The sequence below is a fragment of the Cannabis sativa genome, chromosome 5 (genome assembly GCF_029168945.1).
Source record: "Cannabis sativa cultivar Pink pepper isolate KNU-18-1 chromosome 5, ASM2916894v1, whole genome shotgun sequence".
Classification (NCBI taxonomy): domain Eukaryota; kingdom Viridiplantae; phylum Streptophyta; class Magnoliopsida; order Rosales; family Cannabaceae; genus Cannabis; species Cannabis sativa.
Window position 1 is genome coordinate 71,669,885 of NC_083605.1, and position 72,089 is coordinate 71,741,973.

General features: G+C 31.3%; 6 protein-coding genes and 1 pseudogene across 12 annotated transcripts in view; 2 read left to right on the top strand and 5 right to left on the bottom strand.

Annotated features, from left to right (window-relative positions):
- The window catches only part of LOC133038490 (uncharacterized), a 3,518-nt gene extending 2,044 nt beyond the window's left edge, over positions 1-1,474 (top strand). Inside the window, exon 3 of the mRNA XM_061116658.1 lies at positions 1-1,474. This exon is cut by the window's left edge and continues 1,110 nt beyond it. Within this exon, the coding sequence (XP_060972641.1) occupies positions 1-1,474 (1,474 nt within the window).
- Positions 1,475-29,382: 27,908 nt separating this feature from the next.
- LOC133037686 (uncharacterized) lies at positions 29,383-30,426 on the bottom strand. The gene is made up of 2 exons (XM_061115062.1): positions 29,930-30,426; positions 29,383-29,822 (listed from the first exon to the last, which is right to left on the bottom strand). Exons 1-2 carry the CDS (start codon positions 30,423-30,425, stop codon positions 29,794-29,796), a joined length of 525 nt encoding a protein of 174 aa, XP_060971045.1. The 5' UTR covers position 30,426; the 3' UTR covers positions 29,383-29,793.
- A 19,283-nt stretch (positions 30,427-49,709) lies between these two features.
- On the bottom strand, positions 49,710-54,578 carry LOC115716098 (pentatricopeptide repeat-containing protein At4g31850, chloroplastic). Of its 4 annotated transcripts, XM_030644817.2 has the most exons (7): positions 54,363-54,578; positions 51,669-53,768; positions 51,437-51,529; positions 51,194-51,291; positions 50,667-50,712; positions 50,208-50,447; positions 49,710-50,068 (listed from the first exon to the last, which is right to left on the bottom strand). In XM_030644817.2, exon 2 carries the CDS (start codon positions 53,752-53,754, stop codon positions 51,697-51,699), a length of 2,058 nt encoding a protein of 685 aa, XP_030500677.2. In that variant the 5' UTR covers positions 53,755-53,768; positions 54,363-54,578; the 3' UTR covers positions 49,710-50,068; positions 50,208-50,447; positions 50,667-50,712; positions 51,194-51,291; positions 51,437-51,529; positions 51,669-51,696. The 4 variants fall into 4 exon arrangements, with proteins under 4 accessions (XP_030500677.2, XP_060971918.1, XP_030500674.2 ...); XM_061115935.1 differs by lacking the exon at positions 51,194-51,291; XM_030644814.2 differs by having other exon boundaries at positions 50,208-50,712; positions 51,194-51,319.
- Positions 50,238-50,726, top strand: LOC133038491 (alpha-amylase-like; annotated as a pseudogene).
- Positions 54,579-56,986: 2,408 nt separating the features above from the next.
- Positions 56,987-59,107, bottom strand: LOC133038492 (uncharacterized). Its single transcript, XM_061116659.1, has 2 exons — positions 58,288-59,107; positions 56,987-57,858 (listed from the first exon to the last, which is right to left on the bottom strand). Exons 1-2 carry the CDS (start codon positions 59,105-59,107, stop codon positions 56,987-56,989), a joined length of 1,692 nt encoding a protein of 563 aa, XP_060972642.1.
- A 4,730-nt stretch (positions 59,108-63,837) lies between these two features.
- Positions 63,838-72,089, bottom strand: part of LOC115716113 (elongation factor 1-delta-like) — a 12,353-nt gene continuing 4,101 nt past the window's right edge. Inside the window, exons 1-9 of one of the 4 annotated variants that reach the window (XM_061115938.1) lie at positions 66,259-66,430; positions 65,882-65,914; positions 65,286-65,400; positions 65,059-65,175; positions 64,870-64,963; positions 64,657-64,777; positions 64,438-64,551; positions 64,186-64,347; positions 63,838-64,071 (exon numbers count right to left, since the gene is read on the bottom strand). In XM_061115938.1, the coding sequence (XP_060971921.1) occupies positions 64,070-64,071; positions 64,186-64,347; positions 64,438-64,551; positions 64,657-64,777; positions 64,870-64,963; positions 65,059-65,175; positions 65,286-65,371 (696 nt within the window). In that variant the 5' untranslated portion in view covers positions 65,372-65,400; positions 65,882-65,914; positions 66,259-66,430 and the 3' untranslated portion in view covers positions 63,838-64,069. Of the gene's footprint in view, positions 64,348-64,437; positions 64,552-64,656; positions 64,778-64,869; positions 64,964-65,058; positions 65,176-65,285; positions 65,401-65,881; positions 65,915-66,258; positions 66,494-72,089 lie in introns of those variants that run through there. The other 3 variants (XM_030644835.2, XM_061115936.1, XM_061115937.1) reach the window with 3 other exon arrangements.
- Positions 70,683-72,089, bottom strand: part of LOC115716105 (7-dehydrocholesterol reductase) — a 5,477-nt gene continuing 4,070 nt past the window's right edge. Inside the window, exons 9-13 of the mRNA XM_030644827.2 lie at positions 71,658-71,783; positions 71,488-71,552; positions 71,231-71,312; positions 71,054-71,136; positions 70,683-70,961 (exon numbers count right to left, since the gene is read on the bottom strand). Of these exons, the coding sequence (XP_030500687.1) occupies positions 70,895-70,961; positions 71,054-71,136; positions 71,231-71,312; positions 71,488-71,552; positions 71,658-71,783 (423 nt within the window). The 3' untranslated portion in view covers positions 70,683-70,894. The remainder of the gene's footprint in view (positions 70,962-71,053; positions 71,137-71,230; positions 71,313-71,487; positions 71,553-71,657; positions 71,784-72,089) is intronic.

The following is a 72,089-nucleotide window of genomic DNA, read 5'->3' on the forward strand; positions in this document are numbered from 1 at the left end:
TGAGGATGATGGAGTCTCTACTGTGTCTGAAGTCAACAGTAATGGAAGACAAAATGCATATGAAGAGATGTTTGCTAAATGGGAATATATGACCAAGCAGATTAGAGGTCTGAATAGTGCCAAGGAGCAAGTAGAGTCTGAAAAAGTCAAGCTGGAGGACACTGTTAAGAATCTCAACAAACTTCTTGATGAGAAGGACAATGAGATCTACAAACTTTCAGCTGAACTCTTAAGAGCCAAACTGGCTTTAGAGTTTATCCCTCCAGGAACGGCTGCCATCAATCAAACTCTTCAACTTCAAAAACCTTATGGTGATCGAACCTCTATCGGATACAAGATGTTGTATAAGCAAGGAGGTAACTTGGGGGTAGAAGAGTCCATTACACCAGTGATCAACCTAGACAAAAAGGATGACAAGCAATCATCATTTCCCTCGACACCTCAGTCCTCAGATTCCACTAGAAAATTCCATGTTCCATCTGGACCTACCAAGGTGAAGTTAGAAGGAAGAAGAATTGCCCCGGAGAATATATCTCAGATGGAGAGATTCATCCCAGTGTGTCACTTCTGTAACAGGAGGGGTCATATTCGACCCAGATGCTATAAGTTGCAGAACTACTTGAAAGCTATGATCAATCGATCTATGAGTTTTCAAAAACCCAATAAAACTCAAAAGGAAGGATCTCAATGTGAGTGGAGATTGAGGGCTGATCGTGAATCGAATGTTGGGTTGGTAGCTCAAGTTTCACTGTCTGCATTTCTGGAAGGACAGTGGTACTTGGATAGTGGTTGCTCTCGACACATGACGGGCAACAAGAAATTGTTAGTCAATTACAAAGAAGCAAAGGAGGGAGTTGTCACTTTTGGTGATGGAAATAAGGGCCATATTATTGGAAAAGGAGACTTGGTGATGAGTAGAGCTGCACCTCTTACTGAAGTACTGTATGTGAAAGGACTCAAGGCAAATCTGATAAGCATCGGTCAACTTTGTGATGCAAATTACACTGTAAGTTTTTCTAAAACTCATTGTTTAGTTTCATTTGATGGGTGCTCAGTCTTAACAGGGAAGAGATCTAGTGATGGTAGTTATTTGTTGGACAATGTTGTCCTGTGTAATAGTGCATCATTGGATAAATTAGATATTGGAGACTTTACTGCTATTCCAAAAGTTTTAACCAAAAGAAATAAGAGTGTTAAATCATCACCTCGTCTTTCAAGAGCTCATTCACTATTATTAATGCTATGGTATGGTCTTCTACACCTTATACTGTTGAATCTTGGGTTTAAACAAAGAAATGATGATGTTTTTGTCCTAGTGTATGCTTGTTTTGATCATGTTGTACATCGTACTCCCTTGCTTCAGAAGAAATATGATACACACATGATATGTTGTCTAGTGTTCCTCATTGCTTGTTTATGTGTCTTCATGTGTGATAATGAAAGTTCCACAAACATTTCTCAAAATGCACGTTGACTCAAAATATATAGATAACGGATATCATTTTTTTTAGAATTGGTTGAGTAAAAATACATTGGATAATCACATATTATTCTTGATGCACTCTTGGATTTTTGTTTAATAAAGCCTTGAATTCTCATATTAATGTGTGCAACTTGGGAAGTTTTTTTTATGTGTTCTATCTGATTAATTCGTTGTGGTATATGATCATTATCTTTCTCTGTTTGTTCAGCTAAGCCTTGATTGCTATCATTTTTTTTCTATGAGGCACTTCATGTCCCATCTACAGATTCTCCAGTTCTATCGAGGAAGCTCTAAATAGGTGAATTTTTCAGGATCTTTTGAACCTTTATTTTTCCCAGCTAAAAAGGCTACCTCTTTTAGATGCAATGGGAAGAGCTTTCTTTAGTCCATTTACTAATAAGTAGTATGCTCCTTCTATATTAGTATTTCTGATTAAAAGAGGACGGCTACATCTCTGAGGGAGAGTGAAAGCCGTAGCTGGTTGCAAAAGAAAGAGCCGGAGTGTCTAAAGATAAAAAAAAATGGGCAGCTTAATAAAAATTTTGAGAGAGTGAGCCAATGTTCTCACATGAGGTCACTTGCACACACTGAAGAAAAATCTTGGTTCAAAATCCTGTAAAAAATTCCTCGTTTATTGTCTTTCTCAAGTGTGTGTGAATATGTGGATTGGTAGAAGTTGTCTCATCTTTTTATTAAGTATGGCTCATTGTGAAGTTGAATGAATTTGTTCTTTGCTCAAATGATCATTGCTCACTTGTTAATTGATTAGGCCACTCATTGTGTTTCCTCTTTACAAGTTGAACATGTTAATTCTTGAGATATATCATTTGGCATGTTTTTGATTGAAATAAAAATAAATCTCATTTGTAGCATCATTCATAATATTGTGGTGATCTGATTGTTTTGCTTAGTCAATCTCTCATTTTTTTTATATCTAATATCCATATGTTTTAGGTCATGTTGTGAGATGGTTTGTCTTTCTTCTTTAATGTTGTAATAGATTCTTTGGAATTTCTTTGCAATGAGGAGTCTATGTTGCATTTTCTGTTGCCATTCAGGGGGAGCTCTTTGATAAACTTCTTATTTTCTTAGGGGGGACAATTTGACATGGATTATGCTCAATGAAGGGGGAGAAATACTTATCCTTTGTGTGTAAAGTGGTAGTGGTGCATTTGTTGTTTGGTTGTTTAAAGTGTTTGCTTTTCTGTTTGTTTAGACTCTGTTATATTTTAATGGTTGCTTTGTTTCGCACTGGTATTGTTGTCATTGACCATAATTTGTCAAGGGGGAGATTGTTAGAACTATTATTTTCTGTAGTGACAAATTATGTCCAGTAGTATTCCAGTTGCGTCTGGGACTCGTAGTGTTTTGTCTGGGGTTCGTACTGTTAGTGTTAGTCCACGTCAGTAAAGATATTTTAGGTTTTAATTGTTCAGATGGTAACAGCTGTCTATTTCGGGTTTCTTGGTTTAGCTGGGTATAAATACGATTTCTGGGTATTTTGTTGACAAACTTTTTGATCGGAGATTTGGGGATTACGTTCGTTTCTTTTCGTCTTGTTTCTTATGTATGTTTCATGGCAGGTCAGATCTTGGAGCTTGAGGATGTTCATCAATGGCGGAATGATCTGAATCTGGAATTGCTGAGTTCAAACTGAAGGGAGTTCAGTGTCATCTTCATCATCAGATCTGAAGGGATTTCAGGTTGAAGACATGTTGAAGAAGAGCTCAGTTGCAGCACAAGGGATTGTGCATTAACAATCAGTGTTCTTGATTGTTGTTGGTAATTCATTACTAATTGTTGTTAAGGTTGTATTTGATTCCTTTAGAGAGAATTGGAAATTGTAATATGAACCTTTGAGAATTAGTGGATGAATTTACCCTGGTTCGGGGAACCCAAGCACTAGTCGGCTGAGATGTGTTCTCAGTGCAGATGAAGCTTGTAAAATTCTGGTGTTGAATCTTTGATTTTGTTCTTTTTATATTCAAGCTTAAATCAAGATAAAATCAATCTAAATATGAAAAAGATAGGTTAGACAAGAACTTGGGCTTACAGTAATCTTATTTATTCAATCTTCTTGTTTCATATTGTAAAACACTAGTCTAAGGTGTCATCAATTGATGAACAGTTAGATGTTGCATATACAATATTTATCTTTCGAGATCTAACACTATTATGTTAGTCTAATGGTAAAAATCCATTAGGGATTTATCTCATTAGAAAAACAAATCAAGTAAGACCAACAATGAAGATTCGAAATTAAACTACAATTTAATAACAGAAAATAACATGGTTCAATACAAATTCATACACAATTCAGAAATTATGAAGCACATAGCAAGTAGGAATGACAAGTGAAAATACTAAAACATACAATCCTAAATAATTTCCAAGGTTTTCAACAAACTGATATCAGTGTCCCGTTTAGGCGAGAGTCAAAGCTACCATTCATTGAACAGAGTTGTCAGCTCATCTAAAATGTCAAACATTCTAGCAACCTTTTATTCGATCAAGATGTGAATCCGCGTTGTCCCGTTTAGGCGAGAGTCAAGGCTATTCTATCTTATGAGCTTCCACCATTGTTTCATATTCTTGCAAGTCTTATACAGTCGCCACCATTAGGGTGATCATAAACTATATAAAAAAACTTACAAGATTACTTATCTTTCGAGTAAACGGTGCTAACTTGCTAATGAACGTTCCTCCATTAGGGAGGATTACTCACTAAAATAATAGCTATGTAAAACCAACAATGGAGATCGAATATCCTTATAATAAAGCTCATTATTTAATGAAGGGTTGTATTTTCTTCTAATATTTATTTTAATCCATTATTTTAAATATATATTTATTTAATTAAAATTTCCAATTTATAATGAAAAATTCCAATTATAAATTTTAATTTAATATTTATAAATTATACTTAGATGGATACGAAAATAACGTGAATTATTTCCATCTTAGTCATAATTTCCATAAATATTTAGAAAATTATTCAATTTAAGTTGTTTCAAAATTAATTTAAATTAATTTACAACTCAAATTTAATTTTCTAAAAATATATATTGCATTTCGAAAATGCTTTAAAATAAAATAAAATAAATCCTGGAAAATTACTCTAATTTTATGTTGGCCCAAAATTAATAAAAATTAATTTTCAACAAAAAATATAATTTTCCTATTTAATTAAATATCTAAGAAAATTTTCAAATATTTAAGTATCATGATTAAAAATCAACTTAAATATTAATTTTCGATTTAATTAAATACACTAGAAAAATACTTCAAGCAAGAGAGATAATATCTATCTAGACTTTCATAGACTAATTAATTCAATTTCTAATTATAATATATTTTAGTTCATTTATTTTAATTAACCATCAAATGAAAAAGTCACTGATTTAAGTTGGTCCAAAATTAAATAAATAATTTTCAACTTTAATCTATTTTTCAAATAAAATTCGAAATTTCTACATTAAAGAAATGTAATTTCGAAATTTTTGGGAAATGATTAATAAAATAAAATAAAATATATTCTGAAAATTATTCAAACTTAAGTTATTCTGAAATAAGATTCCAAACTTAAAATAATTTTCAACTTTAATTAAATAACATGAAAATAACAATATTAAAGTATCATGATGAAAATCAACTTAGATATTGAATTTTCAATTTAATTAAATGTATTAAATTCAAGAAATAAATAATTAAGTAAAGAGAAAACTTAATTATTAATTCTAGTTTAATACTAGGAAAATATTCTAAACTTAGATTGTACCAAAATTAATTAGGAAACAATTAATTTCACAATCTATGATATTTTCCTATTTAATATTAGAAATAATAACTAGTACTAGAAATAACTGTCTAGAATATATCATTAACTAAGTACTTTTCTAAAATTAACTTTAAAATATTACATGAAAAATAAATTTCATATATTTTAAAAGTTAATTATGTTGCTAATTCAATTTTAATTAGGTTAGACTAATATAATTAACCTAATACAATTATTTAAATAAGACAAATGGGCCTTCACAATTGGGGTAGTTCATGTGATGGGGAGCTGGGTTCAGTATGTCGTACCCACTTCTATGGCCCCCAACTCTCACACAAGGCCCAAAAGAGAGGAATTTAACATTAAAATAAACAATTGTTATTCATTGAATAAGCCCAAATCTAATTGGGCCTAAATAAATTTCCTTATGTCAAAATTTATTTTAGCAACCTAGTCCATTTACTTAGTAAAAACTTAAATGGGCTTCCTATATGCATCTAAGCCCAAAAGCAAACATATAGGCTCACACAGGTCAAATGATTTGGATGGACCCTATCATGTTACTAGGTTTACACAGATGAAAGAAATACAAAATTTACATGTTACAAATTATTTATAAGATCTATCGTCAATTGGACTATGATTAAAATCAGATCATTGGATCATGATCTGTCAACAAGTTAATCATAGCAATTTAGATCAGATAAATAATAGGTTTGTTAAAAAATTTTTTTGAATAAACAATATAAACAAACATTGTCCATGTAACAGATGTGAATCAAGATATTAATATAATTAAATTATTATTCTTAAACTAACCAAATAAAGGAAACTAATTTTAAAATATCTAGGTTTATTTGAATCAAATTAAATTAAATATCTAATAAGATCAATGATTTAAAAGGAAAGAATCTCCAATATCACTTTCAGATCTTATAATTTAATAAAATAAACCAATTTTAAAATAGATTTGGTTAAATAATAATTACCATAATTATATGTCAAAATATCTCAAATTAAGCAATATTCAAATCTCTACAAAAATATCTATGTTATTTAAATATTTAAGATATGATTTATAAATTTCTAATAAGGAAAAAATGATATATATAGAAAAAATATCATTTTTATACTTATAATTTATAAATAATTAAATATTTAACAAAATAACAAATTTTTGAATTTGAAAACATTATGGTAAGTATATCTATAAAAATATCTATGTTAATTTCAAATTTATTAATTATTTAATTTGTCATATAAGATAATTTTAACATAATATTTTAAATAAAAAGACAAAGATATCTTTTAATTTAAAATATCTTAAATATCAAAATATCTAATCTTATAATTAAATAATAAATAAATATTAAAGAACTTAACAAATTTTTAAATCTGACCATAATAGGAAATATTTAAAAATTGGAAACAATCCAAAATAGAAATATTTAAAATTGGAAAAATTCCAAATTGAAAATATTTAAAATTGGAAACATTTCAATTTAGAAATATTTAAAATAGGAAAAATGAATTTTGGGAAACAATCCCTTGGAAAATTGGATTTTTTGGGAAAAAAATGCCAAAAATCGCAATTTTGGGAAAGTGGCTGCATGCAGCAGCCCAGGAGGCTGCTAGCAGCCTCAAACGCGCGCGGATGGAGGGTCATGGGCGAGAAACCTCGGCGGGAGCAGGGTCCCGTGTGCGGCACACTTCGGCGTCTGCAGGGTGCACACCCAGGCTCACGCGCGCGCGGATCGAAGCACCTGGTGCATTCGTGCACCTAGCTTCGACATCCAAGAAACCCGATTTTCCAAAATTCATAACTTTTTCAATTTTTATCGGAATCGAGTTCCGTAAAAAACAAAATTGCTTAATTTTTCACAAGGAATCCAAATAAAATATTTTCAAAAATTGAAAAAATATTTTTCATGGAAAACGAAACTGTACAACATCAACATTCATCAAACAACACATAAACCAACATGAAACCATCCAAATCAACACAGAAACATGCAATCATCGTTTTAATTCATATTACATGAAAGTAAATCATTACCATGGCTCTTGTGCCAGTTGTTGGAATTATTTTACCAGGATCTAGATTTACTAACAAGTATGTTGGATTAACAACCTAATATGAATTCTAAAACAATGAAAATAAACACATATAAAGTTAGAAAACCTTACAGTGGGTGCAGCGGAATAATATGACTCATTCCGTTCAGATCTCTAGCCCTTGATTCCTTTCTGTAGCAGAGCATCACCAAGATCTGAACCTGGATCTTCTTTTCTCCTTTTTTGATGTAGAATTTCCATAGTCTTCCATACTATGATTGAGATACCACTTGATGTGTGTGGGCACTACTCATCTCACAAGGATTTCGAAATTTCTCTCTATGTTTCTCTCTCAATTTCGTGGCTTTTCATCCATATGATGTGCAAGAGAAGAGAACAAGGGCTGCTATATATAGGGAGAAGGGAGAGCACAACTTTCCAAATAAAACAGTTTCCTTAATTACTGTGTAATCAATCAACTGCCTTATTTAGTGTGATCCACCACTTTCCTATTTTTGCTAGGCTTTGATTAGCAATTACATGGCAAAAAAATAAAACTAATAATTGGGAAACACAAAGGGAGTGCTCGGCCATAGAGGGAAATGGGCCTCACTTGGATTTTGCAGTTTCCTCAATTTTATTTCAATTTCTCCAAAAATGCCATTTTTCCAATTCTAATCATTTAAATGCCAAAACTAATTATTTAATAACTAAAATAGATTATTAAATAATATTGTCATTTAAAATAATTATTAATTAGACATACAAAGTCTCTTAATTAATAATTAAACCTAGAAGCCATTTTCTTTACGATTTCATCCTTAAACTGTGAGAATTCATAAAGTAGACATAGTCTAATTTTTAGAATTATAATTGATTAATTAAAATCAATTAACTGAGTGTTACAAGCAGTATGACCTCAACTAGTATGGGGACCATGGGTCTATATAACCGAGCTTCCAATAAGTCGAACCGAATTTACCAAGTAAATTCCCTAACTTATTAATTCCTCATTGAATCCACACTTAGAACTTGGAATTGCACTCTCAGTCATATAGAAACGCTCTATATGTTCCACGATATAGACACGTCATTAGTTATCCATTGTTATAACCCTAATGTGATCAATGATCCTCTATATAGATGATTTACACTGTACAGGATTAAATTACCGTAACACCCTACAATGTATTTTATCCTTAAAACACTTAACCCTGTATAAATGATATTTCACCTAAGTGAAATGAGATCTCCACCATTTATCTTCGTTTGGTTAAGCTCGAAGGAAATCATCCTTTACTTCTATTTGCCAAATAGAAGCTATAGATTCCATATTTATGTTAGCGCTCCCCCACTCAATTGTATTACCGTGTTCCCAAAATGTACGTATTACCCTGATACAAAACTGGGCTTAACTAACAAATCAAAGAACACGAGTAACACTCTTGAAATTGAGCCTAACCATATCAGGATTTCGATCATGTGATCTAGGATCAACTTATGATATTGAATTGAATAGATGTTTACGGTAAGTTTCAAAATCTAATTCAAAGTTCAATATCGGTCCATTCCAATGCATACTCCATGCATCCGATATTGGTAAACTTTGCCAATGTCCTGGAAAGGACATAACACTTTTCCAAGGTGTAAGAATACCTATCGCTGATTATACCATGTCAGTCTAAATCCAGTGTTCTGACAAATCAGGGAATCAACTTTTGAACATATAATAAAGATTATATTCCACTGTGCTGACAACACTATAATCTTTAACCAACTCATATGTTCTGGACTTAAAAAGAATTCATACATTATATACACATATAATCATGAAATAAATCATGTGAACCATGCAACATAAAATGTTATTTCTGATCTTTATTAATAAGTAAATCTGATTATATGAAATGAGTTTTATTTAGGGCATAAAACCCAATAGTCTATTGGCGAATGGATGCCATTGCTATAAGAATGAGAAAATTCGTCATTTTTGCAACAGGAGCAAAAGTTTCCTCAAAGTCCATGCCATACTGTTGTGAAAAACCCTTAGCCACTAATCGAGCCATGCACCGTTCCATGGACCCATAAGACTTGGTCTTGATTTTATACACCCAACAAGAACCAATAGCATGTTTACCAGGAGGCAAAAGTACCAAATCCCAAGTATGAGTCTTTTGTAAAGCCTAGAGTTCCTCATTCATAGCACGCTGTCAAAGAGGGTTCGTAACTGCCTCTCTATAGGACAAAGGCTCAAAAGGACAATGAATAGATGCCAAGAACAAAGTAAAAGAAGCAAAATAAGAAGAGTATGTAAAATTTGGTTGGCGAGAAGACTTACAAATGCGCGAGGATAGCGACAAGGAGGGTCCACAGTCTCAGGAGGATATGTAATAACTGCAAGAGGAGGGGGAGGAGTGTTTGTAGGTTGTGAAGTACCAATATCTAATGTAGGAACGATTTCAGGTTGCAAAGTGCTAGTATTTAATTCTTGAGACCTATCAACAAGATGATGCGAAAGTAATGAAGAGGAAAAGGAACTGTAGAATTAGTGGATGATTCAGACTCAGACTCAGAGAATAAGTCAATGTGAATAAGATCTAATTTTGTCAAATTATGAGAATTACCAGGAATAGAAAACAAAAGTATATGCTTAAGATAAATAACATGATGAGATACATACAATTTTTGAGAAACTGTATCAAAATAACGATAACCATTTTTCCCTTCCCCATAATTGAGAAACACACAAAGAACAGAGTGTGATGACAACTTTGTACGCTCTACACTAGGACGAAGTACAAACCAAGTAGAACTAAAAATTCTTAAAGAAGAATAGTCAAGAATACAAAAATATAGTTTTTCAAAAGGAGACAAACCCAAAATGACAGAAGACAGAATCATATTAATTAGGTGAACTGCAGTAAAAACAGCCTTCCCCCAAAACTGACTAGGAACAGAAGATGACAACAAAACGGAACGAGCAGTTTTAATAATGTGTCTATGATTTTTTTTAGCCACACCATTTTGTTTAGGCGTATCTATATATAAAGTTTGATACACAGTGTCATCTAAGGCAAGTAAATCGACAAATTTATTCAAAGTATACTCACCATCTTGATCACATCTAAAACATTTAATAACAACACCATATTGAATTTTGACATAAGCTCAAAAATGATCATAAATACTATAAAAGTCAAAATAATGTTTCATAAGAAGAACCTAACAAAAATGAGTGTGGTCATCAATAAAGGAAACATAATATCGAGAACCCCCTTTTGTAACGACAGGAGAGGGTCCCCACACATCAGAGTGTACTAAATGAAAGGGTGCAACAGAAGAAGATGTACTTTATTGAAAGGTAAAGCAGAAAATTTTGTAATTTTACATTCACTACAATCAAAAATATCATGAGGTTGCAAATCTTTTAAAATTCCTTTAGAAGCTAAAATTTTTAAACAAGACTATGAAACATGACCAATGCGAGAGTGCCATAAATAAAAACTAGAATATGAAGGAGACAAATGAAAAAAAGATAAATCAATGCTAGGATTTGCAAATACTAGTAACCTTAGCTCATCTAAAACATATAATCTGCCTCGCCTACGGTCGGTCCCAATCAGCTTCTGACAGTATGAATCCTATACATGACAAGAAGTAGAAGAAAAATATACTGAATAACCAGAATCACACCATTGACCTACAAAAGCAAGATTCAATGAAAGTTAGGAATATAATAAACATTAGGAAGCGATAAATTTGAACTGACAATAGATCAATGCCAGCTAATGGCATTGGAGTACCATCAACAATCATGATAGACATAGACGATGTAGGACTCAAAGAAGTAAAGGATGTAGAATGCGAAGACATAAGGTGTGAAAACTCATGTAGAAGGTGACATACCTGACGTGGTAATGGGTGGTTAACCTACAAAAGAAGAGACAGACATGGCATTAGGTTGAGTAGCAAGGAACTTTTGAAACTGTTCCGACAGAGCAACAAAATCGTAAGAGCCTGATGGAGGAACAATTGCAACAGTACTAAATTATGGAGGTCGAATTTGGTTGTTAAATTATGGCTGGTTACGCATATGAGGAGGTTTGGGCTGATATCTTTGTTGTTGCAAATCACGATTTGCAAGCTTAGGACATTGAGCTTTCTAATGACATTTCTGTTTGCAAAAGCTACACTTATCATTACCAACCTTTGTGCGAGGTTTGTTCTCTTGTAGAGGAAATAGTGTAGTAGGAGGGACTACCAAAATAGAAGAATTGGGTGTTGAGAGAAAGTCTTTCCCTGATTGAGACTTGAGAGGAATTTCATCTACTAACAATTCACTGACGATTAAATCAACCGAAAAAAGTGGAGAATGATGCAATAGAGAACCACGAAGTCCCTCAAAATCACTATGAAGAGCCATTAAAAATTGAACCAATCGTTGTTCCTCTCTACGAGCAATATACGGTGCAAAAGCACGTAGTTCTTCTGATTTGATGAATGCCAATTGATCCCATAGATCACTCATTGCAGAATAGAACTCTTGAATGCTCATATCTTTTTGTTCAATAATGCTTTGCAAAATTAGACTGTGTATACAGTCTTACAAGATGGTCCTAGACTTCTTTTGATGTATCATACTTTGCTAAGTGGGTACCAATAGATTGTTCCACAAAATTATTTATCCAGGTAAGGATTTTCGAATCATCTACTTCCTAATTTTTTAACAAATTTACAGTACCATCTACATGTTTCTTCTTTCTTCGAGAAATATAATTACAGAAGAACAATTAGAAATAATTGAAGAATCTTAATTACACTTATAAGAATTATGTATAATTACAAAATATTACATTTTTTTAGCTAATTAATATTATTAGACTATGTAATGTTATTGTTGAAATAAAATAAATAGATATAAGTTTTACTCTTAACTACTACTTAAGAGTTTCACTTACTTTTAAATTATCTTGAACTTTAATCACTATTTAATTCGTCATTAATTTTTGGAGTTTTTTTATTTTTATATTTTAAAATAATTTTTTTTTGTATTTTTACAGAATTTAATAGAAAAACTCCTATAGCAACTAACTTAAACCGCAACTAAAATATGTATAACAACCCATATAAAAACTACTAAAGAAACTACACTGGAACAACTCAAACCGTAAATTTTAAAAAAAAATATATATAGTATATGAAATAATTCCTTTTAATTTTTTTCATATTATTTTAAATTATTATTCTGTTAAAATATTTAATTATGTCCGTCTATATAATTTTTTTTAACAATACCTAATAATAATAATTTTATTATTTTTTATCTCAAAAAAAATATTATTATTTTTAAATAAATTTCAATCTTACACATAGCATTTATCGAAAAATAACATTGTACCATGTATATTTACTATAAAAAAAATCCTATACACAACATTTTCTTATTTTGTTCATCGAAAAAATCATTTACTTATTTTAATTTTAAATTCAATAATAACAAACAAAAAAATAATCAACTAACACAGATTCAAAAGCTTTAGCAAAAAAAAAAAAAATGGAAGAAAAAAGAAAACTAACACAAACGACAACTTTTTCACCAACCCGAAACAATCCGTATACGTAAGTGAAACGTGATTATCACGTGCGACAAAGAAAGAACTAACACAAACGACAATATATTTCGTCCGAAAGAAAGTCTAAACGACAATATTTCATTTACCCCGAAATAATCCGTACACGTGATAATCACGTGCGACAAAATCCTTTACTTGACCCATATCTCTGGTCAGGTCAAGCGGCACAACTCACGAGACGCACGGATTCCGTACACCCGCCCCCACCGTAAGACTTTATCAGTCAATAAACGCATTGCCACGTCATCACAATTCCACTGCCACGTGTGCGTTTCAGATACACCCACGTGTGCCCCTAAATCCCCAACATGTCCCTTCCTCTCCCACATTTCTTATTCCTCTCTCTCATTTTATTATTATGTTTATAAAATTCCATTAAAAAAAAAGCTAGTGTACTCTATCCATTATTTTATTTGATTCAATTTTTTATTTTAAAAAAAATTATTTTATGGAGTAGAATAGGTAATGTGTCAATTTCTGCACCTTAGAATATGTTATTATTTTTCCTTACATAATGTGGTTAAATTAATAGTTAATTTTTTTAATTTTTATTATTAATAATGTTAATTTATGACCAAAGTTGAATGAGAATAATATTTAAATGTACACGTGTAAAAAGCTCACACTGTAGAATCATGTTAAGTATGTGACCAAATCTAAGTTCAAATCTTTTATGTTATTTATTTATTTATTTTAGTGGATTATTTATAAATAGGGAACTATAGGCATGTGGCGGCTCAATTCTCTAAGGAATATATTGCTAAAGAAAAAAAAAAAGTAAACTAAACAAAGAAAAACAGAATCTCTTAAGTAAAGACTTTATTTGATTTAATTTTTAAAATAATAGGAAGAAAAATAATAGAAGAATTATTTATTAAAAATAATGGAGTAATAGAACAAGTGGAATTAATGTACTCAATAGTTGGAATTTGTTTTAGTTTATTAGCTAGGATTTTGTTCTCAATGGCAAGCACATGGTTTTATTCACTGTGATCTATACCAATATTTGGGGTCTTTTTTTTTTCCTCTAAAATCAATAAGCACATTTTGAATGACTAAAGTTTTTCTTTAACTTTAACCTAATTCTTGAAAAAGTTAATATTTACACATGCAATAATTAATAATGTTGTGGTTTTGTTTCCCTTTAAAAAATAATAAGCACATTTTAATCAGTAAAGTTTTTGTTTAATACTTTAACCTAATGTTATAAAAAAAGTAACATTGTACACAATGATTATCTTCATGAATCTATCCTAAAGAGAATAATTAGCATTTTTTTCCCTTAAATTTTTAGCACTATTTAATTTTGTCCCCGGCTTGTTAAAAATTCTCCTTAAAATATAACAGTTACATAATTATGCCTATTCTGTTAAGTTATGCTATATTTACTGTTAAAAATTAGCATTTTTATCTCAAAAACTTTGACTAATATAAAATTGTGCCCTTTTATATTAAAAAATTATTTTAAAAATTATAATATTCTATTTTTTAAGCAATTATAATATTCTATTAATTTTCAAAAAATAATAAAAATTATTTAAAAAACTTGACAATAATATTAAATTAATTAACAAATATTAATTTTACTTAAAAAAATTAAATTATTCGTCAAAAAATATTTTTAAATTTTATTTTATTTATAAACAAAATCAAATCAAAATTATTGACAATCTAATAAATAATTTAAATAAATTACAATTTTTTGAAGAAAAATTATACTTATTTATATTTATAATCTCATATCTTAACAAATAAAGAAAAATACTTAAAAATTCAATAAAAAATATAAAATTGTTTTTTAAAAAAGTTATAAATTAAACTAAGAAAATGTTATGTTTACTCAAACAAATTTACATTTTTTGAGAAAAATAAAATATACTCAAGTTTATTCCCGTAAATTTAGTTTTTATAAAATTAAATTTTAATATTTTTGTAATATCTAAATGAATTTTTTAATAAAAAATAAATAATTTTTTAAATTGCTTAATTAATTTTAAAATTTTAATTTATTTTTTTTAATTTTCTTAATCATTCAAAATAATTTTTTCTTAAGATCTAATATTTCTCATTTTTATTCTGAAGGGGTATGATTTGATAGTTGTCAAAGTTTAGGGGATAAAGTTGTTATTTACAAAAATACGCCAGTATTTAAACGGAATAATGAGACGGAACCTAACAGAATGACTAAATTTCCGTGTATGTAAAAGTTTAAGGGAGATTTTTAACTAGCTCTATATTTTAAGACTAAAATTAATATTGTCTAAAATTCAGGAAACAAAATTACTAATTATTCTTCTAAAGAAAATAGATCATGAGTCGCCAAGTTAGAAAATTACTGAGAGCTAGGTTAGTAGGTTGTGAATTTTTCATATGAAATTAATGATTTAATTTACTTTTTTGTTAAAAAAATTGTCATTATTGGAAATCCTTATACTCAATTCCATATCAATATCATGAGACCTAGCATGATGATCATGGTTTTTTCTTTTTGACTGTGGGAGAATTTTTTTTTTAAAAAAATACTATCTATTTTTTTATTTTGTATTGTGTATTATGTTAAGTTTTAATTGTTATTTTATTGTTGTTTTTTAGTTGTTCTACTATTATTTTTAATTGTTCTGTTTTGTTGTTTTACAGTTATTTTATAAAGAGACAGTATTTTTGCGTGACAATAAAATTGTAAACTTTTGCTTAAAAATCAATATTTTTGTAAAATCCCTTAATTTTAAGAAAAAAAAGTTTCAATTAATTTCATTCTATCATGTTTGAATTTTATTAATAAATTAACAACTATATATATATAAAAATAAAATAAAACGTCACATATTTAATTTATGAAAAACATTTTCTTTCATTTCTTCTATATTTCCTCATAAATTTTTTGTTTGTTAAAATCAAAGACTCAAACAGAGGCAATATATAATTCATAATCTCAAGTGAACAATTTATTTCACACGTTAATATGCATGCATGGCTATGAAATACATATTGTGTTAATTTTATTAGTGTATTAATACAGTTTTTCTTTGTTTGTGTGTTCAAACAAGATTAGTTTTAACAACAATTCAAAGGAGAGAGAAGTTGAAACTTGTTTTCTCACATACAGATTTAAAGCATTATAACTTTTCTTTAGGGTATATAGGAGCATAAGTATCCAAAATTTTATGGTTGTAAGCGGCATAGATCTAATGTTTATTTTTAGCGGCACATAAGTACTATCAATATTTGTAAAACTGTAATTTTCTATCTAAACTCAATGATCAAAAATTTAGGCTTTATATGTGCCCTATTTAAGACAATAACGAAGTCTGTACTAACAAAATTAGAAAAAAAAAATTACAGTTTTACAAACATTAGATACTTATACTGCTAAAAATAAATATTGGCCGGATTTATGCCACTTACAAACATAAAATTTTAAATACTTATACCGCTATTTACTCACTTCTTTTATAGCTGCCCTTTGCTCCAATTAAGTTGCAGCTTGGTGCATGCTAAGAAAAAATGGAAATATATATGCGAACATTTGGGATATATTTTCAATTCCAAAGCACAGATTCATCACTTGGTTAACGCTGAAACAGATACTTGCTATTAGAGATATGATATGGAGTGATTAATTCTATGAATTGTCTTGTTTGTGAAAAAGGTTTTTTTTTTAATCACCTTTTCTTTGATTGTCCTTGTAGTAAGTTGTTGCTGCAAAAAGTCGTTTGGTAACACTTTTGTTTTTTAATTTTTTAATCACAAAATAAAAGTAAAATTTTTGTTTTTAAAAAACAAAAATGCGTTCTGTAACCATTTTTGTTTTTTAATTTTAAAAACAGAAAACAATAGTGTGTTTTGTAAAATTCTTTTTCATTTTTATTTTTTGATTTTATTTAAGTCGGGTCAAGATCCAGGGTTGGATTCGGGTTCGGGTCAGAAGCCGGGTTCAGCGCCAAGGCCGTGAGGAGGGGATTTGGGTTCGGGTCTGGTTGTAATCCAAAGGATCGATTAAGAAAAAAAACTGTTTAAAAAATTTTTGAAAGTGATTTTTTTTTGTTTTTAAAATTTTGATTTCTAATTATAAAATTGAAAAGTAAAAAACAGTTTTATAGAACATGTTTTTAAAAAATATTTTCACTTTTTCACTTTTAAAAATAAAAAACTAATTAAAAAAGTGTTACCAAACGCCACCTTTGTGTTTGGACATGGTAGGAGACATAAAAAAAAGACCCAAAATAGGTTTTTGTTAAAACTAATTAATATTTTTTAATGAAAAACTTAAACGTGGTAAAAAGCAATTGAAATATTATTTTAAGTATCACGTACAACTGATTCTTTTATTATTATTATTATTATTTTTATTATTATTATTATTATATCTTAATGTTTTTTTTTTAAAAAAAAAAAATTAAAGAGAGAAAAGAAATTTTAGATTACCATGTCACCACTTTATATCTCTGCTTTATATATATGTAAATATATAGATATAAATTTATATATGTATATTAATTGATATTTTATGTATGTATATAAACGAAATTTACGATTAATTATATTTGATTTAAGTTTTATTAATCTTTTTTTGGAATTTATTTTTTATTTTCTAACTTTTTTTAAAAATATTTTATATTTTTATAGAAAATTATAATAATAGTAAAATATCAATTTGTAGATTTATGCTTTAATAAACTATTAAAATTAAAAAAATTAAGAAGAGAAGAGAAAAATAGGTTTTAAAATGATTTTAGAATGTCATGTCACCGCCTCAATCTTCTCCTATATATATATATAGGTTATGTACTTAATTAATTGTAAAAATAGTAATATGATATTTTTTGCTAATTACTTTGTGCCTTAATTTTAACATTTTTCTTTTTAGGCTAAACAAATTACTTAGCAATTTAAGAAAAATTATGGCACATTTGGTAACACTTTTATTTTAATTTTTTAATCACAAAAATAAATGTAGAACTATGTTTTTAAAAAAAAAAATGTGAACCACTTTTATTTTTTAATTTTAAAAACAGAAAATAAAAGTGTGTTATATAATTTTGTTTTTATCTTTTGATTTTATTTAAGTCGGGTGTAGGTTCAGGTCTAGGGTTGGGGCCGTGATCTAAGTTCGAGTCTGGGTCTAGGGTCAGGGCTGTGCTGTGATCCGAGTTCGGGACTGGGGTTGGGGCCAGAGTCTATGTCGCAAGGTCTAAGTAAGGGTCGGAGTCTAAAATATTGATTAAAAAAACTGTTTAAAAAAATTTCGAAAGTGATTTTTATTTTGTTTTCAAAATATTTAAAATTTTGATTCTCAATTAAAAAATCAAAAAGTGAAAAGAGTTTTATAGAACATGTTTTTTGACAATATTTTTACTTTTCTAATTAAAAATATAAAAACTTGATTAAAAAAATATTACAAATAGTATATAAGATAATTATTTCCTATTTAAAATGGTGTATATTTTTCTTTTCATAAATAGACAGATAGATGTCTAATTGAATGAAGAATTAAATTACCTATGTCATGAATTATATGTTGTATATTATTATTACTTGATATAATTATTATTTGAGAAATTATTTTATATACTATTTTTTAACTTTTTTTTTTTTTTTTACGGTTTGAGTTTCTCCGACAATTTTTATGTGGGTTGCTATACGGATTTTGGTTGCATTTTAGGTTATTTCGTTAATTGCTATAAAAGTTTTTATGTAAAATTTCGTAAAAATATATATATAAAAAAACTATTTTAAAATGTAAAAAAAAACACATACACATAATGATCGCGAGGTAAAACAAAAACGGTTTTGTTTAACGCTTATATCATGCAAATTGTGATATGTGATGCAATGCTATACCAATATAAATAGGATTTTTTTTTATTATTATTTTTACACTTCAAAATAGTTTTTCTTTTTATATTTTTACGGAATTCCACATAACAATCCATATGCTAACCAACAGAACAATCCAAAATCTACATAACAACCCACATAGAAAACATTGAAGTAACCCAAATGGTAAATTTTTTTTTAAAAAAAATTAGAAAATAGTATATGGAGTAACTTCCTATATAAATATAAGGGATAATTGCCGCAAAAGTCCCTAAAAACTTAGAGTTGATGCCGATTAGTCCCCAACCTCAAAAATTGGCGGTAATAGTCCCCAAGGTGACATTTTCTGTGAGTCCGTTGGTCCCTTTTTAAACTGAACCGTTAAACCCAAATAAAGTGCCACGTGTCAATTTTTTATTGGTCCAAATAATAATTTTAATTAAAAAAATTAAAATAAAATAAAAAACAAAAAATATATATTTTAAAATTAAAATTTTATTTTATTATATATATATTTTTTCATTTTTTTTTTCTTGTTCATCGTTTTCATCAACCCAGTCAACCCCGAGAGTTCAAACGGAGCACCACCGCGATTCATGGCCTGCGGTGACCGAAGCACCACCATTGTCGTGCACATCCGAGAGGGAGAAAAGGAGAAAGACGGAAAGGTAAGGGGCTCGAGGGTGGAAGGTTAGGGTTTGGGTTTTAATTTTTCTGGGTTCATTTCGAGCGTGAAGGACTGAAAATGGCTAGCGTTGGGCTTCCTCTCTCTCAGTCCACGCGAACGACCAGGCAAACGGGCAAGATTTTTAGATGCCCAAACAAATTGGTAGATCTGGTCGTTCGGGTAACGTCGTTGGGGTTTGATGTTTGCTTTTGGAGGATGCAACATTCGACGGGGATGGCGAGGTTTGACTGTATTTTCTCTCTCCCGCCACCAAGTCATCGCCATGGAGCTTCATCTCCAGTGACATTTTCTCCAATAAGGATCTTTCTCTCACTCTGTTTTGTTTCATTTTTTTGTTATGCCTGAAAATCTAACAGCCACCCTCGAGTGCGAGAAGAACAAAAAAAAAATCAATGGTGGTGGCCGGTCCTCTTCGCACCAGTCGTCCTCGACCCCACAACCACCTCGTCGAGTCGTCGGTGGTCCTCGACTACAGAAGACCTCAATCGTACAGCCACATGCCTTCCCTCGACTAAGATTTTAATGTTTTATCTTTTTTCTAGTTATGAGTTTTAAGTTTTTAATGTGAGAGATAACTATATTGAAATTTTATTTTTAAAAAATATTGTATCAAAATTTGATATTGTTTTAATGGGTTGGTTTTTGGTGGCCGATTGTAAACATTGGGACTGGAGTGGGGGTGGTTAGGGCTGGCTGGGTTCGACTGGGAATGCTGGCAGTTGGGATGTGGTTGGGGTCGTGGTGGTGGTGCTCGGTCAAACTTTGCTGGTTGAAAAAGATGAATAAGAAATAAAAAGAAAATATATAATAAAATAAATTTTTAATTTTAATATATATTTTTTAGTTTTTAATTTTATTTAATTTTTTTTAATTAAAATTATTATTTAGACCAATAAAAAAACTGACACGTGGCACTTTATTTGGATTTAACGGTTCAGTTAAAAAAGGGACCAACGGACTCACGGAAAATGTCACCTTGGGGACTATTACCGCCAATTTTTGAGGTTGGGGACTAATCGGCATCAACTCTAAGTTTTTGGGGACTTTTGCCGCAATTATCCCTAAATATAATATACATATATGGAAGAGATTTTAATAGTTACATCAAATATGTAGTCATGATAATTCTATTTACTTTTAATCGTTAGATTATTATTAGAAGGTTGTAATTAATTTAAAAATTTACTAAAAATTATTAATAAATTACTTATAATTTGATATTAACCTAGTTTTATCTATTTCTTTTAAAAAATTATAAATATTAATTTTTAAAAAGATTTTAATTAAAAATTTAATTTATTTTAAATATAATTAATTTAAGTATAAAAATAAAAAATTTTACTCGTTAGTTAAAAAAATATAACTATTTAACTATTGAATACTTATCTATAATATATATAATTATATTATATTGATATTAATTATTGCAACTAAAATACAATATGTCTTGATTGATTATTAGAGACTGAATAAATGAAAACTGCAACAAAAAATATATAAGGAAATTTAAAAAAATATTAGAATTTGAGTTAATTTTTATAAATATACTGTTACACGAAATTTTTTTTTCTTCAAAAATATTGTGTTTTTATAAAACAATAATAGAACACAAAACAAAACAACTAAAAGATAACCGTATAACAACTGTATAAACTTAACATAGTACACAGTATAAAATAGAACTTACACAGTATTTTTGAAAAAAATTCCATCCTACAATATAAAAGTAAAAAAATTAAAAATTTTAGTATATAGTGTAATTATCCCAAAATATAATTAAACTCATATTGTTCAACTTCAAGGCCCATTTGAATTGCCATATTCACATAATATACAATATAAAGTCGTGCCAAATGAAATAAAGACTTTTAGAGTGTGAAAAATAAAGAAGAAGACAAAGACAAAACATAAAAGAAAAGCAGTCGAGTCCTTTTCTTAATATTAATCAATAAATGAACTTTTATGGCCTGCTCATCTTAAAGTTAGTAAACTATTATTAAATTTTGGTTGATTTATTGGCACTAAATTATTATTAAATAATTTAATCCATAATAATAATAATGTTAGGTTAGCTAAGACTTGAGTTAAAATGTTGCATAATTTTCATTGGTTTTAAATATCTTTTAGGTCATTTTCATCCTATTATTTTATTGACTTTGCAGGTCCAATAATTACTGGAGTTCTATTGTGTAAGATAGTATTTATATTATTATTTAAATAAATCATATGCTTTTTAAATTATTATTATTATTATTATTATTATTATTATTATTTCACTTGGAGTACATTTGTTCTGTTGTTAGGGTTAGGTGGGAATATTTAACAAGTAGTGCTCTTTTATTTTTGGCTCTATATATATTATAGCTTTTCGATTTTCTACCCAACACTTTTCTAATAGTAAATAAATTAATGTTAGAATTAAAATAATGGATGGAGAGATATCGTACATTAGTAAAAGAAGTTTTTACAAAAAAGATATTAATTTATTTGGATAAAAATTTATAATTTTATTTTTATAAAAGTACTATTTTTTTTATAAAATAATCGTAAAACAACACAACTAAACAATTAAAATAAGTGTGAAATAACTAAAACCTAATTGTGGAACAACCGTTAAAACTTAACACAGTACAGTATAAAACTTATACAATATTTTTAAAAGGTATTCCACCCCACAGTAAAAAAAATAAAAAAATTAAAAATTTTAATATATGATATAAAAACTCCTTAGAAAATCTTCAAAATTAGCTTCACTTTTCAGAATTAGAAAGCAAAAATCAAAAATATTTCAATATCATAAAAAAATAATTATATTAATATTAATTGAGAGAGCACTTTCAATATATTTTGATTTTATATACTATATTGGATGTAAACATATAGTAGTAGCAGCAGCTGGAAAATTATGTATTAATATTTAAAGAAATTAATTAATTAATTATATTGGCGATAGATCATTTAATTTGGACCGTTAACATTTGATTAATATATATAATACTAACTACTAAGATTACATTTGGTGACATTGCTATTTGTACTTTCAAGATAAAATGTTAGGTATATATATATGTCATGAAAAATAATTATTTACTATATATTAAATTAATATATGTTATTTTTTTGTGTGTGTTTTGATTGAGACTTAAATTAATGTGTAGAATGATTGAATAAAAAGAATTAGAAGTTTGAAGAAGGAGAGGTTGTGTCACTGTTTGCCCATGGATTTGTTGCTGTCTCTCACTCTCTCTCTATATATATATATATATATATATATATATATATTTATATATAAATACATTTATATAATATATATATATGTGGTCCTACATTCAAGTGGTGTAAGTATCTAACTCTCAGTGCTTTTTTTCATATTGTATATTTATATATTATTAATGGATGATATTTTGCATTGTCCTTTTCATTATTTTGAATTTGTTGCTGTAATTTTGGCTTCTCTAAACAAATTGTTGAATATTCTTTGATATTCATATTCATATATAGACATAATTTATGTATATATAAATCATACATTATTAGTCTTTGAAATTAATTGAATCGTAAAAGAGAAAGACAGACCACTAAATTAAATAAAGAGATATTTTTATTTATTTATTTGTAATGGAATTAAATAAAAGACAAGATTTAAACAAGAGAGTTATAATGTTTTTCTAGTATTAAAGAAGAAAAGAAAAAAAAAAGAAAGAGAAATATATTTTCAATTTCTAGTTTTATGAAAATATCTATAAAATGTAGATTTTTCAAATAAAGCCTAAAGTGTTGTAGTGTAGTGATCAGCTCTGGTAAATGAGTTGTACTTGTATAATTGTATTAGAATAAATAATAGATATATAAATTATAAAAATATAATAAAATATATAAGATATATAATTTATTATTCTTATAATTAATTAGTCTTAAGATCGATGAAATTCAATACATCTTATAATTTTAAAGGATTTTTTTATTTTATACTTTAAAATAGTTTTTTTTTTTTTTTTTTTTAATTTTGTATTTTACGGAATTTCACATAGAAATTTATGTTGCAACTAACAGAGCAACCTAAATTGTAACCAAAATCTGTATAACAACTCATATAAAAACTACTAGAGAAACCACTTGAGAAACTCAAATTATAAATTTTAAAAAAAAAGTTAAAAAATAATGTATAAGATAATTCTCTTGAATATGTTAGGATCATGAACTAAACGTATAGTTAATAATGAAACTAAACGCTTTTTTTTTTTTTTTTTTATATGTATATATAAATATATATTTGTGTATAGTCTATACTAGAGACTGTGGTAGACTTAAAACACGATTATCAATTTAATTTTCTTGATTGTAAATAGTTTAGAAAATACTACTACGTGATATATATTGTTAGGGAGATGATTTTGTCCGTGATGTATTTTACATAATGTATTCCGTAATACATTAGATGAGTCTCAAGATACATTAGATGGGTCTCAGGGTACGTTACTAATTTTAACTCTAATTACCTCATCAACCTTAACCCTCAGATCAAATAACTCTCTCATCTAACAACTGTTGTACATCAAGGAATACATTTCATGAAAGTATATAATTTATTAGTTTAATAAATAATTTAGAGAACAACTAATTATAAAATATCACAAAACACAAAGTGTACCAATAGCTTGATTGCAATTAGCTTGAATAGTTTGAATTAAATTAATTATAAATATTTGTATGTTGAATCAATATTTGATCAAAACTACATATACATTTACTTCACACTCAATCTTGTTGATCGAGTTGAATATGAATAGTTGAAATGTTGAATACACTTTTATTTTCAAATGGAGTCTAACTAGCTATATAGCATCACCATTATTCACTATATATTATATTTATTTTCATATAATTATATATAACACTTTTTCCCACTTTCAATATTATTCCCACTATCCAATAATATATACCTAAAGTGAAACTACCTTTTATAAGATTGTAACCTCACGAGGTGACACTATAGTTTTTCCCAACGCTTGCTTTTATTGGTTATGATATTATTATATATATTATTGTAATAATTAATATATATTAACAAATATGAAATGAATGGTTAAATGAATCATACGATGATCAGTGTTTGGAGTTTTAATTAAGCTCCATATTACAAGGCTTTAGTACTACATTGAAAAGTACAAAATAGTAATTGTTTTTAATATAAAGGAAAAAAAATTAAAAAAGTACCAAAAAGAAAAGCTTCTATAATTAATAATGAAATTAATTAATGTTAAAACAATTTATATTATGAGGTTACACCAACTACTTGTATTATATATTGTATATATACACACAACACATGTGATCATGTTTGTAATAATGTAGTATAGACAACCTCTTTTGTTTCGTTTTAGTAATAGTTTTTATTTGTTAATTGTGTTTTATTAATATTTAGAATAGTGTTGAGTGGGATCTTAAGTTAGTAGTTTAAAAGTTTTGTTTTCAATTAATGATTATTATTTTTAAAAGGATTGTTTAGAGAAAAAATACATGAGTATATATTAATTAATTTTCCACTAGATATGCATCATGTGTTTTAAAATTTTATAGTTAAAGATTTATTTGTCACCTATAATGTCTCTCAATACAGTTTGTCATATTCAGGATGAATGTATATAAATTGCTCCTCAAGAAGAGACAAATTGAAAAATGTTAGAAAATTATGATAGCTAATATACAATGTAACTATTGAGAAATTTGATTATTTATGGATACATTAAAGGGAAAATTAATTTTATGTTGGGTACCCAAAATGCCCTTGTATACAGTCTCACCTTCTTCAGTCGTCCCCTCTCTTTCTCTCCTCACTCTCTTTCTCTCAACTTCATTTTCTCTCATCCTCTCTAACTAATTCAAACTAAAATTTTATTTTTAATATACAGTTAACCCTTCTAAGCTACTACAAAGTACTAAAAGTTAGAGAATTTTAGTGTGAGACTCCATTTTTGAGACACCGAACATGTTAAATAAATTAACAATTAACCCAAGATCTATTTGTATATAACATAGAACACAATAATAAGATATAATAATTAGGTATGTGTACCTGATTGATCCATAGCAATTATCTCTGATTGATCCACAGCAGTTACTCTAATTTGATAGTGCAATACTATCAATTAAGTCTTCCTCCCTAGATCTCTAAATCAGAAGCAGTTTATTTTATCTGATTATCAAAAGGTATACAATTGTGATGAGACAATATGTATTTATAGAGTTAGGGAGGGGACTTAGCTACAAAACCCTAGTTGGACTGGGCCTGCTCATCAAAGGCTTCAGTCAACTAGAAAAGCTCACACTTCTGCTTCACCTAGACTTTACTCACAGATGCTAAGCCCATTAACAATTGATCACCAACAACATGGGCTAACACAGCAAAGAACTATCCAATCAACCCAAGTTTTAATAAAACCAATAAAATTTAATGTAAGCCCAAATAAAAGTCTAACATTCTCCCACTTGGGCTACATTGATTTTAATACATATATATTATATATCAAAATAATTTTGTTTAAAAACGACTCATGGGTTGAACAACAGGAAAACATTTGTGGCCACTTTAAAAATGATAGTTCTCTGATAGCATCTCAACATACCGGTCCAATTTAACCTTTGATAATGAACTATGACAGTCACATTGTTTTTAACTCAACAAAAGACATTCATAATCACAAATACCAAAGTATTAAATCGACATGGTCAATAAGTCTAGTAGTGTGGTAAGGAATTATGTTCAACATGTGGTCAATTTAAAATAACATAATATCCTTATCAGTCCTCAATTTCACTGATACCGTGATGCTTAATAAATAAGCCAGTGAAATTAAACATACACTACTTAAAATAAGTAAGTGTCACTAAACTTGCTTAAAGAATTAAGCCAACAACATATCATTGTCAATAAGCAAATAAATTTAAAAGACAATGATCACAACAATATGAACCACATGCTTTCAATTCAATCATTCTCGAGAATATAACAAAACATAATTGAAAACATATCCATTCAATAATAAAAAATATTGAAACATAAAATGTAGTTCATAACTTTATTCAGAAAATTATAAATAATAATTTCTAAAAACAAACAGAAAACAAAACTCCCACTAACCCAAAAGATCAAAAGATTCTAAAATGCCCATATTAACAACATGTTTATTAAACAGCACGGCACTTAACCCTTTTGTTAGAGGATCAGCTAACATCGACTCGGTCTTGCAATTTTCAATGACAATGTCTCCTTTCTTGACCAAGTCTCGACGAGTGAGATACTTTATTTCCATATGTTTAGAAGCACTACTAATCTTGTTATTCTTTGAAAAGAAAACAGCAGCATCATTATCACAATTGATTAGCATAGGTGTGTAAATAGAATCAACCACTCGTATCTCCGAAATAAAATTCTTCAGTCACAAAGCTTGCAAAGATGCCCCATAACATGCAACAAACTCAGCATACATAGTAGATGATGTGATCAAAGTCTGTTTGACACTCTTCCAAGAAATAGCAGCACCTGCCAAGGTGAAAATATAGCCAGAAGTTGACTTTAAATCATCTACACAACCATCAAAATCTGAATCTGAATAACCAACAACTCGAAGATTGTCAACATGCTTATACACAAGCATAAAACTCTTCGTTCTTTGCAAATATCTCAAAACTTTCTTGGCTGCAACCCAATGATCAAGGCCAGGATCAGATAAATATCTCCCAAGAACATTGACTACGAAAGCTATGTCAGGTCGAGTGCAAACCTGAGCATACATCAAACTCCCTACTACACTTGCATAAGGGATGTTCTTCATTGCTCCTCTTTCCAAGTCGTTCTTAGGACATTGCTGCTTAGTGAACTTGTCCCCTTTCAGAATAGGAACAGAACCAGCTTTACACAAATCCATGTTGAACCTTTTGGGCACACGATTAATGTAAGCTTCTTGAGATAAGCCAAGAACTTTTCGATTCCTGTCACGATGGATCTCAATCCCCAAAACATAGGATGCCTCTCCAAGATCTTTCATATCAAAATTGGAAGACAGAAAATTTTTGGTCTCATTTAGTAGTGACAAATCACTGCTGGCAAGTAAAATGTCATCTACATAAAGAACAAGAAAAATATAACGACTCCCACTGATCTTCATATAAATACACTGATCAAACTTGTTCTCTACGAAACCAAACGATGTCACAACCTGGTCAAACTTCAAGTACCACTGGCGAGATGCCTGTTTGAGACCATAAATGGATCGTTTCAACTTGCAAACTAAGTGTTCTTTTCCTTTCTCCTTGTAGCCTTCAGGTTGAGACATATAGACTTCCTCATTCAATTCTCCATTCAGAAAAGCAGTTTTAACATCCATTTGATGCAACTCTAAATGAAAATGCGCAACTAAGGCCATAATAATTCTGAATGAATCTTTAGTGGAAACAGGTGAGAAAGTTTCAGTGTAATCAATACCTTCTCTTTGAGTAAAGCCTTTAGCCACTAAACGCGCTTTAAACCTTTCAATCTGTCCCTTTTTATCCCTTTTAGCCTTTAAAATCCACTTACAACCTATTGGTTTAAAACCATCAGGTAATAAAACTAGCTCCCATACACCATTTTCCTTCATGGAGTCGATCTCATCATCCGTAGCTGCTAACCATTTTGAAGATTGTGGACTATTAAGTGCTTCACTAAAAGTGACAGATCCACAAAATGATCAATATCATATTCTCCTTCTCCAAGATAAACAAAATTATCATGACACTTTGTTGACTTCTTTTGTCTCTGAGATCTTCTTAGAGGAGGTACTTCTGGAATAACTTCTCTTTGTTGATCATTGTTTTGAATAACATCTTCCACAACTGGAATTTCTTCAATAACAGGATTCTCATTAACAATAGGAGCTTCATCATTAACAAGCCCTTCATCAATAATAGGACCTTCATCATCTTCGATATCGGGAGCAATATATTCATCAACAATGGGAGCATTACCAACTGGAGTAGGATGGAGACTACTATTATCATCTCTTGAAAATGACATAGGAATACAAATTCCTTTAGAGGACTCCCCCATTTGAAGAGATGTTAAAGGAATTTTTTCAGCAACATCAAATTTCAGAAATTTAGCAGTCTGAGATTCAACAATTCGTGTACCACGAGTGGGACAGTAAAAGCGATAGCCTTTTGAGCGCATTGGATAACCAATGAAATAACAGCGATTTGTTCTCGGATCTAACTTTTTCAAATTAGGATCATAAATCTTTACTTCAGCTAGACAACCCCATACACGAAGATGATTCAGACTAGGCTTCCGCCCAGTCCATAACTTAAAAGGGGTTTGGGGAACAGATTTACTGGGAACACGATTTAAAATATAAGTTGCAGTCATAAGTGCTTCACCCCATAAAAACTCTGGAAGATTTGTTCTACTCATCATACTTCTAACCATATCCATGAGAGTGCAATTTCTCCTTTCAGCAACGCCATTTTGCTCAGGTGAACCAGGCATAGTGTATTGAGCAACTATACCATTTTCTTGTAAGTACTCTGCAAAAAGCCCCATGTGTTGTCCAGATTCTGTATAATGACCATAATATTCTCCTCCACGATCAGAATGAACAACTTTGATGACTCTTCCTAATTGTTTCTCAACCTCATTTCGAAAAATTTTGAGTTTATCAAGGGCGTCAGATTTTTCTTTAATTAAATAGGTGAATCCATAACGAGAAAAATCATCAATAAAAGTGATAAAATACTTATTTCTGCACAACGTGGTGGAATAAGGACCATTGATGTCCGTGTGGATAATTTCCAATAAAGATTGATCGCGGTTTGCGGTCTTCTTTCTTGTTTTAGTCAATTTTCCACGAGTACAATCAACACAAGTATCCCAATCGAAGCATCAAGAGGAGGAAGTATTTCGCATTTAATTAAACGATCAACCCTTTCTCTGGAAATATGACCCAATCTTTTGTGCCATAAAAATAAGGATGTTTCCTTAATATGAGGTCTTTTACCCACAATATTCACAACATTAAAAGAGGAATCTAAAGGAGCCAATGACAACTTGTAAAGACCATCAGAATAAAAGCAATTTCCAATAATTCGAGAGTCAAGCATAATGTCAACATTATCATTTGCAAAATGAAAAGAATATCCTTGTTTAACCAAAAGCGGAAGCGAAACTAAATTCCTTTTAAAAGTAGGAACATAAAAAGTATTGTTCAGAATAATCTTATCACGAGACTGTAATTCAAGAATAAATGTTCCAACATAGATAACGTCAACTCCAACATCATTGCCCACTTTAAGCTTGGGCTCCCTCTCACTTGGCTTCCTGAGATCCCTTAGCCCCTGTAAGGAAGCAGAAACATGAACAGTAGCACCACTGTCTAACCACCAAGAATCAATAGGAACATCAACTAGATTAGATTCAAAACAAACACATGCCAATGGATTACCTGATTGTGCTTGCTTCTTTTCTAACCAAGTCTTAAATTTGTGACAGTCCGTTCTCCGATGCCCCAATTTTTCACAAAAGTAACACTTCACATTAGAGTATTTGGACTTTCCATTGTTATTCTTCTGTTTATTCTTATGCTCCTTACCATTACCATTCTGTTTTGTAGCACCATCATTTTTATTCTTGAATTTTCCTTTTCCTTTGTTGGGCTTGAGGTGAGAAACATAGTTAGCAGATTCATTCTTCTCCCTTTTAAGCTTGCTTTCTTCAGCTACACACTGAGAAATTAGGTCGCTGATAGTCCATGTTTGATTGTAAGTGTTGTAGGTTGTCTTGATAAGGCTGAAAGAGGCTGGAAGAGCATGAAGAGCTTGATGAATAATGAAAGAGTCAGGAAGAGGAATATTATGATCTTTCAACTTGGACTGAACATTCACCAATTTCAGAATAAAATCTCGCACTCCTTTTAATTCATCATACTTAATGGTTGTCATTTCATCCATAAGATGTCCAAATTTTCAAAGCGTTTTCACCAGTGTCGTATAATTTTTCTACAGCATTGAAAAACTCTTTGGCATTTGTAGTGTACGGCAAACCACTCAATAGATGTTCGTGAATGGATCTTTTCATAGTAAGAAGACTAAGTCGACTTGACTTTTCCCATTGTGCATGATGAGTTCTCTCGGTACCGTACGGAGTCGCAAGATCAGCAGGTTTTTCTTCTCGTAGGCACAAGTCCAAATCCATTATGCCTAAAGTAAATTCCACATCTCGTTTCCATGTCTTGTAGTTGGAAGCATTCAAAATATGGATGGAAGCATTATTGTTGTTCACAGAAAAGGAGACTGAAAAAATTCAAAAATTAAAACTTGAATAAGCAATATGAGCAATGTATTAGAAAATATTGTAGAATCATCTGGTCATTATAAACTCCCCTTTGGGGTGAGAATATAACACACACATGATCTACCTTCATGAAGTTAACAACAAAGAAAAAATACATATCATTTAAGAATTTTATTACCTTTGGGCAAATAAATTTCTTAAAAATATGTATTAATTCAAGCAAAAAATAATAATAAATTTATATATTTAAATTATTACCTTTGGGCAAATAATTAAAATATATACATTTAATATTAACTCACTTCATGGAATGTGAACTAATATATGTAAATACTACCTTTGGGCAAGTAATTACACATATAGTCAACCAAAAATATAATATTTTCTTCAACATGTGAAATTTGGTGATAAAACAATCATTGAAAATTAATAATTTTCAACCAAATTTCCAAAAGAGATATATAATTGCTTTTATTATATTGATAAGCAAAAAATAAAGTGTCCACCATAACACATTATTTTTGGATCAAACAACCAAGTTTTATAATTTTAGAACAACAAATAATTAAAAGATGTGAATATAAGAAAATTGGTGGAGACTACATAGTCAAAATAAATTAAATAAGAGAGTGACTATGTCTTATGGAACGAGAAGAAACTCAAAAAATTTTCTATGATTGACAAATTTCGAAAAATTATCAAAAATATTTTTAATAATTTTTTAACTACATAATTATCATTAAAATAATAATAATTATTAAACGGAGTCAAAAAATTCATTAAAAACCATAGAAAAATCAGAAATTAAATTCTAAGCACGCTGGAAAAAAAAAAGTCGAAAAACGACAACCCACGCGGCCGCACGCGCCCCCACGCGCAACCTGCGCGAGTGGGCTTCGCGGCTGGGCTGCTTCTTCTTCCTTGGGCGGGTCTCTGAAGTCGGGTCACGCGACCCGGTTGCCTCCAGTCGGGTCTGGCGTGAAAAACCGGCCAAAATTCGACGAAAACACCAGATTTTTCATGGGTTTCGGTCGGGATGGAATTTCTAATCAATCTAAGTGTCTAATTTCGGCTATTAATTGCTAAAAAACAATAGATATAAAGAAAAGCTATCCAAAAATAAAGAACATAAAAAAAAATTGATTTGGAATATCAATCTTAATCAAAATACAAAATTAATCATTTAAGAACATTCATAAACAATTAATAATGAGATATCTATAATCAATTTTAGATTAAAAACAATAAAATCAAAATACACAATTATAATTTCACATTATAATCATATAAACCCTAAAACATTAAAATTAAAATTCTCTTAATATACACAATGATTTCATGCATATAATATATCAATAGAACGAGAATTTAATAATAAACAAAACCCCTAAAGTTTTAAGATTTAAAAAACAAAAAATTCAACATAAAATAATAACGAAATTAATATGAAATTATGGATAATTAACATATACAAATTAATTATACTAATTATAGGTTCTAAATCATATACAATAGGCAATCTGATACCACATGTTAAATAAATTAACAATTAACCCAAGATCTATTTGTATATAACATAGAACACAATAATAAGATATAATAATTAGGTATGTGTACCTGATTGATCCATAGCAATTATCTCTGATTGATCCACAACAGTTACTCTAATTTGATAGTGCAATACTATCAACTAAGTCTTCCTCCCTAGATCTCTAAATCAGAAGCAGTTTATTTTATCTGATTATCAAAAGGTATACAATTGTGATGAGACAATATGTATTTATAGAGTTAGGGAGGGGACTTAGCTACAAAACTCTAGTTGGACTGGGCCTGCTCATCAAAGGCTTCAGTCAACTAGAAAAGCCCACACTTCTGCTTCACCTAGACTTTACTCACAGATGCTAAGCCCATTAACAATTGATCACCAACAACATGGGCTAACACAACAAAGAACTATCCAATCAACCCAAGTTTTAATAAAACCAATAAAATTTAATGTAAGCCCAAATAAAAGTCTAACAGAACAAACTTCGGCAACAATGAATTGATAAGTGATTTTTTTTTTTGTTATTAGTTCTTATATTTAATTTAGAATGTTATTTTCACAATTGATCTGTGGGTTTTTGCTGTTATTTGCTATTTTGTATTGAAATGGTTGTTGTCTAGTTTTTTTTTGTTTCTGCATTTTTTTCATCTAGTTCGATGAGGCCCGATACTAGTCCGATGGAGATCTTAGATCTAAGGATAGGGATGATGGCCCGATGTGATCTTAGATCTAAGGATAGGGATGATGGCCTGATCGGCTCGATGTCAGCCTGATGCTAGTCTGATGGTCTAGTTGGGCTAAGGGCAAGGCCCGATGGGTCTGATTGGCCCAATGTCGGGCCCGATTCTAGTTTGATGGTCGAATTGGACCTAAGGGCAAGGCTTGATGGGTCAAATATAGGCTCGATGTTAGTTTGATGGTCATTCTGGACCTAAGGTCAGGGATGATGGGTCCGATAGTGGGCTTGACGTGGTCTAATGAGGTCCGATGCTTGATAGATCTATGGCTTTTGAGGAATCACTTTTTTGTTAGATTTTTTTGTTCTAAATTTTTAATTATGCTTTTTTTTAATGTCTGTGACAGATTTAACTGTTTTTGCGTTTGATATGTATAATGGTGTTTGAGAGCTTCAAGGTATAGATTAGGTTTATAACCAAGTTGAAAATTTGACATTCGAGATCGATACGAATGTAACCTACTCACGTTTGGTTGATCTTTTGTACGAAGAACTCGATGTTGACAAAGTGCAGTATGCCTTAAAATTGGAAGTGAATTACAAGTATATGAAAGGCTTAATATATCACCCTGAAGTTATTGAAAATGATAAGCGTGTAAGGTTATTTTTGTCTATGCTTGCGAAGAAGATAGATGAATTTACTCCCTTATTTGTGACTTTGGTGAAGAAAATATACATGTATCGATCTTAGTCCAACGCCAAGTACTATTGAGGATACTCGTAGCAAGGTGGGAGTTTCATTCCAAAAACAAATTCAGAGGTGTTGGCATTCGATGTGTTACTTGAATTAAATACTACGATACCGACAGCTGACATTGTAGCACAAATGTCCTTTCATGGTGATTTTGGTGATGCTCTAGACCCTGAATGGTATTTTGAAGGCAATGATGATGTAAGAAATAACTAAAATACAAATGTCCCTACTGCTATAGCTTTGAACCTGACTCCACCATCATTCCAAATATCCAGGCAACCGACACAAAAAAGAAAGCCTTGTGGAGAAAATCACCAAATACCTAGTACTAGTAGTAGGCATCCATATAGAACTACTAATAGAGGAACCACTAATGCTAAAGGTGTTAGTTTTGTGCCCTGACTAAAATTCTATTTCAATGTTATCTTGAATTTCATTTATCAATAAAGGAACAAAATTATTTTATTACTTGTTTAATATAATGCTTGGTTCACATGTTTGTTTCATGGTTATTACTTATTTGTTTGATATATAAATTATTTTAAATCCTTATCACATTGTTATTCATGATTCTTGTGTTGTCTACACAGTGGAAAGTAATTAAGATTATGTGATTAAACTATTAGTCCCATGATTTATCAGTACACATGATTTATACTGATATGATAATCAACAATTTAATTTACTTACACTTAGATAATGGTATTCCGACACATTAGTAAAGTAAGCTTGTATTGGATGTATTGGTATACATCGGACTGGACCGATATTCACATAGAAAAGATATCATAAATTTACCATAATATCTTTTTTAAGTAAATATCACTTAGGTAATCATAGATCAATGATTTTAATCCTGAGATAGTTAGGTTCTGGCTTAAATGTATTATTCATGTTCTTTAACTTGTTCGTTAAAGTTGACTAAATGGATCTTCTCAATACTTGCATCTTCTCTCTTGCGACTAGTAAAGATTGCTTTTTAACATAAGATTGGTCTGAATGACTAATGTGCTCGACGACTCGTCAGGGCTTCGCATGTTCCACGTTGTCAACGCATGGGATGTCTGTTTATGCGATCAAAAGTGAACGTAGACATCCAAACGATAGGCCCTAAGGCCATCCTCTGAATACAAATACCCTAGAGCCTGCGAGCTCGTGTGTTGAAATATGAACAGAAAACTCGCAGCTTAGCAAGTCGCATACGTTGCTACACTTATTGTACAAACAAATTAAAATCGTCTTTTATTTACTCTTTCATTATTTACTTTAGTTAATATTGTTATTTAATGTAAAAAAAAAAAGGGCTCTGAAACCAATCAGTTATGCAAATCTAAAGGATACTTACTTTCTATATAAAAGAGTGATCCAAATCAAATAAACGAAGCGACAATCTTTGTAACAGTGGACTAAGCAGACCAAGCTCTGATTAAACCACTATAATTCTTTTGTGTTCTCTTTATTTTATGCTTTCTTTTTAGTACGAGTACTCATACTAAATGAGTACTCTTACGTTTGAATATTCTTATTTGCTTTGAATAATCGTACGACTAAATTCCTCCCATAACACTTCCTACTAAATTTGTATAAATATAAATTTTGTTGTTTTTATGATTTGAATTAAGCTTTTATTTATCTATTGCTTTCTTACATTTTTTTTTTAAAGCAACTATGATTTTAACTTCAATTGTGATATCATCATCAATAAGATCATAAATATGTGTGACCTTACCATATGTTGTATATAAGTTTTATGTCTTCACAAAGATTATATCTATTAAACTACTACAATTTACCTTTTTACTGATATTCTATAGTGATCTGAATAAAATTCTAGGTCACTAAAGAGTTAAGAAAGATATACAGTGAACTACACAATTAGAATCTAAATTTCAGCATTAATCTCATATAATGTGGGTCACTAAAAATATAAAAAGTCACTAAAAAGTAATATGGGTGTTCATAAAATAGCTAATCCAATCCAATCTGCAAAGTGCGGATATCCACACTTGTACGGATTAGATTGGATTAGAAAATTCAAATTCGCGATTGTGGGAATTAGATGTTAATTGGCATGTAAAAGTATCCGATCCACTCCAATCCACACATATTTATTAAAAATATTAAAAAATTATATATATAATTAAAATTTTTAATATAAAAAATAGTAATCTAAAAATCTAATACATATAATACACATTTATTTTAAAACTTAATAGATCAAATGTATATTTCATTCTTATATATAATTTTTTTTCTACATACAATTTAAAATAAAATTAAACATCTTTTATACATACAATTTTTTTCTTCCTTTGAATTTGTTATTTGTTATTTTATTTAATTTAATTTGTTGTTGAATACATAAAATAACAATAATTTGTTTTATTTTATTGCTAGTTATGTGAAAAAAAATATCTTCTCATAAATATTAAATAATTTAATATTGAAAAGTAACCAATCTAAAATAACTGATCAAATTCGTACTTTTGTGATTAAATTGGATTGGAGTTGAGTTATTGTGCGGATTGAATTGGATCCAAAATATGCACTATGAGCAAAATAGTGCGGATTGGATTGGATGAATACCCCTAGTATAGTAATACCCATAATATTAGTGTACCACATCATACACAACTTTGGGCATAGACGAGATAGACTTGTGTCTAGGGCCGACCTAACCTAGGATCTAATTTTTTTTACTTTTAAAAATACATATTTTTTTAACTAATTTTAAAAAATAACACATTTTTTTCTAAAAAATTGCTCAAAAATAAATTTTTTTTATGGTCTACTAAATTTCAAGGCTTCCCGAGAGAGAGAGAGAGAGAGAGAGAGAGAGAGAGAGAGAGAGAGAGAGAGAGAGAGAGAGAGAGAGAGAGAGAGAGAGAGAGAGAGAGAGAGAGAGAGAATTGATGTTTTAAAAAGGGAAATTTGATTTTCTATACTTAAAAAACTAAAATATTTTATTCTTAAACCAATACATTTTAAACTAACAAAAATACGACACTTTTCTCAAAATCCCAAAAATACCCCTCAAACTCTCACAACATCTCTCTTTCTCTCTCTAGCTCGGCATCCCACACCCCAGGTCCGATAATCGGACCACGGGGTCCGATTGGTCGGACCCCATCGGACCCCGTGGTCCGACCATCCTGACCCGGGGCTTTTTTTTCATTCGGTTTGAGAGAGACGAAGAGAGAGGGGGGTCCAATGGTCGGATCAGGTCCGATGGGTCCGATTGGTCGGACCCCATGGTCCGACCATCAGACCTGGGGCTTTTTTTCTTTTTTTGTTTTCGATTTCAGGGAGAGGAAGAGAGAGTGGGGCTGGTCCGAGAGAGGGGGGCAGGGTCGGAGGTGGTGGAGGTGAGCCGTGGTGGTGGTCCGAGAGAGGGGGGCTGGGTCGAGGGTGTTGGTGCGGCGTTTGGGTGATTTGGTGCGGGTGGTCGGAGGTGGTGGTGAGGGTTGGGGGGGATTTGTTGGTGGGCGGTTGTGGGATGAGAGAGAGAGAGAGAGAGAGAGAGAGAGAGAGAGAGAGAGAGGGTTTGAATTATGAGAGGGGTATTTTTGGGATTTTGAAAAAAGTGTCATAATTTTTTTTAGTTTTAAAGGTATTGGTTTAAGAATAAATTTTTTTAATTTTGTAAGTATATAAAATCAAATTTCAAAATTATGTGGAAACAAATTTTTTAAGTTTTGAGAAAAATTGAAACAATATGAAAGAAATAAATTAAAAAAAAAAAAAGAGAAAAATTATTTTCTGATATAATTGCTCTAACATATTTATAAATCAAAGTATAAATGTAAGAAATAAAAACATAAATTATAAGTGAAATGTAGTTTTATTATTATTATTATACACAAAATCATGATTAACACCATTTGTATTGCGATTTCGAATTATCTTAAAACTGTGCTTCTTAATAAGAAATATCATAAATGCGGTTCAGTTTGTACCGTAATTTAGAAAAATACCAATTTTCATTGCTATGCTAGCCTTAGCCTCCCTAACTAGTTTTATTGAATTGTTATATAGTCATAATGTAAATATTCTAGGAGTTTTCACAAAAATATTAAATTTTAGATAAAAGTTTATAATTTTACTGTTGCACGGAATTTTTTTATAAAAATATTGTCTTTTTATAAAACAACCGTAAAATAATTAAAACATCAGTAGATCAACTAAAAAACAACCGTTAAAACTTAACACAGTACACAGTATAAAACTTACATAATATTTTTTAAAAAAATTCGTTCCACAGTAAAAAAATAAAAAAGTTAAAAATTTCAGTACGAGATGTAAAAATTCGAGTATTCTATGGTATAATATATTGTCAACTTGATTTAGTATTAATGATATATGTCTCTTCCCATTTGCTTAATGTGTACGATCATTAATTCAAAAATAATAAAGAAATTTTATAAAAGGAATAGGAAAAGGAAAATGAGAATAATAATGATTTAGTTCATTATTTATTAATGGGGTTCTTTGTAAAATACTCATTTTTATAGTGCAATTTGCACTATACCCTAAATTCAAAACATATTAGCAAAATACTATTTTTATCTTTGCAAATAAAAAAGGGTATTCGGCAAATAAAAATGATATTTTTGTAAATAACTTTTAAATTTAGAATACACTATAATTAGGGTGTATTTTCACCAATTTCCCTTTATTAATTTATAAGGGCAAATATACATTATAACTGTTCTCAACTATATATATTGTACTTGAATTTTATTTGCATAGCATGTTGTTTAATTGTCAACTTAATTAGTAGGTGTTTATTGGATCATATTTTTTAGGTATACTTAAATTCGATCTAATTATATATGAGGAAATTACACTCTATATCCTTTTTATATTGTCCTCTTTTATTTTTACCCACTTTTTAAAAGTCTTATTATTTTTACCTCTTTTTTCAAACATTATACCAATTTTGCCCCTATCACTTCAAAATACTCTCCATGTGACTCTCTTATGTAAGGATATTATGGGTACAATAAATATAAAAAGAGGTATGCTCCAATTAAATATAAAATTAGAGGTAAATTTGATCAATTAATTAATAAAAGTGGTATTTTTTTAACTTACCCCATTATATATTACCATCTGATCTGATCCAATTAATTTTAGTCACCCAATCAATCCAACATCTAATGGATGTTGGATTAGATCAGTTGTATCCATTTGATGTATTTCATGTGTATCTATTAATTTAATTTTAATTTATTCAATCCATCTAATATTTTAGATTTAGTATCATGGATTGAATTGAATCTATCCAATCTAAAAAAAAATAAAATTTTAATGTTAATTTTTATATGTATATATATATTTACCTATAACAACATAAAATCTAATTACTCATTCAAATTAAATGAAAATATTAATTAATTCGATTGGATGTTGAATGTATTGAATTTTTGGATACCCCATCCAACATCCGATCCTATTCGATCTGATTGAATATTTAAAAATAACATCCAATTCGATCAGATCACTTTTAGATATCCAATAGCGGTAAGTTATAATTGGATCGATCGATTGTTATTGAATCGATTTATGCATACCCCTTGTTCTTATAATTTGATTAGTAAATTACTTACACGTACGGTAAGTTAGGCAAGGAAACTTGAGGTGTTTGGTGTAAAAGTTTTACTAGGGAGTTAATTAGTTAATAGGGGTTAAGATTAAGGCAATCTTAAGAGTTTAATATTCTAATAAAATCATAATAAACATAGATTTAATTTTACATTCTCATTACCAAAATCACAACCCTTCATCACAATAACTACAAAACATTCCATTAAGAATTATGTATATATTTTTTTAGGTTAATTAAGATTTTTGCTCTCTAAATTTTAACATGTACTAAATTATGTCCCCTAAACTTTTTTTGCCGTTAAAAATTTCCTCTGAACTATTAAGATATTTGAAATTAAGGATTTTGTTTTTCTAATTTTAGTAAGAAAAGTTTAACATGGATGAACATTGAACGTTCAGTGAGCTTAATTTGGTACAAATTAAAGTTCAAGTGATATAATTTTATAGATATCAAAGTCTAAGGAATATGATTTAGTACATGGACAATCACAGAATTAGTAAAATTGAATGAAATTGGACAAATGTCATTAAATCCAACAATCTTAATAGTTCAGAAAAAAAATTTAACGAGAAAAAAAAACTCAAGGAGCATGATTTAATTTTGATACATGTCAAAATATAGGAGACAAAAATTTTAATTAGTGTATACATCAAGGTCATAGTAGATTTTTAAATAGAAATTTTGTCTCACTATTTTTTTTATATGTTTGTGCAAAAATTTGATTTAATAACTTGAAATTATGGAATACTTTTTAAATTAATGAGCAGAGTTATGTAATTTGTATGTTTATTTAATGGATTATTATTATTATTATTGTTGTTGTTGTTTTGAAAAAAAGGAAAAGTCTCCATTTTTTTCCCTTGTTAATTGTTAGATCAAAAGTCTCCAATATACTATTAAAGACAAATGAGAGTTAGTTGGTAATTTAAAGAATAGACATGATATGGTTTGATTTCACTTTACTAAATTAATTATGTTGTTTATACATTATTAATAATTATATTGTACTCACAATGTAATAAGTCCCTTTGAATTAATATGGTATAGTCAAAATATTTTAGAGTTGTATGTCAGAAATGGCAGTGTTGAATTGATGGACATCGAGTTCTTTACTAAGTGATATTAGTCTTCAACCGACCCTAGCTAGGTCTAGTACAAACAATTACATGTGCATTGAATAATAATAGGTAGGATTAATTAGGTTTAAGTTACAAAGTTAATTTAATAAGTACTTAGAACCTATATCTCACCAACCAGTAAACCTTACATCCCCATCTTAAATATGAAAAGAGCATTGCTATTAGGCACAAGTGGTGTCTACTGTCTAGCACTTTCTCGATATATCACATTGTGATTGGCTAGCGATATTCCATAAAAGCTATTATATTAAATTATATGGGACCCGATACTTAATTCGATATTAACACATATGAGGGTGTTAGGCACCATTGGTGCCTTTTAATATTTCTCATATGAAAAAAACTCTTTATATTCATTTCAAACCTAATTATACTTTGAGAAATGCTAAAAGTATCAATGGTGCTTAGTACTTTTCTATATGTCAATATTACTATTGGTCTAATCAAATATCGAGTTTTATATAGTTTAATGTAATAACTTTTAGAGAGTATCATTAATCAGTCGCAAAATAACATATGTCTAGAGATACTAGACACCACTAATGTACAATAACAATGCTCTACTACTTTAGATGCAGGTTGACTTATAATAAGGCTACATTTATGGTAACCCATGCATAGCTAGTATATATAATAATTGGAACATATAAATATATATAATATGTGTATGTCTATTGTCAACCCTAAAAAGCTATGGGCTACCATAAATACCATAAAAGCTTTGATTAAATATTGGTAGGAAGGCAAGAGCTAGAGAGTCAAATTTGGGTAAGCTCTATTATTAAGTAAGGTAGATGTTTTGGCCATTGCATTGTGAAATTATAAGAATTCAAACTATGCATGTGTGACTTTTTTTTTTTCTTCTTTTCCTCAAAAGTCAATAATATTGTAAGAAATAGCTTCTAGAAAGAGATTGCCCAACTTTAATAATGTGAAAATCTCCTCATGTTTGAAGAGTGTTACTAATGAATATTAGTGGAGCCAAATAAAATGTCATAACCTCATTTGTTGTTAGGTAACTTAAGTTATACCCTTTCAGGAACCATAAAATGTTATGAAAAGTTTATTAAAAATATTAACGATACTTTAAATGAAATTTACAAAAAATACTTATAATTGCATTATTATTATTTTTTTACGAATTTTTCTTATATTTTTAAGAATTGTTTGCTTCTTTTTTTTCTTATAAAAAGCAATGTTGTTTTCACATTACAAAAACATAAATATTGCAGTAACATGAAAGTAATATTTTTTAGAACAGTCAAAAAAAAAAAATAGTTCGTATTTTTTTATAAAAAAATCCATAAAATAATAATAATAAAAAAGTTGTAAATGTAAAAAATATAATTTTTTTTATTATTTTTAAGTATTTATAAAATAATCCCATATTTTAATTGGAGAATTTGTCTAAAAGTTCTCAATATTTTCAAATTAATGTGCTTAAATTCCTAACAAAATATTTTGATGACAATAGTTTTTACTAGGATTGAACATTTTGAGCAGGTTCGACCCGGACCCAGACAACCCGCCCGCACCCGACCCGATCAACCCGCAATTTGCAAAAAAATACATATTCAGACTGGTCAGGTTCAACCCGGTACATCATCGGGTGGGTTTGCATGTTAGGTTTTAAGGACCACCAGGTTTCGATTATATATATTGTTTATTTTTTTTATTACATATATTATTATTTACATATTTATATATTAATTAAAAAATAGAAAAAATTAAAAAATCCTTAATTTTTCTTAACTTTTCAGTTTTCTTTTCTCATTTCATTTCACCAGCAACCAGCCACACACACAGTCAATGAGTCACACACTCAGGCACCCACCCGCCCACCATCTCTTCTCCAGGTCGATCGACGATGACCAAGGGATTGACGACGACAACATCCATGACCAGATCGATGACGACAACACGCCTCCTTGGACCTCCACGACTCCACACGGCTCCAGGCTCCTCCCTCCACGCACGACCGCAGCGCACGGCTCCTCAATGACGTCGAGTCGTCGACCTCCTTTGCTCGCTCAATCATTCACGACTCACACAGTCCTCGCTCAAGTAAGGTCTCCGAATCTCTGTTTCACAATTTTTTTTTCTATTTTTTCTGTTCAATATATAAAAAATAATATATTTTTTATGTATAATTTTTTATTAAAATTTTTATATATATATTACATAATATATTTTTATATTCTGAAATATATAATATTCATCCATATTGACATATGTAGGTACTGTGATTAACTGTGTTTGATGGGTTGGTTAATTAGATTACTATTTTTATATTTTAAATATATACTGTTAATCACATTATAATTGATCACAAATGAATCACAGAACTTACTTTTTTATAAATGAATATTTAAGACATTCAAACTCCTCTAACATGCATATTCACCATTCACTGCAGTATAATTAATCACATAACTTATTTCTCTATGGATGAATGTTTAAAATATTCAAACTTCTCTAACAATTTATGAACATTTTTAATTTTTTAATACACTAACATTGAAATGCAAAGTCGTGCATCAAAGGAAACTTAGAGAAAGTGAGCGTCGAGCAAACCGGACTATCCCTAATTCACTAATTTACTATCACACATAAATACGTAAATAAATTATAAATACATCTCATTTTTTTAACATCAACTAATCAATAATTAATAATAACAATAATAATAATATAATTAAAAACTTAAATAAATTAACAACATAACAAACATAATATAAATTAAAAAAGTTATACATATTTTTTTTTAAACAAGTTTAATCACTAACTCTAATCTAAAAAAAAATTACTAACTCTAATCTCTAAATTATAATAAATTTAATAACTTATTTATAAATTTATAATTACATATTAAAAAACATTAAAACTAATAAAAATAACAAAAAAATTAAAAATAAAATTTATATGTATATTATAAGAAAATTTATTTTATATTTTAGAATATAAAAATATATTATATAATATATATAAAATTTTTAATTAAAAATATATTATTTTTATATATTTAACAGAAAATAAAAAAAATAGAAAAAAAAATTGTGAAACGGAGAGTCAAAGACCTTACCTTAGCGAGGACAGCGTGAGCCGTGATCAACTGAGCGAGCAAAAGAGGTCGACGACTTGATGTCATGGAGGAGTTGTGTGCTGCAATCGTGCATGGAGGAGGTGTGCTGCCGTCATCGATTTGGTCGTCAATGTTGTCGTCGTCAATCCTTTGGTTGTCGTCGATCTGCCTGGAGAAGAGATGGTGGGAGGGTGGGTGCCTGAGTGTGTGACTCAGTGACTGTGTGCGTGTGGTTGGCTGTTGGTGAAATAAAATGAGAAAAGAAAACTGAAAAGTTAAGGAAAATTTTTTAACACTCATCTTGGAGACTAAATTATGGAAATGTGTTGGAAAGAGAGGTTTTGTAAAGATGTCAGTTATGTTGGATTTGGAGGAGACATGGTTGGTCTTGATCTTGCCATTGTTGATCTTTTCACGAATGAGGTGACAATCGATTTCAATATGTTTTGTACGTTTGTGATAACCTGGATTTTCAGAGATGTGAAGAGCTGCAATGTTGTCACAGAATAGTGTTGAAGGGAGTTTGATGTTGATGTTGAAGTCATGCATGATGGAGTGAAGCCAAGTTAGTTCGCATGTGGCATTAGCCATTGCTCTGTATTCGGCTTCAGCTGAGGAACGAGAGATAGTGTGTTGCTTCTTCGATTTCCATGATATTAGAGATTTGCCAAGGAAGATGCAATAACATGAGCGTCGAGTGTCCGGGCAAGCTCCCAAATCATCAACTGCAAAGGCCTAGAGATGAAGTGGTGCTAGTGCAAAGGCATGGAAGAATAGACCTTGGCCAGGGGTTCCTTTCAGGTACTAGAGGATTTTGTTGGCTGCATGGAGGTGGGGTTCTCAAGGTGTGTAAAGATACTGGCTCAACTTGTTGACAACAAATGAGATGTCGGGTCTGGTGATGGTTAAATAGATGAGTTTGCCGATGAGACTTCTGTATTGAGTGGGGTTTTGGACCTGTTTTCCTGTCTCATTCAATTCAAAGATTCTTGGACCATTACCTTGGTTGAATCTATTGTTTAAGACAGTCCACATCTCAGAGGCACTATCAAGATACATGATACTGCTTTTTATTTCAAGTGATACAGAGTGGAGAATCCACGACATCACCATTTGATTGCATCTAACCCAAGAACTATAGAGGGAATCATTGGGAGGGGGTTGAGGAAGGGTACCTTCAAGAAATGGTGTCTTGTTTTTGGCGGCAATGGAGAGCTTGAAATCGTGTTTCTATGGCTGAAAGTCTCGATATGTGACAATAAGGGTCGCGAGGGCTGAGCCTGGATGATTGACATTGCTGAGATAAAATGGAGATCTGACCTCGTCATAGGCCGGTCGATCAGCTGGAGGAACGCGAGGAACCTGAATTTGAAGATCAGATCAAGGAGGAAGATCGGTAGAAGCCTAAGATGGATCAGTATGTGTTTGCGTAGTGGCGGAAGTGTTGGATGGTGGCTGAGCTATGGTGGCATCAACCACGGTACCGGTGGTGGTACCTGAAGCAGTGGCTCTGGTTCTCACCATTGTTGAGTTCTTGGAAGCTTCAAGGGAGATCTTGGAGCTTCACTTTGTTTCATTTGATACCATATTAGAACATTTGCAATGAAAAACCAGAGTAAAAATATTATTAATTGAATTGAATTCTAATACAATGGCATAGGACAATATATATACAGTGTACAGAGTACACAAAGTCCAACTGACTCAACATAACTGTCTAACTAAAAATAACTAACACTAACTGTTTTAATATCTTTCTCAGTTTAAAAAAAAAAGATTTAAATCACAATTCTATAATACATTTTAGGGTCTGTTTAGTATAGTTTCGAAAAACCTAAAAGCTACTTTTTGAAAGGAAAAAAAATGTACTATAAATGTGTTTCGGAAACAGTTAAGAAACAACTTGTCGAAGAATAAGTTGAGAATCTACAACTAAAAATTAAAACAGGCACAATTTAACATTTAGAAAAATCTGTAATAATTAAAAAAAATACTATAATAAATTTATTTGTATATAAAATATATTTGTTTATTTATTAAATACTATAAAAAAAATATTTAATTTATTTTAAAATAATATAAATATTTTTTTTTAGTATATAATAAACTAAGTTTATATTTTATTTTAAAAATATTTTATATTTTTATTTTTTAAATTAAAAAACTACACCAACCTATAATTTCTTTTATATATACTAGGTCCAAGGTTTCCACTCCTAAAAAGCCTGAAGTGGTTAAATCTAAAATTGCATCCAAAGGAAAAAAGGTGGTTTCTTCATCTTCAAAAGGCAAAAATCTCAAGGAGAATCCCCCTTCGGTCTCTTCCTCGGATTCTGAACCAGAAGAAAGTGAGGAGGATCATGATTCAGAGGGCTTGTCCGATTCAAGTGAAGAATTTGTGCCCAAAGATCTTCCTGTTGTTGATGATTCTGGATCCGAGAGTGAAGAACCGAAACCGAACCTGTCACTACAGAATCTGTTCCAGTCCCTCCTGCTGTTCCAAAGAAGGACAAAGGAAAAAGGCCCATTGTCTCTACAAATCCTGTTCTTCCACAGAAAAGAAAAAGGCCCTCTGGTATTTCTCTTGATAACTTCAAGCCCCACTCTCATTATTTTTGTTATAATGATCATGCTAGAGATATGAAATTCTATGAGAATAGGAATTTTACTGTGGAGAAAAATTTTAATGTTATTGCTCATAAGCCTTTTGGAGTGTATAACATGTTGAAAGAAAGACAATGGGTAGATACCTTGATCGGTTTTGATGGGTATGTGGATAGAATTGTGAAGGAATTTTATGCTAACAGCACTGATGAGTTTCTCGATGAGGGCTATTTCATGTTTGGCAAAGTTTTTGTCAGAAGACACTGGTATTCCTTTACTGTGAAGGATGTTGCTGAGGCTCTCAATTTGCCTATGGGAATTGAGCCAACTGATGTGGAGTTTGATCGTCAAAAGGTGTTCGGTTATCTCTCTGGTGATAATGAAATTGAACTCTCCGACACCATGCATATGTCTCAACTCACCTATCAACATGCTGCTCTCATGAGGTTTGCCCTATCCAATTGGTTTCCTTGCTCCAATCCGGTAAATGTTTCAAATGAACTTGCTTTCTTTTTGTATAAAGTTTCAATTGGTGCTAAAGTTGATTTGGCTGACATGATTTGGGAGCAAATTGTCTCTCTTCGAAAGGGTAAGAAACCTAGGCTCAATCTCATTTTTCCTCACTTAATCTATAAAATTTTATCTGATCAAGAGGAATTGATTCTTGAGAATGAATCAATTGAGATGCCTGCTGTTGGAACCACTTTCGAAATTCCTGAGAAGCCTCCTCAAGGAAAAGCTGCTCAAAGAAAGGCTCGGTCTGCTTCCCCTGGTCCTACAAATGATCTTGCTGCTGGATCTGCTTCCACTTCTGCTCCTACGTAAATGGCGAAATTCAACTTGCGTTTGGGAAGAATGGAGACAAGTCAGGCCTTGCTTCTTAGGAAGATGGACAACATCATGAAATACTTCCGACCCAATGATGATGAATAAGTGGTTCAATCTTTTATCTTTTGCTTTTTATTAATGTTTATTTGAACTTATGACTTTGTCCATGTTTGTTTTTGTTATCTTTGGCTCCTTGATAGACAAAAAGGGGGAGTAGTATTATTCTTTTATTATTCTTTTTGGATTCATTGAACTCTTTGTTACAACTCTAGACCCTTGGTTTTAGGGGGAGTTGTTTGTTTGTGGTTTAACACTTTTTCCGTTTAAAAAGTTGTGTTCTTCGGTTTGCAAGCTTTTCCGTCCAAAAAAAGTTATATGTTTTATGTGTTAGAGAGCTTTCATGCAGGGGGAGTATTTTCTATACTCTTGTATCTTTAAAAAGCTATTTGCTTTGGTTTCTAACACTTGATGCAGGTTTTCTCATAATAAAATGTTTTGTCAATCAAAGTGCCAAAGGGGGAGATTGTTAATTCCATTTTTGGCATATTTAATTGACAAAAATATTTTATTATTCATTGTATATTTTCGGCTGGTATACATTAATATGGTTTCCTATTTGGTGTATTCAAACTTGAAAGGAAAGTTGTCTAGCTTTCCTATTTTTGGAAAAAAGGTAAAAATGGTAAGTTTGGTTACCCATTTCGTTTTTATCTAACCACCTGTGTAATCTGATCTTGTGTTGAGTTTCCCATTTTCTTAGATCAGGTTTCTTGAAGAGAAATCCGGAGCTAAACTTTCCTTTTCTATAAAAGGAAAGTTGTAGTTACTGCCCACGATTCTGTAGGTACAGAAACGGAAATTCCTGGACTGATTGAAGAATTATTTTAGGGAAGTTTCTAGTGGGTTGAGGTCTTGTTCAGACCGAATGTAAGTTGTCTATGAGATGTATATTCATTATAAATACATCTTATAGTAGCTAGGTTTTGTATCTCTTTCACACACTTAGAATTATATTCATATCTTAAGGAAAAAGTGTCTTTGTTATGTTAACTCTTTTATTCACTTTCATATCATAAGAAAAGAGTGTCTTTGTTTTGTAGAGAAGAGTTGTTCTACTCTTACTCTGTTTATTTGTTGTTTGTATTGTCTTGAGTCTGTATTCAAGTCTACAACGAAGAAGAACATCAGTGCACCTTCGGGAGAAGGGTATTTACAAGCTTTCGGGAGATTGCTTTTGAAGTCTTGCATCGGGAGGATACAAGCACACAACCTTCGGGAGATGGTTGTATAGGCTTTCGGGAGATAGCCTTTAAGCCTTGAATCGGGAGGATTCAAGCACTCTTCAAGGTGATCGAAGGGAGTTCGAGCACTTGGAGTTTTATCAAGATTCGGTTAGTAGGTGGAATACATCAAGCTTGCGGCATACAATAAGAGGGAGTCTATTTATGCATAAGTCAATTACTTTGTATTTTTGATACCTATCTAATGAATCTTATCTCTGGGCGTGGCCCCGTGGACTAGTAACAATCTGAAAGGATTGTTGAAACCACGTACAAAAATCTTGTGTGTTTTTACTTTTATGCACTGTTTGTTTTTCTGGGTTTCTCTGGAGTTACAGAGTTGCATTCTGTAACTACAGAAAACTGTTTTCAATACCAGTTTTATTATTCTGCATTTAATTAATCATTTAATTAAATAATCAAACTGGGAATATTAAAATACGGAATTTCAATAATAAATTTGTAATTTTTTATTTTACTTTTCAATGCTAATATATATCATTACAATACTTTAAAAATATTGAAATTGAACATTGAAAATATAGGATATATATGTTATTACAAATAATACAATGTTAATTTAAAGGGTAAATGTGTCATTAAAAGTATCACCTTATATATTATTACAAATATCCTTAAAATATTAAAATTAGACTTTGAATTCAAAGATAATACAAAATATATATCATTACAAATAATATAATATTAATTTAAAGGGTATATATGTCATTAAAAGTATCACATGATTAAGACACTTTTAATATAGTAAGATATATATATTATTTTCTATTTTTTTTAACATGTGATAAAAATATAATTTAAAAATACTTTAAATTATTTTTATTAAATACATATAATTTCTTTTTTTAAAAAATAATAATAGAAAAAATAAAAAATTTATACATTTATAATTATAAGGGTAATTCACAATATATTAAAATTTATAATTTATTAAACTTATTTTTTTTCACTTTGCAAATATTTTTTCTCACAATACATAGCACAATTATACCAAACTAACCCTTAAATTAATGTTATATATATTAACACTTTCTTCTTTTGAAAAAAAAAAAAAAACATCTATACACAAAAGTATAAAAAAAAAAAGATTCAACCATTATACATTGAAATATTTGATAATATGTATATAATTTTTTTTAACATTATATAAAACTATATTAATAGGCTATACTTAACTCTTTTGCCAAACATTTTATTTTAAATCAAAATTTTGACTATTTATAAATTTAACAAAACCAAAAGTAATAAGATGAGAAATATTATGGTGTGAGTAAATAATTTCATGATCTATAAAGGAAATATCAAGTAATGCCCACGTCACCCAATGAAAGTCATGTGTGATTCTGAAACTGTGTAAGTAAGTAACCACCTAATTGAAGAGTATTTGAAGAGTACTTAAATAGAATGATTGATACTATTTATATCAATGAGATTCATCTTGTTTTCTGGTAGTCTATCACTTAAAAATTCTAAAATTAAGTGTTGTTGACTAGTAGTGACCTCTTCAAAAAGTTTTTTCAAGAAGCATGATTATATCCCCATATTAATAAGACCCATAATCAAATTACAACTAAAAAAAAAAATCATTAGAAGAGTAAAATCTAACTTAAAGTGTTGTAAAATCTCAAATTACAACTAAGCACCAGATGCTTGCCTGCCTTGACTGGGGGCCATCATTCATCTACAAAGATGACACCGAGTTCAGAACTCGGATCCTAGGGATAGCTGGGGAGGAGTACCTGAGATCGACCACCTTAATCCACGAGTACAAAAAGAGTTATTAGAATGGATGAACGAATTGAAAACCGAAATGGGCTTTGTGGGGTGCTGCCAATATCACTAAGATTTACATGGAACAAACCAACCATAGTTCGCAGTTGAGACAAGTTTACCTTATGGGATGATCAAGAAAACCACGTCGAATGCTAGTTGATTGGGTTGAGGCTGCTGATAGCCAAATCACTGCCTTTGATTTTACCACAAAGGTGTTCTTCAGGCTGCAGTTTTCGGTGTGTTGTGGCGTTTGAAGGACAAAAACAAGAAGCCTCCAGGTATGATCGGAATAAGGCATGAGAGTTCAGTGACCTTTATTGACAATCAAGATACTTGATTTCAAAAGACTTGGCCTTTTCCTGAAGAAAAACTCATGCTTGGTTATGTTTATATTCTCACTCACCCAGGAACCCCAACAATAGTAAGTACATCTTTTCAATGTGATTGCAATTAGGAAGAGAAATGACATTAATAGCAGAAGCAATGGGAACATATTAGCTGCAGAAGCTGATTTTATATGGGCTAAAATTGATAAAAAGGTTATTGTGAAGATTGGACCAAATGAAGATTTGAGGAACCTTTTGATTGCAGATTACCAGCTGATTTACCCCGGTGAAGACTTTGCTGTGTATGAGTAAAAGTAATTGAGTTAGAATAGCTTGAAGATGTTTGGCTGATATCTAATAAAGCAATGCAAGATTCACATACTTAAAAAAATAAATTAAACAATTTACATAGTAAAACGTCATGGATATGTATTTCCTCAGTGGGAATAAAATATTACAGCAAACTGCCAAAGGGATTTCAATGAACAATAATATTAGAATGTCTCTCTCTGATTAATTGGTGCTATCATTTTGATTTATTTCGTATTTTTTTTTTCATATATTTCTCTATGACATTTGATTGGTCAAGACTAGAACTTGACTACGAACTCAGTGAAGCCTGTACTCATTTCAGAGTTGTGGAGGAAAATGTAATATTAGGAGACTGAATATACAACAGACTATGTTACCACTCTAAAATTGATGCAAAAATACTTGAATTTAATGATGAGAACTAATTGATTTATGAGGACTAGAAATCACATATGTAAATTTCTCACCACAAAGCTTGTCAGAAATTCAATTGCACTTGAACAAATAGTCACTTGGTAATCTCTCCAACCAATTGGTCCAGTAAATGGTAAGTTCATAGGACAATCTGAATAAGATCTTTCTTAAAGGTAAAACTCCATCCCAACACAGAGTTGAAGAAGAAAAATGTTCATTTAGTAGAACAAACTGAAATTATAGGCAAAAATCTCTAAATCAGGTGTTGTAGATAAAGTTATTAGAAGGATTTATACCTTGTATTTGCCTTAACATGACGAATAAGACGTTATTGCTAGGTCTGATTCGGTGAAGTTGCTTCTTAAGTTCATCCCTCCAACCATTGGGTCCTGAAAACGGTGAGTTCATAGAACAACCTAAAATAAGGAAAATCTCCATCTAAACACAGTTTCTGAAAATAAAATGTTCATTGAGTAGAACATGCTGAAATCATATTGTTGTAAATAAAGTTATTCTAAGGGTTTATACCTCAAACACAGTTCAAGGAAATGTCTACTCAAGTTTGGTTAGGTAGTAATTGCAATGTTTTTTCATTCGGGTTGCAGCCATCAGCTATCATTTTCTCGTAAATTGCATAAGCAAGGTCTGGATTCCCTGCCCAGGAATGAGCTCGAATGAGAGCATTGTAGGTGGAAACATTAGGTTCAAGACCCTTATGTTGTAATTCTTCATACAAACTCACTGCTTGCTTCACCATTCCCACGATCCCAAGACTGTGTATTAGATTGTTGTATGTGAAAATATCAGGGAAAATTCCTCTGCTCTGCATTTCATTGTAGAGAGATAGAGCTTCTTCTACTCTCCGCGATCTTCCAAGTGCGTAAATCAAATTGTTATACAAAACTATATCAGGACTAAGGTCAGTCTGCTTTAGTACTTCAAAGTAATACAGAGCATCATCAGTTTTTCCTAAATGGCATAAAGGTACCAGTAGAGACCTATAAGTATATAAGTCTGGTCTCATTCCATCTTTAACCATTCTCTTAAACAATTGACAGGCAGTTTCTACATCTCCTGCTTTTCCGAACCCATCTATAAGAATGGTGAAAGTCACATAATTCGGTTTGCATCCATATAATGCCATCTCTTCAAACAAAAGCATTACTTCTTCATGTCTTCCTGCCTCAAAAAGACCATCAATAAGTGGGTAGTATGTACGATGAACGGGGGAAAAGTCCCGACCTACATGATCATAGTAAAAATCGATAGCCTCATCGACACTATTAGATTTCACTAAACCCGAAATGAGTGTATTATATGTAATTGCATCGGGTATGATATGCAAGGATTTCATCTTACTGAAAAGTTTAAAAGCCTCATCCAATCTACATGATCTTGATAGTCCTCCAATCAAGATGTTGTAAGTATAAAGATTTGGTAAGATCCCTTTCTCCATCATGACACCCAGAGTATCAAATGCTTTGTCAACATTGCCAGCTTTGCAAAAAGCATCAATAAGAGTGGTGAACGTAACTACATCATGATCAAAACCATTAGCTTCCATTTCATCCCAAATTTCTTTCAAAGTTTCCAATTCTCCACAATCTCTTAACTTGTCCAACAGAATAGTGTATGTTGTACGATTAGGTTTGAGACTGTTGATGGCTTTCATCTTCACAATCAACTCTTTTGCATTATCAAGTTTACCTGCTTTACAGAGAGCATCAATAAGAATGCTATAAGTAATAACATTTGGCTCACATCCTTCTTCGTCCATTCTCTTCAATATATCATAAGCCTCATCAATTTTCCCCTCCTTTCCAAGAACTGTAATGCATATGCTAAATATATAAACATTAGGCTTCAATCCCAAATGTTCAATCTCTTCTAACAAACCCATTACAGTTTGAGTATCCCGGTTCTTACCAAATGCTACCATAAGTGATGCATAAGTCTTTAAATTCGGCTTCATCCCCTCTATGATCATTCTGTTGTAAACCTCTAAAGCCTCCTTACAAAACGTTGACTGGAGAAGCAAATAGATCAACCCGTTATACGAAAAAGCATTCAAAACAAACCCAGCCTTTCTCATCACCTCAAGAGCAGTTGGTGCTTGTCGAATTCCACCCCTAATGTAAAGACCTTTAAAAATGGCTAGATAAGTATTCAAATTTCGGTAAACGACTTTCTTTTGCATGAAATCAAAAACAACAACCATATCCTCTACCCTCTTAAGACTCATCAAGATTTCAAGCATATAATTGCATGTTTCAGTGGTGTGAACAACATAAGGTAACTTAGCAACAAACTTAAAATAGAGCAAAGCAGAATTTGGGTCTGTTGTAGACTTAAGAGCCCTTATTACTTCTTCTGAAGATATCACAACTTCATTGTTCTTCTTCTTGGCCAGTTTCTCTCCTTCTTTCCGGATTTTCATAACAAACCCACATAAACCCATTTGTTTTCTTCTCAATGCAAACCTGTTTCCCAAGTACCCATATGCACAAACATTTAAATTTCCAAAGTTTCTTCCTTGTATTGAATCTCTATGAGTCCAAGCAGCTATTACAGTCTCTGTAAAGGCACAAGTATAACCGAAACCAATACAATACATACTCGAAGAACAACCTGTTAACAGACCCAACAAAGTAATTATCACATTACATTAAAAGAAACTATAAATTTAAGTCATTAGAAATGATGTCAAGAACTAAAACCAAAGAAAATGACAAAAGAATATTGCAAACAATTAGCCTAACATTTTCATTCTGCAGTAACAGAAATAAGAATTCAAGCATAAGAAGCAAAAATTTGAGTACATATTAAAGACCACTCATTTAATTTAAGTTGATTTGGGCAATCCAAACAAAAAGGTACCATTAGACAAATGATCTAAACCATTGCAATATTGTAAATTTAGGAGCAAAAAGAGAAACATTTTTTCGAAAATACCCAACTCAAAAGTCATTGCCATTAATTAAACAAGCTGAGAAGCTCTAATGAAGGATTAACTTTGATATGAAAAAACCTATTCACATCAAAGTAAGTAATTTTGCTATGCAATCCAAACATTCCTTGTGAAAGGAGATCAAAAAAATTAAAAGTAAAATAAACAACTGAGTCTGAAGTCATATTCAAAGATAATAGATTGAAACTTCAAAGTCATAGCTTAGATAATAGAAAACAGAATGAATAAGTGAGTAATTAGTAGTGGGGGAATACCTGGGTGATGGCAGTGAACACAAGAGAAATTTAGAGGTTATGGAGGCAAAAAGGGCGGTCGTGGGTAAGAATGTAGTGGGAGAATTGAGTGGAGAGGGTTAGAGAAGAAATGAAACACAAGAATAGGTAAAGGCAGGAAGGTTTTGGTTATGGCGAATGGAAAGGGGACTCTGACTGTGGTGCTTCAGTCACCGAAGATTTTTTTATTTTTAACTATCGTTTGCTTTCATAATTTAAAAATTATTTTCAGTTTTTAAAACAGCAACTTTTGGTAAAAAAATTAAAAAACAGTTTTTATGTTTTTTTTGAGTTTTATTTATTTATTTATTTATTTATTTATTTTTGTTGAGAAATTTCCAATATTATTATAAATCAACAGTCATTTACAATAATAGAGAAAATAATATTTCTCTTATCCAAGATACATCTTCATCCAACTCTAGAGCGTACCTAACCAAGTCATGGGCAACTTTGTTAGCCTGCCTACGAGCATAGATAATAGTAACTCTAGGAAAAGAGGATAAAAGACAACGAACATCATCGATTAGATCTGCAAAACATGATAAATCCTTAAGAAAAGAGTTCAGAGCAGAGGAAACTCTTAGCGCATCTGTTTCCACCATAGTAATTGAAAAAGGATATTGTGTAACCCAATTGAGACTATGAAAGAGCGCCTTCGCTTCCATTTCATTACTACGAAAGCATCCTTGAACTCGTTTAGAGAGGGCAGCTATCACTTCTCCTTTATAGTTGCGAACTACAGCTCCAATTCTTAGTGTTTGATCTTTAAAATTTGTTGCAGCATCAACATTCATTTTAAGCTCATTCATAGCTGGAGGAGTCCAAGTGATTTTTTCTAAGAGTTATTGACGTGGGACACTGCCTTCTGCATCAGAAGTATTATGTGGAAGTCGTGCTGCTGCTGCTGGTTGCTGGTGCGAGTCAGTTTGAGGTTGCATTTCAGTATGGTTCTCTCTAAACTGCTGACATGTGGATCGGCTAGTAGCATACATGGCTTGTGGTGTTGGCATCTCTTGAGAGTTAACAGCCGTGTGGTGAGGTGTTTGAACTAATTGTTGGTTGGAAGCTTGGTGTGCATGTCCTGATTGGAAAGTGGCAGATTGGTGTATAATATTCTGCTGCAATTTTTTGCAGGATAAACCCTTAGCATTTCTATATTTCTCAATATAATTCAATGCAAATGATGCAATTGAAATAGGATCTCTTGGTGAGCCACCATGAAGTACTTTGTTCCTATCATTCCAAATGCTCCACATAACACATATGATTGCTTCAACATCCATTTTTTCCATTTTAGTTGCCAAATGTATTAGGTAATCCCCATTAAACATACCTTGAGCACGGTGATAATCAATTAGAAACTTAGTGCTTTTCCAAACAGCCTTGGCGGATTTACATGAGAACAAGGCATGTCCAATTGATTCCCATGCATGTTTACACCTTGAACATAAAGCAGAATCAATTACTTTTCGTTTGTGCAAACCTGTGGCAACCGGTAGGGCATTTTGGACAACTTTCCATGCAAATATTTTAACCTTTGGGGGAATTTGCAATGCCCAAAAGTATTTCCACCACGACTTGTGATCATCCGAGGACGATTCTTGGTCCTTCTCAGAGATAGAGCTTGCAAGGTGAAAGCCTGATTTGACACTGTATAGACCATTCGTGGTATGATGCCAGATAAGCCTATCAGTTGACTGGTAAAAGCTTAAAGGGATAGTGAGGATCCGGTCAATATCAATTTGGGCAAAATCTTTATGTAGGTGAGGCAGGTTCCATTCCATAGTATCAAGTATGTAATTTGATACCGGCGTGGATGGTTCCCCAGAGAAGTATATTGGCTTGAACTCATCATGTCCTGAGATCCAAGGATCAATTCCGCATCTTATATGAAATCCATTACCAATCTTGTAACGTAGTCCCTTAAGAAGTAGCTCTCGGCCCCAGTGAATTCCTTGCCATGTTAAAGATGGGGAGTGACCCTTGTGAGCTTCCAGAAAAGTGTTTCTTGGAAAGTATCTGTGCTTCAAGAGACGAGCTAAAAGTGAGTTTGGATTTTCGAATAATCTCCAAGCTTGTTTGGCTAGCATAGCTTGATTAAAATCAACGAAAGATCGAAAACCCATTCTACCTTCAAACTTGGATTTACAGAGTAACTTCCATCTTTTCCAATGTATTTTAGGCTCATCCTTATTAGAACCCCACCAAAAATTTGCCATCATAGACTCTATTTGATTGCAGAAACCTAATGGCAAGCAAAAGCAACTCATCGCGTATGTAGGAACTGATTGCACCACCGCTTTCAAAAGTACTTCCTTCCCCCCAATAGAAAACAGTTTGTCATTCAAAGCATTTAGGAGCTTCCATATTTTTTCCTTGACATTACTAAATAACTCCTTCTTGTTATGACTTGAGTATGCAGGAAGACCTAGGTAAGTCTCATGACATTCACAGATTGGCATCCCCAAAGTTTGGTTGAAAAAAGTCCTTGCATCATGTGAAGTGTTGGGTGAGAAAGACATGATTGACTTGTTAGTATTAAGGAATTGTCCTGAAGCTTGATGGTAGATCTCCAAAATCCTTTTTATTGCTAAAGCAGAACTCTAATTTGCATGGCAGAAAAGGAGACTATCATCAGCAAATAACAAGTGAGATACCGACGGAGCTTGCCTTGTGAACTTTAATCCCAACAAATTCCCCATATGCTCTTCATGGTGTAGTAGCCGTGAGAGGCTTTCTGAACAAATTAAAAAGAGGTAAGGTGACAGTGGATCACCTTGACGAAGTCCTCTTGTTGGCCAGACATTGCCCACAATTTCTCCATTTAGCTGAAATGAAAAGCTATTGGATGATAAACACCGCATAATGAGAGAGGTCCATTGGTGAGCAAAACCCATTTTTTCCATTACCGCAGACAAATAATCCCATTCAACTCTATCAAAAGCATTGCTCATATCAAGCTTGAGCGCCGAAAAACCTTTATTTCCTTGAGTCTTGTGTTTGAGGTGATGAACCAATTCAAAAGCAACAAGAACGTTGTCAGTGATCAGACGGTTTGGGAGGAAAGCACTCTGATTTTCAGATATCACCAAAGGTAGAACATCTTTAAACCGTAGCACTATCACTTTGCAAATCAACTTGTAGATCACATTACAAAGACTAATAGGTCTATAATCCCCCATGGCTTTCGGTTTCTTGATCTTTGGGATGAGAGTTATGATTGATTTATTTATTCTGCTCATATCATGACCCTCATTCAAAACTCCAAGGACAACAGCAGTAAAATCGGTGCCGACATGATCCCAATAATGTTGATAAAACATGGCAGACATACCATCACTGCCAGGGCTTTTGTCAGGACTCATTGAGTGAAGAGCATCTAGTACTTCTTTGTCTGAAAAAGGACGTAGCAGCGAGTAATTCATTTCAGCTGTAACAGTAGTGGGAATAGCATGTAAAACCTGCTGCAAAGCTTCTGTGTGTGTACCCGAAGCAGAGAATAAGTCCCCAAAAAAAATTGCAAATAATATCAGTCATTCCTTGCTTTGAAGTGACAGCAACACCATCTTCATTATGCAGCAATTTGATTGTGTTGTTGGTCTTTCGTGAAGACGCATAAGCGTGAAAAAATTTTGTATTCTCATCTCCACATTGTAACCAATCAATTCTTGATCTTTGTTGCCAATAAACTTCTTCTTGGGACAGCAATTCATCTAGAGTATCCTCCATTTTTTTAGATTGCACATTGAATCATTGGTTCGGACTTGTTGATTATTCAAAATTTCCACTTCTTTGTGAGCTGCCTTGATTTTCTTTTTAAAATTGCCATATTTATTGTGATGCCACTGTTGTAAAGAACTGGAACAAGCCTCTAGATTAGTGCGGAAATTGTCAATTGTAGTACCTTGCAAACTTTTTTTCCAAGTCTGATGGGTGATATCAGTTGTTGCAGAATCGGACAGCCATATTTTTTCAAATCTGAACCGTGACAGCCTCTTAACTTCAGGTTGTTGGTCTGCCAAAGGAACAACTTCAACTGATATTGCTCTATAATCTGATTTATAATAGTCCAGATGCTTGGTTAAAATCGGTTGAAAAGAGTTACCCCATTGATCATTTACGAAACACCAATCAAGCCTTTCTTTTATTGCATTGACATTGTGACGCCCTTTAATCCAAGTGAAAGGATATCCGTCAAAAGGTTGCTCATAAAGGTAACATATGTCCAAAACTGATCTAAATTTGTCCATTTGTTGTTCACATCGTAAAGCCCCACCAAGCTTATTTTGGTTTGAAAGAATTTCATTGAAATCGCCAATCACTAGCCAAGGCATCAAGGGAGCGACATCCTTACATCTCTCAAGGAGTTTCCAGGTGTGAATTCGATTGTGAGTTTCAGGAGCGCCGTAAAAAGCAGAGAAATGCCAAGATGGCCCATTATCACACTTCATGTAGCAGTCAAATATATTTATATTATAATTAAGAAGAGTTACATCTACATTGTCTTTCCATAACAAAAGCAAACCCCCACTTAACCCCACCCTAGGAACTTCTAGCCCATTAGGAAAACGTAAAGCTTGACGAAAACGAGTAACTACATTACATACTAATTTAGTTTCCATAATAAATAATACATGAGGAGTTTGCTGCTTAACAAGCAAATGAAGTTGTCTGAATGCGCTAGGATTCCCCAGACCACGCACATTCCAGCTAAGGATTTTCATGGCTGGTTGCGGGGCTGTGAGGCAGCCTCCGCAATGTTGTCCAAAGAAACGGATGGATCTGCAGCAGTGTCAGAAGCATTCCAGTTCACCTCAGAATCAGTGGACAAAACTGAATTTGAGGAAGCAAGTTGAAGACCCCTGCAACGCTTGAGAGCCTTCCTCATTGACAGGTTTCCAGGCAGTCTCTTGGAAGATCGGTTTGGTGACTGGTTTTCTTTTCCAAATGGTGCAGCAGTAGTCATGGAAATTGTGGAGTCGGTTAGGATAGGAGCGAGAACTGGTGGGCTAGCCATGTTGGAGATAGTTGTGAAGATATTTGAGTTGCTTGCATCAGGCGGATATGTAGCAACATATCCCATAGGTGATTCAATGTTTGGCATAAAAATGTCAGATAAGTCACTCTCAGTTGGGGAAGAAGGCAGAATATTGGGTGAAGATGGTGGTGGAACCGTGGGAATTTTAGTTTTTCCATAAACCAGTGATGGTGATATTTCTTTTGTTGCTGAAGGTGATCGATGAGTAGACAGCCCATGACTTTGAACGCTCTTCTGAATCCCAAAAGTAAGTTTATGCCTATTCATTGTATCTGTAAAAGCAGAAGCACTCTCATGAATTGGTGGACTTATGTTCAATGTTGCCTTATTTTTCCCTGCATCATTAACATTAGGTGTAACAGCCATTGTTGTTTCATTATGCACTAGAGAAGCAGCGTTTAAAGTTGCCGGTGCAAAGGAGAAAACGCCACTGGTATAAGAGGAAGTGTTGTCCGAATGTGAGAGATTTCCATCAGCAAGATGTGAATTTGAGATGCTATTAGGATGTACATTTTTTTGGCTTGAGGATTCCCCATAGAGGAGTGTTGTTGGCTGTGGCTGACCACGAAGAGACAGGGCAGGGATGGTACTTGTGATGGTTTTCCTTGCTAATCGAGTAACTAAAGGCTAAGCATGGCCTTTGGAGAAATCTGTCCTGTACCGATCGTAGCCCAAAGTTGGCAAGGCAACCCCCTTGATTGCAGGCCCATAAGCAAGTTCTGGTTCCACACCATTATCTATTAATTCAAGGAAAGTAGAGCATTTCTGGCAAGGATGGCCCAAGCAACCACATTCCATACACCATTCGGGCAACCTTTCATAGCGGAAATCCACCCAGAACTTGTCACGAACTTGCTGCAAACGAATGTTCCGACCCCTTCTCAATGGTTTAGTAACATCAAGTTTCACTCTTATGCGTAAAAATGGCCCCCATCCTTCATTGAGAGAGTCAGTATAAACTTCTAAAAACTCCCCAATAATGTTACCCAAAGCCTTTGCTAACCCTCTTGATTTACTAAGAAAGGGTAGCCTATAAACTTGTACCCAAAAGGGTGAGAATTTGAGATCAGCCGGAGTCAAATTTTGTAGTGCAGAGGGTTTTTGAAAGACGATATGGTGGTTTTGGAAGTGTTAAGGTTCTTGAGTAAGAACTCTTTCCATATCACCTTCACAGCCGAAAGTGATCATGAAAAGATCAGTTTCTTTTTCAGTGATTTTAGCAGGAAACTGTCCATCCCAATGGACCTTCATCTATTTTTGCAGGGTAGACAGATAAACTGGTTTCCTAGTGAGGACTCGAGCAAGGAGACAGTGATCTTCATTTGCATCCAAAGTGGGGGACACTTCCTCATCAAACGCTAGTATTGATTCCTCCTCTTCTTCTAAATTGATAATTCCCTTCATTTTATGAGTTAATGGATCCATAGTACAGGGTAAAATTGATAGTCAGGTGTGACAAATAGGGGAATAAGATCGAAGATGGATATGGAAACTGCAGAAAAACCAAGAAAAAAGATGAAAAAAACTAAATAGGAAAGTAACTGCCTCAGAGCAAATCACGGCAGACGCTCTTTATATTTTGATTATAATTAATAATATATAATATTTTTTTTTTGAGTTTTATTTGTACTTTATAAAATAATAAATGTACTCATTATTAAAAAAAAAATATAAACTTAAATAATTTTTAAAAATTACTTTTAAAATTTTTTCTTTATATTATTTTATATTAACTTCAATATTTATTTTGATTTTATTTTCATATTTTTCAAACTTATGTCTATATTTTTTCTAAAAAAAAATTATATAATTTTTTTTGTCGTAATATTTGTAAATATATTTGTTTGATAGGTATATTTGTTATACCCAATTTTCGCAAAAAAATAAAATAAAATAAAATGGTACTCTTGCATAAAGTCCCATATAAGAAATATATCAGTATATTTTTTTAGGCTAATTAGAAGTTTTACCCCATAAACTTTAACATGTACCAAATCATGCCCCTGAACTTTTCTGGAAGTTAAAAATTCTCCAATAACTATTGAGATTATTAGATTTAAGAACTTTTTTCTAATTTCATTCAATTTTACTATTTCAATGATTGTTTATGTACTAAACTATGCTCCCTAAACTTTGATATCTACCAAATCACGCCTCTCGAACTTTCACATTTATTAAATCATGCTCTCTGAACTTTCATCCATGTTAGATTTTTTATACAAAAATTGAACAAAAGTCCTTAAATCTAACAACCTCAATAGTTCAGGGAATATTTTTAATGACTTTAAAAAATTCAGGAGTATGATTTGTTACATGTCGGATAAAAATCCTAATTAACTTTATTTTTAAGGAAGTGCATTTATAATTTTATATATTTTATTTAAAATTAATTGACTTAATATAGATTTAACACATTAGATTAAAAGAATAACTTAGATTTAATATATTAATTCTCATCTTCCTAAACGCTAATAAAATTATCAATGTGTATTCAATAAATTTTTTTTAGTAGTTTTATTATGAGATCATGAGAATTAGGTTGGACTAAACTAATGTTTATTATCTATGTAAAATTATTACGTTTTAAATTATGTTTTTTTTATATATATATTTTAATGAAATCAGCTTAAATGGTAACTAAAATGGATTGGATGGATCCAATCCAATCTAATAAAAAACCAGTCAATGCATCCAACGGTTGGAACCGATCCAATTCAATACATCCATTGGATCAGATCGGATCGGATGACTCAATTCGATTGGATTGGATCGGATGACAAAATTCAATATCCAATAAATAATTGGATTGGATCGGTTGGGCCCAAATCCATTAGATGTGATCCAATGAACACTCCTAGTTCAGGGGACATTTTTAACGACCTTAAAAGTTCAGGGGACATAATTTGTTAGTAAAAATCCTAATTAACCTCTTTTTTTTTTTTTTTTTTTTTTTTGTAAGGAAGTGCATTGTAAAAGCACTCAAAATTACATATATACAATTTGCACAAAAATATTTTTTAAAATACATATAGTAATTTTATGGGAGAAATTCATAAAAGAGTTAAAAAAAAAAAGAGAAAATAAAGTAACATGTTACCTTTCTATTATGTACATATATTATATAAGTAGATTAATTATATATACACACATGCAGCATTCAAACCATATAATATGACAGCTCTAATCAACTCTTAAGGAGCTGTTTAGTATGTAAGTTTCATTTCATAAGAATAGGTTTAACATTGCTGGGAGAGTAATGAAGGGAATTATAAACTAACATTACTGTGTTTGGCTATGTGCAGTAATATTATGATGATGGCTAGGAATATGAAGATTACTTTGTTTGGTTGACATAGGAATGGAATGTGACAATTTCTTTTTTTTACAATAATGATTATTTTTTTAAAAAAAATACTAATAATTTAATATATTTTTTTTCTTTTTAAATGTTTAAAATAATTTTTATTTATTATTTTTCATATAATTTTCTAAAAAAAATTAACAATAATAAATAATTATAAAGAGTAAAATATACATATATAGGAATATCAATCGGACCGAATTGAGCTCAACTCGACATTGACCCGGCCCGACACGATATCTCTTTTACCATTCCTATAATATATACTTGTCACAACAAATAATTCCAAATTTGATAATAATTTTTTAAGAATCAATAATTTAAACAACAATAAAAGCTCTTTAACACATAGTATAATTCAAATATTGATTAAAATTTAAATTTTAAAAATTTACATAGTATCAAGTTTATAATCCAAAAATATGACATATTAATATATCTAGTTTGTTTACTTATGAGATCAACATGTTAATGACAACTCTTGAAAATTATTATAATCCAAAATAGTATTAACTGTGTAATTATAATTATCAAATTTTATAAATAGTATTAAAGAAAAATCTAAAAAAAATAAAAAAAAAAAAAAAAAAAAGAGAGCATGTATAAATATTTAATATTACTTGTAAATTTTGTCACTGTTGATTATGTTAAGTGATATAAAGCTTATTAATTTTGATGAATCAAACATTTTAGTTTTGAAAAATTAATTGAAGAACATCATTGTTGCTCACGACCATTCCTAAAATAATTCTTCAATCTATTGAAGTCATCATTGTATGCTTCTCTATCTAAGAATATACTCACTCAAGACAGCTGGGAAGCTCTTGCAAGATCTACCAGTCGGCATCAATGGCTCATGTATCTAAACTACAAATACTATTGCAGATTCTCAAGAAAGTTAGACTCTCTATTTGTGACTATATTCTCAAGCTCAAATTATTCTTTAATACTTAACTGCTATCGATGAGCATGTTTTTCATTCTGACCATCAGATTAGTTTGCATACATTAGCCATTTTTCTTACCACCTAGCACAAAGTTAATAGCTAATGCAAATTATGAAATTGTGGCATGCGTCTCATAAACTACATATAAATAAACTATACCAAAATAACAATGGTACAGGCAAATCCTCATTTCTAGGACTATAGATCCAGAATTTGACAACATACGATCATATCCAAAAAAACCAAAATAGGAATATGAAAATTTGAAGCATAGGCACTATAAATAAAGATCTTCAACTCTGATGACAAACTCTCTGCAATCAAATCACAACGGGCTTAGATCCTGAAAAAGGCAAACATAACAAATCAACAAAGCAGATATGATCACCAGAAACATTATAAGCATCAACATAATTTTGTACACTTTAGAACAAACAGCACTCACTAATAGACTTACATATTTTGTTGAAGGCCACAATATCACAACTCTGGACATACTCATTAATTGGTTCAACAGTAAGACGTTCCTCAATGAGCGAGTCAACAGAGACCAGATCGTCCACAATGGTGAGCATTATCTGCAATTTCTTGATACCATACCCAACAGCTACAAGTTTGGCTGTGACACAAGAAGATGTAACCAAATAAGAAACATAACCCACTTATAAAATTTTGAAAAATATCTATAGAGCTAAAAATGTTGGCATACATGCTCCCCAAAATAAACCCTCCATCTCGACACTTCTGACTGCCTCTTCAAGCTTTTTCATGTCTGTCTCATCGTCCCATGGCTTCACATCCAACAGAACTGATGACTTTCCAGCTGATTTAACACAAAAAGTATATCTTCCAATGAGAAACGATTGAAAGGGCATATTTGAATTCGAATTTCAACGCATCTAAATGTAACCAAAACAAACAAACTCACACTCTTTCTTTTTTGTCGATGCCTTCATGGAGGCTGCACGCTCTTCAGAAGCCTTCTTCTCCTCTTCGGTTTCTTCTCCGAACAAATCAATATCATCGTCGTCGTCCTCAGCAGCAGATGCCTGGAAGTTTCATAATGTTAATAGTCACTAAATACAAGATTCTGAACACTCATCTACCGAATTTTCAACCAAATGAAGGTTGCTGAACTTACCTTCGAGTCACCTGCTGGTGGGGTAGCCACTGCCTCCTCAGTGATGGGAGCAAATCCCTCCACAATGACACCGGCACCATCGCCAGCCACACCACTGAAGAGCAATACAAAACAGAATAAGAAAAATTGTAATCATAAAAGAACAATCCAAACTTAAAAAGAACAGATCTAAAAGTTAAAAACCCTCACGAGATCCTCAAAAGAGCCTCGACATGGTTGTACCAACGAGACACATTCACGTAGTCCTCTGATGGAACTTTTGAAATAGCAGCATGAACAGTGATATCATCCTTGGAAGCCTGATACCTGTGATTACCGTAGAAATTTCAATTAGAACAGAAAAGGAAAACAAAACTACTGTATAAAACACTACGTAACAATACTAATCTAGATTCTTAACAAAATACAGTACTAACCCAGAAATGTAACTGCGACTTAAAAGGTACTCATCAAGTTTCTTTAGGCCAGCAGCAGAGCCAAGGTCGTAGAATGTGACCGCCATTGATATCCGCTAGTGTGTTGAACTTGATCCTAAGCGCAAACAAAACTCTTTCATCAATCTCAACCCAAAACACAAAATTGCAAAACACACCAATATCAAACACAAAATACAAAGCTATAATACAAGCATATTACCAATATCAATGAATTCAGTTTCTGAAAAGCAAATATACCAAGTAAATCTAAAGCTTTAAAACCTCAATACTCAATAAATACCCAAATTAAGATTCAAACAAAATTGCTCCAAAAAAAATCACATCAAACCAACTTAAAAATTAAATAGTAATGAAAACAAACACTTACAGTATATAAGACAGATCTTATGAAAATAACACAGACATATATAAAAATGAAGATTTTGAGGCAATTTAGTTAAAAAGTGAAAGGAGAATATAAGGAAAAGAGTGTAGAGTTTCACTTGATTGCAAGATGTTGTGTGTTTTATCAATTCATAATTCCATTCAGCAAACAAAAGGTAAAGAAAAAAGCTTGGCCCGTGGTTACTGTTTACCTCCGGAGCTTAGCAGAGCAGAGCAGCCTTTGCCTGATTTTCGATCTACTTAATCAGTTTTCACATAGGGAAGAGTGATCTATATATACATGCATATGATGCATCTTCAAGAAAACTCTTTAATATTATTAATAATCTATAATCAATATTAATTTATAATTAATTATATGATTCTATAAGTAATTTTATTCAATGTCAAATAATTTTGGAAGATCACTGGACAGTAAGTTCATAACCATGTGATAACAGAATATAAATAAACTTTGAAAACAGGGAACGAAGAAATTTTTGAAAACTACAAGTAAACCAACTGAGAAAAACCCTAAAACCCATTCCCGTGAGAAAAACCAAATGAGAAAAATGTCGAAAGATCTTACCCCGAACAGGAACAGGACAGCTGAGAGAGAGAGAGAGAGAGAGAGAGAGAGAGAGGAAAGGCGAGGAGGTAGCTCCGGTGAACCAGTGACCAAGAGAGAGAGAAATGGCGAGGAGGTGAGCCAACCACGCTTCAATGGGTCCGTTTCAGTTTTAGGCTGCTTCAGAGAGAAAGAGAGTTAATTAGGTTTTTGGGGAAGATGAGTGGACTACGGGCCTGGGCTTGGTGTCTAAAGCCCATTAATGTTACAGCCCAATTCTGAACCTATTTAAAGGGGTAAGTTCAGAGATACCACTTTTATTAATCAATTAATTAAATTTATCTCTAATTTTAAATGTAATTGAAACATACCTTTTTTTATATGTATTGTACTTAAAATACCCTGACATAAGAGAGTCACACGGAGAGTATCTTGAAGTGACATAGGCAAAATTGGTATAATGTTTAAAAAAAGAGGTAAATATGATAAGACTTTAAAAAAGAAGGTAAAAATAAACGAGTACAATATAAAAAGGGTATAGAATGTAATTTCCTGTTATAGAGAGGGAGAGAAAAAGAGAGAGGTGATGGGCTAATTGGGTTAGGCCCAAATTTGTGGTACCCAGCCCATGCGCATGAACACTTGTCTACAGCCATAATAACAATAAACAAATAAATGGAGTAAATTAGATTCTTTACCTTTTGTATATTGTCCTCTTTTATTTTTATTTTTTTTTTAATATCCATCATTTTTACCTTTTTTTTTTTAAATATTGTACCAATTTTGCTCATGTCAATTCAAGATACTCTTCATGTGACTCCTTTATGTCAGGGTATTTTGGGTACAGTACATATAAAAAGAGGTATATTTCAATTAAATAAAAATTAAAGGTAAATTTGGTTAATTGATTAATAAAAGAAGTATTTTTTAACTTACCCCTAAATATAGGGTTCTTTATAAAAATATTAGATTTTTGGCCAAATTTTAAAATTTTACTATCACGAATTTTTTTTACAAAAATACTATCTTTTTATAAAACAACCGTAAAATAATAAAATAGAACAACTAAAAAACAATGGTGGAACAACCGTGAAAATTTACACAGTATATTTTAAAAAAATTCCGCCTAATAGTAAAAAGTTAAAAAGTGAAAAATTTCAATATGTAGTGTAAAACCCTATAAATATATGGAAAATATTCATCCATATGAATCTTATTTTTTTAAAAAAAAATACCAAATTATGCCCTTTTTTTCGGAAAAAAAAAATATATTTTGTGCAAAAAAAAGGGTTAAGAAGTATGCAAAAAAAGTTTAGGGTAACTAGTAATAATTAGTTATCTTATAGGGCCCGTTTGGTACGCAAGACTGGATTGGATTAAACAGGCTAATTTGTCCAATCCAGTGTTTGGGCATGTTGGAAGCCTGGATAACTAATCCAGCTAATCTCATCTGTAGAGACTAGATGGGATAAATAATCTCAGGTGAGATTTTTTTTTTATCGTTTTTTAATTTTGATTTTATTAATATATTTTAAATTTTATAAGAATTTAAATAAAAAAAAAATTATCACACATTTATTTATAATTTTTTTTATCAAAAACTTATTCATTAAAATTAGTGAAAATGTATAATTTTAAATTATTATACATAAGTTTTTAAAATTTAAAATATTATTAATTAAACAATAGTTACTTAAATTGATTCTAAAAGAAACAATATGACAATAAAATTATATATTATTTTTAAATTATTAGAAAATTTATATAAATATTTTTAAAAAATTAATATTTATATTAAATTAGTGTTTAACATAAACAATTTTATATTATTCAAGTATTTTTATTTTACTATTTTAATTATTTATTAAATAATGAATATGATAAATTATTTTATTATATATTTATGATATATACTTGATTATATAAGATACATTATTTTATTTTATTTTATAATTTAATTATTTTTTATTTTTATTTTTTTACTGCGAATCATTCATTTTATTTATTTATTATTATATATTGTATTTTAATTTAATATTATATATTATATATTATATATTTTCATTTTATTTTTTTTTCTAAAAGGAAATAAATAAAATAGTCTAGTCTAATCTTAAACTAAATACATGATTACTTTCAGCATAATCCAATCTTGCCCAGTCTAGTCCAATCCTGCGTACTAAACTGACCCATACTATTTTCTTGTATTTTTTAATTTTTACCCTAAATCATATATATATTTATATATATATTTGTACAAATTATATAAACATCTATAAAATATGTAATTTTCAGTAAATAAAAAAGAAGAAGAAGTAATCTTGTTTGTTATGTAAAACTGTAGACTATTAAAATCACCAAGAGAAAATTGAGATCACCAAGCTTGACCATTGTTAAGAGGTTACTTGCCTCGGACAATATCTTCATAAAATAACTCAAAAACAACAACTGAGATTGTCAAGCTTGACCGTTAGGGAGCACTTTCTCATCATCCCTATTCTTTCTACAAGAGGAATGGTTCACAGCCAAAGATATAGGATTTGTCAACTCGAACTCCTAGTTCGAAAATCACCAATAGCTTGTCCAATGCTCTGGTGGACAATTTGAGACTGTTGAGCAACATATAATTCATAGTTCAAAGGCGCTAAATGCAAGAACTGACCTTGGGATTATTAGGCTCTAGGTAGCAATAAAATTATTCCTTCTAGAGAAAATACGGTATTTTTGAAAATTAGTAAAAATATATATGTACTTGAAAATAATTTTTTTTTTTTATTTTTGGGCTCTTGAACTCGGTGGGCCCTAGGCAGACGCCTAGCTCGCCTTAACTCAAGCCCAACTAGATAGACCATCGGGTGGAGAGGATGCAGAGTGAGTCAAGGTAACAATGACATTTCTCCAAATAGAAGGACCAAGAGTAGAAGTGATCTTAACCATGAAAAATCACTAAGATCTCTACTTTGAGTGTCCAACCTATCCACATAGAGAATTATATCGGTAAGCATTTCTTTGTGACATTCTTCACTAAAGACAAGATTTTTCGATTGGTGCTGTATTCCATTGCAGCTAATTTCAGATTTGAGTATCAAAAGCCCTGATCTTGACACCATACACTTTTCCAATAATTTTTTTTTTCACAAGTTGTGGAGGGTCCAAATGCATAAATTGGGATCTTCTCTTCTCCAAAAATGGAGTTAATGGTGGCACTCTTGCCAACACTTGTTTTCCCAATGACAAATATGTTTAAGGAAAATTCCAAAACATCACTCCCCTCTATTCAAGTTGGAAAGCCTTAGCCTTTGCACTTTCCAAGCTAAATTCTTGGCCAGCTTGCCTTCCCGAAACAAGTGTCAACCTTACAGAACCTGCCTTGCTATTGAATCTTCAATCGAGCCACCTACGATCTTAACAAATCTTAAGTACTTCACCTTTAACTGTTGAAACTTGTCCACTCTCCTTTTCTCTTCCTCACTTAAGCTCTTCTCTGAGTCTCCTCCAACTGAACTAGTTATAGTGATATTACCATTGTCATTGCCATTGCCACAATCAGAGGAAACACATGTAGTCTCATTTTCAGTATTATTAGTTAGGTTTTCATCTTTAGTAAATTAGAGACTCCATTTTCAATTCCTTATTCATCATCATTATCACCGTTCTCAACCACAAACTAGATTCTAACAACCGTTCTTCTCTTCCTGAGTGTCAACTTCCTCAACCAGAACATTTACATTGGATTCATAATCTATAGGTATCGACTTTGGACCTAACGAAACTTGTTCATTATCATCAACACCTTTATCTACCTCAACCACAATATTTCCATCAAATTGAGATTGAGAATCTATAGGCATCAACTTTACACCATTAAATTCCTCAAAAATAGGACCACACTGAGAATTCGAGACAACTTCAAGTTCAACCACTGAGTTTGGAAAAGGACAGGGAGAAAGGAGAGTCCATTGGAGAATAGTGAAAAGGGGTATGATGTATGAAAAGAGATAATGAATATGAGTAGTGAGGAAGAAGAAGAGTGAAACAATAAGCATGAATGTGCCACCCAACATTGTTTTCTTACCAGACATTTGTTAAACCAAATCCAATTCTCTCGATAGTTCCGAGCACACCTCACCAAATCCAATCCTATGGTTGTTGAAGAGGTGCGACGTGCAAATCTAGTGCTTGTTTTGGTGGTGGAGAAAAGAGGGTGGCAACTTTTCTTTATTTGGATAAAGAAAAAACAATGGATCTTGGCCAATTTTGCATTTTTCTTGTAAATTTTAGTTTGGTTTACATTTTGTTCATCAAATACTCTACTTACTAATCAAATGTCTTGGTTGGGTTGGAAGTGTTTTGGACTCGCTCCTCTATCTATATATATAGTTTGGAAAAGAAAACAAAACCAATAACCCTAAACGAGCTTGAAATCTAACAAAACTTTATAGCCATTTTCCTAAATAAGAAGAGTTTTTGGTCATTAAAAATGAGAGCAATACAGCAACAGCAGCATCATCCATAAATTTGACCATTACAAAAATAATAACAACAACAACAACAACATGATAACAGCCTGGCATCATTTAATCTAGAAAGGATGAATATACATGATGATGATGATGATGCTATTCACATCTCAACATGGAACAAAACAAACATTTTCTCAGTAAATTCCAGGGATCACTCTGTAAGGAACCTTCTCACAATACACTTTCCAATATTTTCCATACCTGCAATTACAACAACAACCCAACCCATCTCAACATTTAATTCAAATACCAAATTTTGGAGACAAACAAATGATGAAATTGTGTTTGCTTACTTGGATCGGCACCGATCATCGTCCCTTTTTGCCCGGTCAAGGAGAAGGATTGTAAGAAACACCACATAAAAGTAGGGTAATGCCTGCAGAGGACAAAAAATTATTCAATTCAAACACAACTGTTCTTAATAACATAACCAAACCTCCTCACTCACCTCAAAAAGGAAAATTACTTACGTGGTCAAAAAGAGCTGGAACAGTCCAGAAAAATGCAGCTGATATTTCTGGAACGTAGTGGAAATGTCGAGCTAATCCCCACCTGCGTGAACCATAAAACTTTGTTCTATTAGAATTTCACCATTTCACAAATTAGATAAAGGACTCGTAGGAAAAAGAAAGCACCCTCTATCAGAAAATCAAATCGTCCACATTGCTAGGATGCTCAAGCCGCATTCACTTAAGTCATATTTACATGAGAAAGCCTGAAAACATACCATCCTGAAGTTAAAAGAATGCTGCTTTTTGTTTCCCCGGTTGTGGTGGTGTAAGAGGCAGTTATCTGTGAAATAGAAAGGAAAGAACAATGCACAGGACTTAGCAGAAGATACACAAAAAATTGTATGTATAACGAGAATCAAATGACGAGTTTCAAAGAGCCATATACCTTTGATGGAGCTTTACCCCAAACCAAAGCTTTGCCATTTGTTCTGCGGAACTCTTGCCTTTGCCTATCACAATCGTAGTTAATGTATATGCAAAGAATGCCTGCTACTAGGATATAAAGTGCCAACTGTGACAAAGCCAAGTAGAGAATTAAAAATTAATAACTAATTTAACAGCAACATGGGAAATGAGACTAATGGTTGCAAAAAAAGCTCAAATCCACGCTCAGCTCATGGGCTTGGCAGCTTATAAGCGTTCAACTTTTGCATTTGGCTGGTATAATAGAGTTTCAGCTTCCAAATCAAATTGCCAACATAAAGCTTTATAAGTTAATAATAATATTATTGGTATACTCAAGAGGAAGTTAGCTCAAATGGTTGCTCCTATAAGATCTGAATTTTGAGTCTCTCCTAAGTATTTACATAGTAATTGC

Excerpts from the sequence above, each read along its gene's own strand:
- LOC133037686 (XM_061115062.1), bottom strand. The coding sequence starts at position 30,425 with ATGACAACCATTAAGTATGATGAATTAAAAGGAGTGCGAGATTTTATT. Across the intron at positions 29,823-29,929 it reads AAAGAAGCAAGCACAATCAG|GGGCTAAGGGATCTCAGGAA; the intron begins GTAATCCATTGG and ends GCTTCCTTACAG.
- LOC115716098 (XM_061115935.1), bottom strand. The coding sequence starts at position 53,754 with ATGTATTGTATTGGTTTCGGTTATACTTGTGCCTTTACAGAGACTGTA.
- LOC133038492 (XM_061116659.1), bottom strand. The coding sequence starts at position 59,107 with ATGAAAATCCTTAGCTGGAATGTGCGTGGTCTGGGGAATCCTAGCGCA. Across the intron at positions 57,859-58,287 it reads TTGGAAAAAAAGTTTGCAAG|AAGCTTTGCAGCAGGTTTTA; the intron begins GTACTACAATTG and ends GTACACACACAG.